This window comes from Aplidium turbinatum, chromosome 9 (genome assembly GCF_918807975.1).
Source record: "Aplidium turbinatum chromosome 9, kaAplTurb1.1, whole genome shotgun sequence".
In the NCBI taxonomy this organism is placed as follows: domain Eukaryota; kingdom Metazoa; phylum Chordata; class Ascidiacea; order Aplousobranchia; family Polyclinidae; genus Aplidium; species Aplidium turbinatum.
The window spans coordinates 9,629,148-9,686,661 of record NC_137480.1 but is presented as its reverse complement, the minus strand read 5'-3'; the positions used below and the strand labels follow the sequence as shown (position 1 = coordinate 9,686,661).

General features: G+C 35.3%; 3 protein-coding genes across 3 annotated transcripts; 2 read left to right on the top strand and 1 right to left on the bottom strand.

Annotated features, from left to right (window-relative positions):
- The first annotated feature begins 4,176 nt into the window (after positions 1-4,176).
- Positions 4,177-9,994, top strand: LOC145776661 (uncharacterized). Its single transcript, XM_082587891.1, has 11 exons — positions 4,177-4,213; positions 4,527-4,652; positions 5,117-5,207; positions 5,412-5,622; positions 6,029-6,099; positions 6,673-6,785; positions 7,323-7,516; positions 7,762-7,966; positions 8,442-8,579; positions 8,860-9,007; positions 9,532-9,994. Exons 1-11 carry the CDS (start codon positions 4,177-4,179, stop codon positions 9,734-9,736), a joined length of 1,539 nt encoding a protein of 512 aa, XP_082444017.1. The 3' UTR covers positions 9,737-9,994.
- Positions 9,995-12,427: 2,433 nt separating this feature from the next.
- On the bottom strand, positions 12,428-31,553 carry LOC145776660 (uncharacterized). Its single transcript, XM_082587890.1, has 18 exons — positions 31,540-31,553; positions 30,681-30,820; positions 30,194-30,287; positions 28,993-29,188; positions 28,515-28,585; positions 27,055-27,179; positions 26,502-26,707; positions 26,017-26,227; positions 25,652-25,795; positions 23,976-24,114; positions 23,418-23,631; positions 21,990-22,161; positions 21,426-21,610; positions 20,661-20,860; positions 18,332-18,436; positions 15,899-16,036; positions 13,721-13,871; positions 12,428-13,053 (listed from the first exon to the last, which is right to left on the bottom strand). Exons 1-18 carry the CDS (start codon positions 31,551-31,553, stop codon positions 12,913-12,915), a joined length of 2,646 nt encoding a protein of 881 aa, XP_082444016.1. The 3' UTR covers positions 12,428-12,912.
- Positions 31,554-44,625: 13,072 nt separating this feature from the next.
- On the top strand, positions 44,626-50,816 carry LOC145776659 (uncharacterized). The gene is made up of 7 exons (XM_082587889.1): positions 44,626-44,728; positions 45,744-45,860; positions 46,223-46,310; positions 46,774-46,969; positions 49,383-49,453; positions 49,919-50,031; positions 50,614-50,816. The coding sequence occupies exons 1-7, from the start codon at positions 44,626-44,628 to the stop codon at positions 50,814-50,816; spliced, it is 891 nt and encodes a 296-aa protein (XP_082444015.1).
- Positions 50,817-57,514: the final 6,698 nt, after the last annotated feature.

Here is a 57,514-nt window from a genome sequence, read left to right as displayed (position 1 = left end):
GAATCGTTCGAATTCTTCTCATTTTTAAAAGATCCTTTTTTTGATGTAGGAATGACTTCGTTTGTGAATTCACAAGAAACTTGTAGGAAGAATGTCGAAGCTGCACTTGTGGCTACTTTAGTTTCGTAATGAGAAGTTTTGACAGTGTGATATTTCAAATTTTGACATGGCATTTAAAAAATAAGGTAGGCACTTCCACGGGAATGATTAGTGTTTGTTTTTTTTACTAGAAAACATTTGTTTGCAGCACAAAGACAATTGGCATGCACATTGCACAATCCACTAACAACAATGCTGGTATTGTAATACGAAAGATACTATACAATAGATACACAGGTTTTGCATTGAAAACAAAATAGTTACGAGAATGACTGAAATCACGCTCTACTCGTAGAGCAGTAAATAAAGCTATGTTGTTGAATGTTGAGTGGTAAAATTGGATGGTCAGGTTGGTTGGTTTGTTTTGAATCTTTATCCTCGAACTGACAAAGCATTGATTGGTTATTCCAAGTAGTTTTCGCATACTTGCAGAGGCTCTTGACGCAGGGCGGTTACCGAGATTGACAGAGTGAAGTTTTCCGAATTTTGAAGTGTTGTTGCCGGGAAATTATTGCATTCACCAGGTGCCACTGAATGGAGAGCAGTCCTAAAATGCGTTTCTCAAACGCACACCCCGAGAGTCGAACCAGCACCGCGTGATTTTGAGCCTGACGTGGGTTAAAAAGTAGTTAACCTATACTGTTGGGAACAAAATCGATAAAAACATGCAAATGCCATCAAAAGCACGCACCAGTCGATGTAAAAACTTTCAATTACGTTGTTATCTGCAAAAAGTTTCTTTAACCCAAACTTTTCAAGAGAAAAGTGCCAATACACAAATTCATTTAAGCCCACTAAATCGTGCATATACGCAACATTACAGTCTAATTCGATTGGACAAAAGCCTGGCCTGATATCTCACAGAAAATGTGAAATTATCTGCTGTTAAATTTACTTAGTCAGATCATGAAAGTTTCAGTTTGTTTTTATACCTGACCACGAAATAACAACATAGAGAAAACAATGCATATCAGCATAGCAGAATTTTCGTTTTTATTTATTTTTTTTTTTTCTTCTGAAAACTGCAAAGTGACCAAGCAGTTGTAGAATCAAGCACTCACCCTCAGTCCAGCTGATGAGAAACAGTTAACGTAACTTAATGCTACCTCATTCAGTAAAAACAAAAGATTCAAGTACATTTTCATAGTAGACTACCACCAGATACAACTATTTTTTGGAACTTGCAATTAACGATAAAATACAAAACCATAAAATTATAGCCCAAACAAACTGTGTAGAATGATTTTGTTTTCGTATTCAGAAGGATTAAGTTCTATATTTCAACTTCGCTGTATTTGATGCTTTGTTGGAGTTTTTTAGAAGCATACAAAAAAATAAAATAATTGTCATTATTTATTGAACATTTAGCTAGACAATTATTCGTATTTTTTTTCTTTTAAAGAAATTAGAAAAAGTACAAGATAGGATATTTAATTTTGGTTAAGCATTTTTAGCAATTTGTGGTTTGTATACGTCCTTTATTTTAACAACCCTTTGTTGTTTAAAGTTAAGCGTGACATGTTCGTACCACTTTCTTCCTACAACCGTTTTAATAGCTTTGTTTTGCAATTTTCGTAGTCTGTCGATGTTTGTTTCGAACGTAGAGTCCCGGATGTCTATCCGCTCAGTAGATGGGAGTATATGTGAGCGAATAACATAATTGAAGTATATTCTATTTGAATAAGAACCTTCTTATAATCCCAATTAGGGTGGAACAAACTGTAAAGGTGTTTAGGTGACTATAGCAACTATATTTGATGTAATTGTAGTCTACTATAGCTTTTAAAAGAAGAAAGTGTTTCAGATTCGACAAAAAGTCAATAGATCTAGCAAGTTTGCATGCAAAATATTAAAGTTAGATTCAGACAAGAAGTGATTGTGAAATACTGTTCTGTTCCAAGATTTTTAGCACAGTCAACTGTTTCTGATACCACTGCAAAAAATATGAAGTTTAGCTAAGTTTTTATAACCTTTCTTAAAAGAAATCTATGTTAATCTTGCCCAGCTACATATTATGATTCAGTTTGAGATGGATCCCCCAAAACACGTTTATCGAAGTTCACTTAAATTGAGTTGAAACTTCCAGACGTTGGATCAATGCAAAAAGGGATTGCTTTGCTGGCTAAGTATTACCAAAATTTTGCGACATCAATCTTCTGTGCTATGCACAAGACAAAAGCTGTGTTCCAGCTGAGTGTTGAAAATATGTCGCGTCTCGTCGTACACTGTGTAATTATCGAAATGTTTTTCTTCTTGGAAAAATATGAGATAAAGTGGTAATTAGATTGAATAGAATATTCAATGACTGTTTTTACATTTATGCGACAGCAAAAGCATTTAACGGTTTTTTTTTTTTTTTTTTTTTTAAACGGATTTCTGATGTAAAACTTGTTTACATCAGATGTACAATTGCATGCATTGAACTAAATTATCTGTAGCATTGTAGCATTGTGGTTCTCTCAGTTATATAATATTTCAGTATTGTTGTTTATGCTTCAGACTTAGAGAGATCATGTAGTTTAAATTGATGTAAACTGACCATTTGTATTGCGAAAATTCACGTTTATTCACTGCCCACCAGAGAAACTTTTGTGTTTTTAAGTTACACTGACAACAGTTTTATCATGCAATTTCACATCAGACTAATTTAAATGTAATGAAAATTTAAACGTAAATATAAGCGATAACAAAAACTTATTGTTAGTCATACTTGTATTGTCAATAAAAACATGAAAAAACGTGTTAGTAGGTGACATAAAAGTTCACTGCAAAATTGTTTTCCATTGTTTCACATTCATTAGGCATCACGAAGTTTTTCCACTTCATGTCACGAACTATAATTTTCAATCGGATGACCACTTTAATTCGTCACGATTAATCACTTATACGTTTATCATGAGGTCATTGCCTGCAGCATAGTGGAGTTTATCGAAGCGAAGGACCAAATCAATTTATTTGTTTTAGAGCCAAGTGCGTTTGATATTGTTTTAATAGATCATACTCACTTTTTTGAGTAGGTTACTTAGCATTTTCCGAAAAATAATTGTGAAGATAAACACGAAGTTAAAAAAGCAAAAACAGTCATTTTTGTCAATAAACTTTCAAGGACAGCAGCATTTCAATTAATTTCGGATTTAAATTGCTCTTTAAACAGATTATCGGCAGCTGTTGAGAGTCGCAGTTTTAGTGGCATTCTAAGTACAGTGCTTTCAAACTTTACATTTAGTTTCAATTGTTGGAGTGAACTGTGATGAAATGGAGCTGCTGTGGTCAAAACTGGAGCGCTTTTCTTAGTAAGCGACGCAGTGAGTGCAGAGTAGAAAGACATTTTTCTTTTCTTATTTGTTTGTTGTCTTGTGCCTCAAGTCAACAAAACTTATACCGACAGTTCATGTCAAAACTTAATTTTCAATCTAAAAGATATAGCTTAAAAAAGTAGTTTTAACTTAGCTCTAGTTTTAACATAGCCTACAGTATTCATTTCAAAATTTTTTTTATTTCAGTAATTTACACTGTTTTTCTTTTCAGTATATCTCAGCTATAAGACCTTTAGCCAGAATGAGAGTTTCACTTAAAGATGTGTTTTGTATTTTCTGTGTTTTTAGCACTTTAGCAGAAGCACGAAGGCTGAGACTTTGCAGGACCAGTAAGTATGTTAGGCCTACCCTTTGTAACAAGTGAATGCATGTCAATAGTGTTAGTTTTTGTAAGGTTAAACGATATACTGTACATGAAGCAGTTTTGTCAAACTTTATAAGAACTAAATTTCATGTACAGTTTATGCTTTTTTGTTTAAATTAAAGTGAGAGAGACTATGTTTTATGCAACGTAAACAAAATAATATCTGTGATGCAACAAAAAAGTGAGAGTGAATTAAAGAAAGACCCTTTTGGTATCGGGAGGTTTTGTCCCAGAGTAGTCGATCTTGCTCAAATTGGCTCAAGTTTCATCAGACCAACCGATTCATTGAGCCATTTTTTACCAATGTTAAATCTAATGTTTAGAAATAATGCAATTTGCATTGTTTATTGAGACCACTCACTTCAACTTGAATCGGAAAAAATCGGTTTAATCGCGATGAAATTCGACAAGTTGTATGAATGTAGTGCTTGTGGTATCTTGAAAACTTTTCAAAATAAATTTTTACGGCATTTTTCGTCTAATGCAGTCTTGGGCCACTGTTAAAAATTAATGTCGTGATGGTATATGAAACCTAAGAAAGGGGATTTCCTGAATTACATTCGGCACAACTGATTCAATTGACAAACGTCAAATTTAGTCTGCAATGCGACAACAATGATAATCTCGCCATTATCTTACTCTATGATTAATTAAGTCATTCATTTTTCTTAGCCTTTGTGAGAGTGACACATTACTTTTCTCGAAACAACGCTAGCTCAATGATCATGCTGAAAATAACTTTTCAGAGAAGGTGAGGTTGCAACAACCTGAGAATTTCACTTATAATTATTACACTGAGATCAATCAGAAGTCCAATGGAGATCAAAGCATTCAGCTTAAAGTGAATATATCATGGACCATGCTTGAACAAGGTTATTTATTTGTTTACATACTCAATTATAATTCTAGTTATTGTTGTTGTGCTTCCTTGGTGACAGAGAATTATTATCCATTCATCAATTAAATTTAACTATTCTTCTACAATATAAAAAATAAAGCGCTAAATATGACAAAATGTTACCTTATAGTTACTTTAATACAACAATAATAGTGTGTTAATTGCAAATTGTTAGTTATTAATTAATTATTAAGTTAATTGTTAAAAAAAAATTGTAATTTGTTGACATATCAAAAACGCCAGTTAGCGTAATTTTAATATATTAGTTTATCAAAATACAGTAGATTCTCAATAAACTTTATTAATAACAAACGAGGCAAAAATTGCCTTTGATTTAAAAAACAACAAATTTTGAAGTGCCAGAAAATATGGCATGCCCAAAAACATCGGTCATTAAATTATAAACTCTTTAAAACAATCCTCACTTTATTAACACAGATGGAGAGATCGATGGATTTCTGGTTCGATTTGCTCCTTCTCATGATCTCGAAAGTCCTTCTTTGATTCCAACAAACGTATGCGACTTAGGGTAAGTACCCAGTACCCACCCACACATCGAAGCGATTTTATGACTAAACAAGTAAACTTATAGACCTACAAAAATGCATGGTCTCTCAAGACAAAATCAGGTCAACAGCGTTTGATTACTTATTTGTATTTGGTGTGTTATCATTTGCCTTAACATTTTTTTACTTGCAACAAGCTTTCGCTAAGCAGTAAAATCTGTCTTTAGAAAAGATCACTTTTGGGTGAAAACAAACAACTTGTCGTCATGCTCCGTTGATTCTGTGACGTGTGCTCCCTCGGATGAAACGTCATCTCAAGGGTTTTGCTTATGTTCAAAAAGCAACTGCAGTCTTCTCTACGGAGGCAAAGCTCCCACGTGCAGAGGAGTAGATTACTGGATGAGTAAAGACGGAGGAGGTTATATTTCTGTTAGACCTGTAAGTAAAAAACAAACCTTTTTTTTGTTTTGTTTTTTGCGAAAACATTCCCAGAACTTGTGGCCGACTGTGTTGGAAAAAGATTTGCAGTGCAATAATTGAAAATTAGTAATCCAATTATGTTTTGCTACATCTCTTGTATTAATGAATAAACAGATTTGTGTCAAGTTTTATGATATTTTGTTGAACATTTGATATGATCAACTATTTGTAAACAACTCTTATGACAAATCTGATATTATCGCCAAAGTGTACATTTAAGGGTTCTCCGAACCGACAGGTGCTAATAACAAATTGAAATATTCTTTCTTGTTCTTTTTTAATGGTAGAGTTGTGTGTTTTTCTTCACATACCGCACTCAGAAATATTTTGTATTGAATTACAATCTACTTTAATGTTTTTTCAGAATGTAAGAAGCTTGGTTTTCAACATCGACTTTCATCAAGCGTATACCGAATATATTAGACCTTACTTCAGGTAAAATATAATTGTAATAGTATAAAAACAGTATATTATACTGTGTTGTTGTCTGTAATAAAGTTTGTGAAAATGTTTGTCACCGTGTAGCTGCCTAAGTTAGTATAGATATGTTAGTAAGATATGTTAAGAGCAGTTCACTAAAAATGTGCTTAGCTTTTTATGTTGAACCATAGGCAGACAAAATAAAGTAACTTTAACGAATTTAACATAATGAATTACACAAAAAAAAAAGTAATTAAAATAAAATAAACTCTAACGTTTTCGACACGTACTTGTATCCTCATCAGGAATTATAAATCAGCAATATACATAATGTTTTTTTGATTGTTTAACTTTTTTTTTATGTTGAAAATTAATTCTCAACTAAGACTTTACGTCTAGTTGAGGAAGCATAGCCGATCTTGGTTGGTAAAAGACCGTACGACTTCACATGCTCAAACGTAAATGACCATTCCTTAGTCTTAATTTTTCTGTCAACACTTCAATCAATAAAAGCAATAATCTATTGTGATTGCATGGATATGTCTTCACTAATGACAACTTGACATGTTCTGATTGATTGTTTTCCAGAGAATCTGTTCTTCTATCCGGTCCCGATAAAGCAGTGAAATATAACGATTGCATTGAAGCGGTTTTGAAAAGCACAAACTTTTCTGCAAAACAAGCATCGGAATTATGTTGCAGTAAGTTTAATTATTTGAAAAATTTAAGAGTTATTTTTGACAAAATAGCACACGTCTAGATAAACCTGATAGTTGTTTTGTAATTGCTGATCCAGGTTAATATCGAAATTTCCTGAAATGTTTGCAAAACTTCAAACAAGAAAATGTTTCCAGATTTATATTCATTTTAAAAAGAATAGGCTATACATTACCAGAAAGAAATTATCTCCATCCAAAGCAACTGTTTACATTTTGAAGTGTTTAACTGTTTATGCTTTGACGATTGTACAATTTAGGCCTACATGGTCTTTACTTTGAAAGAGTGGATTTCCTTACACATATTTTTATACCATAAAAACTTTACTGAAATTATATTGATTGAGAGGACACTCCAGATAGCAAAATCCATCATTTTTACATTGCTTCAAAGTCTGCAGACTCTGTATCAATGTAAAGATGATAGATTTTACTGTCTGGATCGTAAATTAGAATAAAATGAACAAATATTACCTGTGTTAGTCTACTTCCCTTTTTGTTCATTATAACTTCACTTTTTAGGCCAAGGAATCCCTCACACTACAGCACGCAACTTTTCGACGCTCACTATTGCGCCTGATTTCAAACGCGATACTGTCAACATGACAATGATCTTTTACCCTCCAATCAGTCAAAATCATTTGCGTGGGTTCCATATTTTTCCTACGCTTGCGTTTGGCAGTACAATGAAGAGATACGTCACACCTAAGTCCGTGGTATGTGAGTAGGAGTTAAGACAAGTTTTTTGTAAGGTATTGATTGACTCTCTTAGTGGTATATGTAACATTTTTACAATTGGATACGTTCTACGTTTTAAATTGTTCAGCTGATAAACAAATAATACTTTTGTGAAGTGGCATGTAACATCACATAACTTAGAATGTTTTGCTTTCGATAATACTTACTCAATTGTAGCTTACACAAGTAGCTTCGCGTGTAAAATGACAAACATTTTGTTTAGAAACCAAAAAAGATTCGTCTTGCCTCAGCGGTCGATGATGAAAGTTGTGATAAAAGAACCTTTGCCTACCAAACCACGTTGTATGATTTGATACCGGGAGAGAAGTACAATGTTCAACTCTCTTCGATTTACGAAGATGGGGCAAACACAAAACACAAATGTCAAGAAGGGAATTGTTTGGTCAATTTTGAAATATTTGCGCCAGGTATTCATCATCATAGTTCTGTTCCTTCTTTAAAAGATGAGCCTGGCATTTGTCCCCGCTAGCAGGGGTCCACCAGTTTTTGCAGCCCTTTTTTCCACGCTTCCTTGTAGTTAGGATTGATTTTATTCAGATTCCTTACACTGATGGTTTCTCTCACCAACTTTAACCATCTTTTGTTGGTCTCCTAATTTTCTTACAGGTATAATGAAATTGATGAGGAGTGTATGGTGGCTACTTCTAGGCTTTACGGATTCAAACAAAGTTAGGCAAATTTTAAATTCCAAAACCCGAGCCAAAAGTAGTGTTTTCAAATAACTGTTAAATTTTATGTTTATCATATGGCTTGCGGCCTTTCAGCCTATGGCTTTTGGTCTAGAATTGCAAAAGACAAATAAGGTTATTCTCGGGTGAGAATACAAACGTACGGTAATGGAATTCAGATAAGATAGTAATGTTTTTAACACTGTCTTTTCAGATATAAACCCTTGTGATTGGAACTACTGTCATACCGAAGCCTACTGTAAACCAGAAGACAATAACGGACACACAACATTAAAATCTACGTGCAATTGTAAGCCTGGGTATGAAGGATCTGGAATAAGCCCTTTGTGGAGTAAGTTGTCATTAGATGCATCAGCAGCTTGAATTTACATCTGAGGACCTAAATTTTTAAATCCAATAACAAGCTTGATTAAATCTTAAGCTTTCATTAATTTCAGTTGCCATTTTGAGCTATTTCTAAAGATAAATCAACAAGTTAACTTGCAAAGAAGAAAGAGGAAACTTTCTATATAATTATTCAAACTGTAAAGCATTGTGTTCTACTTCAGTAATGTAAGTTTAAAAGACCCAACGCTTTACTTACAATGATGAAGTCAACACTTTATTCACAGATTCATTATCAAACGGTTGCAAGCCTATTGACAACTGCAGCAAAGCCAAAAATTCATTGTTGTGCGCCCCCAACGCTTTTTGTTTCAACAAGCTTCCACCACAAGAAGGCGTAATATGCTCATGTTTGCAGGGATTTTACGGCGACGGGTAAATACCCAACTTGCATGATGTTGTTACAGAATGTTGAAAGCGTTGTGTTTAAATAGACACTCATTGACAAAGCCATTATTTAGTAGTCTACTAAACCCTCTAATAAACGATGCCCTGAATTTATACTAAACTATTTTACTTTACTGCTTAGGGAAATATTTTTCAATTAAAACAGGAAACCATTTTGTGAAGTTAGCCCTAATTCCTGGCAGTTTTTTTCTTTTGTATGGAATATTTTATTTGTTTTCGCAAAATAATTGGTTTGCTATGTATTTAACATTGACAAGCGAACATTTGCAAGCAAATAACGATCTTATTGTAATCTAGCGTAACAAATCTACACAATCGTCATTGTATCTAGTTTCTTTATTCTTGATTTTACTTTGAATTGCAACTGCGATTTAGTTACTAAATAATCACTTAATTAATTGCATCAACCATAAGATAACGTAAGCCTGTTATTTGCATACTTGTGCAAAGCAAAGAGTTGTAATTCAAACTCCGACATGATTTATCAACAGATACGCAATCGGAAGTGGCTGCTCTTCTAAAGCAATCCTTGGTTTAAAGATTGGAGTTCCGGTTACTGTTATGTTTGCACTGCTTTTCATAGCATTGGCTTGGAAAGCACGAGTGCACAAAATTTACAAAAAGAAGTTTCGCTTTGGAAGATTTCAATCCACTGAAATCCCAACGGTCACAAACCAAATCCCTGTTACAGCTTGATGATTCTTATCGAAGAACAAGACGAGGGCGAACCCAGCATAGCGCTTGACAATGGGATGGTTGGCCTAGTTGCGTTTAACTATGTCCTCCACAACTTGACTAAAGTAATACATAGGGTATTTAACAAGAACAATGGCCCTCGAAAATTCTTGTGGAATTGAACGCGTAGACCGCGATGCTTAATTAGAATTTTAATGAACAGCAGCTGGGGAAGACGTTAATTTATAAACATTTTTTAGAAACTCTGTTGCAATGATATCGGAGGTGTTCTTTGAATTATTCTTTGTTTATCACTATTTTTTTGTATTTAATAAATATTTAATAAAAAAGCGATAAAATAACTTATAGGCCTAAACAATTTGAATAAGTCTCGCGCATTCTTCTGACGGCTTTAGGCAAGGCTATGTTACCACAAAGTGTTGAGGTATGATGATCAGCTTTAGTGCTATATTTTTGACGTTTCTTCAGTCAGCACGGCTGATATTGTCAAAGGGATAAAAGAGGTAAACAAGCTAAAAGTTTGTACCTCTTTAGCAGTATAATATTGGACCACAGCAGTCACATAGGCTTTCGACAAAGTAACAAATGAACAGGGCAGGCTACATCATCATTCATTTTGCTTCAAAGAAGCCTGGTCTTTATCCCAAAACATCGAACAAGGTAGGCTACGACGTTTAAAAACCCAAAACCAAACGTAGTATTTTATTTGCAATTTTACAGTAGATAAATCAGCTCTGTATGTAGGCCTAGTGTATGCAGTAACTTAACTAAACTGTAGCACATATCAATAAATTGATAGCCTAGTGAAAATAAGTTTATGCATTACCGTAGGCTATATCACTTTACTGATGTAGACAGTAGGCTACTGATCTATCAGACATTAATAAAAAATAGAAAGCTCTTTGTTACCATTATTGCGAGTAAGCTAATGGTTTGATGCTACAGACCACATTCTAGATTACCAACAATGATCCACTAATGGTAAGCCTACAAGACAATATACTGCTCTCGTTGCAATGGCGTATACAGAGCGGGTTGAACTAAACCAAACCCACCACCTTAGAGCAGTTGTTCTGTACTTTTGAGTACTCAGCCCTGTGCTGACTGCCAGGTAGATCGCCCCTTTTACATAACCCCTGCCCAGCCCCTGCTTTACACTTGAAGACTTAAAACAATTGATATCTGGTTGTAGCGTACATCAGTATCAACAATTTTAAGCTGATGACGTCATTAATCTTCAAGCAACAAAGGATACTTTGCATCAGTTAATATACAGTAGTTTTCCCAAATTAAACATCAGAAGCCGGTAACATGCATTACAGCATATGTGACCGCGGATCTTTTTCGTCGGACCTTGCTAAACAATCCAACGTTATAGCGTACAGGTCAAATTATTTTTTGTTAGGCTATATTCAGAATTATGTCTAGTTGTGTAAGACTTAGATTACTAAAAAAGGAAGACAGGAAACAGAATGTCATGTTCTTCTTCGTGCAAGTCGTTGTGACCTAACAAGACACGGCTGCATGTTCTTAGTAATTATGGAAGATACGAATGAATGGAATGAGAGCAATTGAAACAGATTGATTGTGAAAAAGCTTTAACCTCGGACTGAAAAACCTGTTTGGATAAAGCTTTATTTTTTACCACTTGTTACTAATTTTCTTTCACCATTGAAAACTAGCCTACTTATTTGTGTGAAAGGACGAATTTTTGTATTGTCCTACATAAAACCAAAATAACAGACCAAAGCTACAACTAGAAGAAAATCCTCGATGCGTCTTTCAAGTTAAATGTCCAATTTGATTGGTTTTGTTCTTAACTTTAGTTCAGTGATGCATGGTACGTTGTGCGGTCTGAGAGTCTGATACACACATACAGAGGATGATGATTATTGATTTGGTAAAACCTATTGAAACATATTGCTTTCAAGAGGTCGCACTGCTGTACGAAAGCGGTATAGCGTTACCCAATCGTTCCGAGGTAGATTTTCTCAATGGAAGAATTGTATTTGGATGTAGCCTACTGTTAACTGCTTAAGATTTTCGCTTTATCCTAACTGCTACTCCAGGTTCGTTTGTGGTTAAAATTGGAGTTATAGAGGTCTACAACATAGCGATAAAAGAGTGAGCAAGATTGGAAGCCCTAAAAATTGTGACCCAAAAATCAACTAATTCAAGGGAAACCTTCATATGCTACAACTCTCTGGGTTAGCTGCAACCAATTTGTCTCTCCGCGTGTTGGCTACGACAATCCATGACAGTAGCCTAAATCAGTAAGAGTTGGAAAGAAACAACCGGTGGTAATCTTCATGGTCTCATTGAGGATAACTTCAACCTTGGTAACGGAGCAGCATATCAGGCTGCGCTATAGGCTACACTAGAACGTGAAATTTTAGTCCTTGATAAAACATCTTTAACTATATTTTTTTTTCTTAAGGCCTAACCTAAAACTAACTGCCTATGTTAGCTTTCACGATAACTTAGAGAAAAATACAAATCTAAAATGAATACAGAACTCATTTTCTCCATAGAAAGCTCAGACATGGAATAGGTCAGAAAATAACCAAACGGAAACTATTTTTATTATTTTATGAAAACAATGAAAAACAATGAAAACTATTAATACTACAAAATGTGCTCAATGCCAAGCAAAAAGCAAAGCAGAGCAAATTAAATCAAATATAGTTAAATCAAATATAATTAAATCAAATATAGTTAAATCAAATATAATTAAATCAAATATAGTTATATCAAATATAGTTAAATCAAATATAGTTGTTACTATAAACAAGCATTGTTTTTTGTTAGAAGAAATATTATCTTCATTTTCGATATGCTGCTATAACATTAACTATACGAAGACATGTCTAGGTTAGCATTGGTCTTTTCAACATAGACTGGAGTTGAAAAAACAACTTGAAGGTCCACTAGTAGAGGCTTTTGACGCAGGGCCGATTGCTGAGATTAACAGAGTGAAGTTTCCGATTGTTTTCGAAGTCTTATAGCCGGGGAATTATTCCATATTTTAATTGCCACGGAATGTCGAGCAGTCCTTAGAATGAGTTGGTCAAGCACACACCCAGAGAGTCGAACCAGCCCCGCCTGATCTTGAAGCTTCTTTGTTCACGAAGTAACGCGCTAACCAACTGAGAAGCTGAACTATACAGAATATAGCATTAACGTTGAGTTGGAGTTTCAAATGCTTCATTGGTGTGTATTTCAATACGAGCACTTCCGTTCTTGTTAGAAGCAGAATAATTGATTTCATCTTCGTTGATTTGCGATTTTTCGGTCTCATCAATTTCATGCTTATAGTCCTAAAAATAAATACAAATTAAAAAAAAAGAAACATTTTGAAAAAAATATTTTTTAAATTCTCCTTCAAAGATCGCGGATGTCTTTGGGGAAGCGTTGATGTCCACGATGAAAATAATTGCCTAGCTTAAAGCATTATTCTGGAAGTGGATGGAAGCGATCAAAGAATTTTGCAAAGATGCTTTAGTTAACACTCTTCATTGATAATTTGGAGCAAGGGGTATTGCATCCAGATGGTTTCCACGACCACGCCAAAAGATAAAGCAAGTAAGCTGCTGGTCAAGCCAACCAAGCGGACATACAGCAAGTAAACTATGCACTAAAAAGGAAGGCTACTTGAATAAAGGTAATACAATTGCATTTGAAGATAGTCTTGCTTTATTCCGTTCATGCACAGTTTGCATGTCAGGTTAAAAAGTTATTTAAAAATTAAACAAAATAATAACAAGACGCGTTTCTTAAACTAAATACCTCTAAATGCGTTTCAAAATTAGCTTGGAAAATACGAAGTTGAATTTTGAAACCAATCAAAAATTTTGAAGCCATGCAAATGCAATATCTCAAGTTTTCGTTACAATATTCTAATCAAATTTACAAGAGTTTTTAAAAATATTTTTTTGCGTAGCCTACACTATATTAGGATGAAAGCTAAACAAACTTTTTTCTCACATTTTTATCTAGTTCTTGTACCACGTCGATTAAATTAACATAATCTTTCTCCGAAATCTCATTAAGAACATTATCAATCAGTTCAACCAGCTTGGTGAAGGTGGGTCTGGACGATGGCCTCCATTTCCAACATTTAGACATGATGGAAAACCTTGAAGAAAAATCGAGTTGAAAACCTTGATCTGAAACTCATAAAGTCGACTGTCTTGGCAGCCTGCAGCTAAACTTCATTTTGATATTGTAGCCTACTGAACTGATTTCGACCACCTTTTATATACTACATTTGCACTATAAAGTGACTACACCCAGGAGCAAAAAAGCAAAAAGTATAACACATTATAGGTACATATAAACAATAAAAGAAGAAACTATCTCCTAGAGTGCGGAATTACAATATAAACAAATGAATAATTGCAAATTTAAAAACAAGAGCTATAATAAACAGACATAGGTCTAAACATAATTGTACCGAACTATCTAAGGCAGTTTAGGACCTTAAAGACAAGGATGTTGATCCCAAAATATCATGGTCCATCCACAGTTATGCTCGCCGATATAGCGGAGGTGGCTACAATAATTGTGGCCTTCGTCTTGCTGAAAACTGGCCATTCTAAAAGCCGATTACAGCCACTTTCTGAACAAACTGTCCGAGCTGGTGAGTAAATGTCGTCATCGAAATAAATTTAAACTCAAATACTTTAAAATAAAATAAATTTAATTTGTTCTTAACAGGATCTCTGTGGTGTGCATTATGCTTCTCCATAACGTTATTTATTTTATTTTATTGTTTGCTCTGGTTGGCTTTTTTGCTTGGCACTAAGCACTTTTTGTAATAAGTATTTATTGTTATTTATTTTAGGTTGTTGTTTTTTTGGAAGACGTATTAGTTAAGGCTTATGCAGCATACGCTGGTGGTAACCTTTACTATTTTTAAAGTTTTTTTTATGCAGACGGCATGGTTATAGCCTAATATTCTATACCTTTTCAAGTATTACCTATTTGATATTTTTGCCTTGTTTTCAGTTGTTTGTGATGATCTTATTGAGGTGAAACAGGCTGTTGAAGTTTTTAGTAAACCAGTCACTAATTTTGATGACATATAATTCTATGTTTATTTTTACAGTGCTATAACGAACACTTACAATAAAACAGCAGCATATCGGTGACAGTGGTAATAAAAACAACTTACAGTATATTAAAGTAAACACAAGTAGATAAAATTATTACAGAAAGCAAACTTGTATATTCTGGAACAGTGACATTTGACCAAAATTATCTGCTTTAAAAAATAATTGGGTGGATTTAAACTTTCCGCAGGTAATTAGACTGGCATTTGTAAAAAATTATCGGATTTGGATTTTATCGATACCTCATACTCTTTGTTTATCTTTTCAGTTTTAGATAAGTATTGACACCGGAGAAATAACATTCCAAAGAGAGCCTAGGTGGATTTTGTTGCGTTTCGGGATTTTTTTTTTGTTTTTCGTGGCTCGCTCCTATTTCGCTCCTATTTGAAAACTGATATGAAAAACTTCGCAACCCAAACGTTAATTTTAGTGCATCGAACAGATAAGAAATGTAATTTGAACAGTTTTCTTTTATTTCCTTCTTTGATGGTTAACATTACAAGCACACAAGTAGCATTTGTGCTTTCATGTATTGTAGAAGAAGCTAGGTTTTATCTCGTAAACTGATTTAATCAACTAACCGCCATAGTACTTTTCGAAAATAAAATTGAAACAATTTTCTATCATGCTAAGCAAACAGCAATAGTCATTGTAGCTAAATGGCAGTGCGGCATTTATTCGTCGTTTTACACTCATGTACTAGCCTAGAATGTAGCAATAAACTTAATGTTAATTATCAATTTAGTCTATTGTTTATTCATAAATCTACAACTTTACAGTATGGCTGATAGGCTACAGTGTATCATTAAGCTATATAATTTTCACCTCTTTTGCCATATGCTAACTAATTGATCATCCGCGTAGGTTGCTTTTCACAAAATACATCCAGAAATTATTTTCAATTGTACAGATCATCATTTCAATTGTACTGCCATCATCCCAAGAGCTCTATACTCATCAAACTTAACAATATGTTGCTCATACAAATAAGTTTAAAATGGTTCTGAGTGTGACAGGACATAGGTACACTTTAACTTATACTGAAGCTTACATTTCATTGCTGCATGTACTTGGTTGCTTCATTCTGTAGCCTGACTTCAACAAATCAAAGAGATCATCTGACTTTACTTCAGGATGGGGCATGCATCCCAGTGTCACCATCTCATACATGAGGTTTCCAAACGACCATCTACGTGAAAAATAAGCCCATGGTGATTGAAATAAATCGTGAATTACTCATGGCATACTATCTCTAATCGATTTAGCGATCGTGTATGCCTACTGCAGTAAAAGCAAACCCAAACAGCACGTATTCCTGTCACGACCTACCGATTGGATAACCCTACCTTTGAACATTTGATTTTCAGCAGAGATAAGTTTTTGTCTATTTTGATATTTGGAACACTACGCTTTTGTGCATGGAGCAAGCATATCTTTACGTGAGCAAGCTTACCACGCATGGACAACTATTATATTTTTACAGCAGCTTGTCAAAACACGAATTATGGCCTCAGCCTTAGGCAAAATAGTAAAAATGAAAACACATTATCTATCCTTAACCAGTGTTCGTTTCATGATTGTCCAGTATTCACTTTACAAATGGTTTTGCTTGGTTTCATGACAATTCACCGAGATTTATTGTATGCTCGTTTATCTTTTTAGCTTTATTTTCGCCAAGAAAATGTGTATCCACACAAAACCCATCAAAGATAACGTGAACAAATGCAGCTCGCTTTATGTCACGTTTCGACAGACGAAAAATAAAATTTGACAGAATCCTGGCTGTGCTTTTACTATCAAGTCATATTCAACTCATTAGCAATTTAAATAAGTTTAGCAGAAGACAAAGGTCTTGTAACAGTCTTGTGAAAACAAGGCGAGCTACACAAACTCAGTTATGGCTTAATTTTTATGCTTAGTATAGCCTAAAAATAAAGTTTGTACAATGTACATCCAGCAATAGGATCCTGTTGTGGTTATCCAATTACAATCGGTTTATGTTTAAAGTGTTTAGATCAGTGGTTCTTAACCTTTTTTCCCTTATTACCCATTTCTGTCCAGATCAAAGTCTCATTACCCAAAATCTAATTTTATCTATCTTGGTATTTTGCCATATTAAAAATATAGAAGAGCGTTATTCAACAAAAACAGCATTTAATGCAAAGAATGACATCAATGGTGTCAGTGAGACATTTGCTCTTGTTTTTTGTGTACAATCGATGCAATATTGGGTGTGATTTTGGATACTGCACAACGCAAATCTGACTCCAGATCTAAAAGCTTGTTTCCGGATTTTTATTTCAAAGCAACAACACTTGAAAATGCTGATTCACAGAGATAAGTGGAAGGGAACATAGTCAACAATGTTAGTGGTTTTTTGCGCAACTTTTAGATATACTTTCCCCATCATTCCCCAGGATTTTCCCAAGCTTTTATCTTCAGAAGAAGCCTTGACAGATGACTCATAAATCATGTCTAAAAACCCTTCTTGGATATCTTCATCTTCTTCACTGGGAAAATTTTCATATTAAAATAAAATATCACTGGTTGTTTTGAACGGACTCAAAACATCAAAAAAAGTGTAAGTAATAAAACAACTTTACCACTTACAGCTGTGACATTGTTTGTTACATCTATAATTCTAAATATTTTGGTTCAGCTGATTACCCACCTGCTATCCTGAAATTACCCACATGTGGGTAATTACCCATAGGTTAAGAACCACTGGTTTAGATCATAATCATGATTATGACTCAGCTACAAAAATGGTTGATGGTCAGTGTGAGTGCGTCATTAATTCTGTGTTGTAAACACGATTTCTTGCAATAACTTTCTATTTAACATATTTTAGCTTAGCTTTATAGGCTAATCATGTCCTTAAAGGTGAGTTTTTTCTGAATAAAAATTTAATTGGTATCATTGCGTCAATTTTGGTACTGTGTGTAAATTTGACGGCAACACAGACATTTAGAGACATATACAGTAGCCATAATAATTGGACAACTATGAAAAACAACACAAATTGAGTATAATTGCCGGAACCGCAAGCCAGTGAATATAGCTGAGTTGTGATAATTGCCTCATTGGAATGGGATCGTCGTTATGGTGTTGTGACAAGGACGATCTAATCGGTTTAACATGAACATTTGTGCTGCAATTACGGGGAAGATTGCTCTATTTTGATGTAACAAATGAAGGAAAGAATCGCATGGAAACAAACTGATTGAAGATAACTTGTTCAAGTAAATTAGTTGACTACAAATTGTATAGAAATTGTATTTTTGAAAAATAAGGGCAGTGAAAAGGAATGATTTAAAAAACGGAAATGTTTGTTTTGCAAAAAAAAAAAAATACAAAACGTGTCCGGCTGTCCGCACACTCAAAACAAAGCTGTAATGTAGGAAAGTTATCAAAAATTAGGAAGTCTTGGTCTAGGTAGCTACATAAACAGGGTAGCCTGTGCTCATACTTTCTATATACTTACACATCGCTTTTACTGGTAATAGGAGATTTTCCAGCCATCATCCGTTCTGGACTGATCCATTTAAAGGGGACGCATCTTTCAGATTGGCCTCTTATCACCCCATACCTAAATAAAAGTTAACAATATTACCCTTTTTATCGTAATACATCTTTTTTGCGAAACTGATGAAGTGTTTAGACTAAAAAACTAACTTAGCGAGAGTCGCTGACAACTGAGTAAAGTGTATGAGATATGCATTACATATTTGTTAAATCAAATATAGTTATTAATCTTTAAACCCTTGACAGCCTGTTTCACCCAAAAGGGGGATCATCAGAAGGTCCTTATGCAAATATAATCTATATGCAATTTAAACGTTTATTGATTTACCTCTTAACGTTACCACTTGTTGACATTCGCAAACTATTGAAAATTGTAATTATTCTTATCAGGCATTCTACTGTTTGCAACTTTAAGATTTTGTGCCGTATTTAGGCTTATGCTGGTTCGCCTAGGTTTTACATAATATCGGAAAAGAAGACAAAAAAATTTCTCGTTTCGGAATTGTTCGTGTCCACTTTCAAGTAAGTCATTAAAAATGCTTTAAAAGTTTTAAAGTCACTTCTGCATTGAATACACAAAACTGACTTATTTTCACAGTAATTGCGCATTATTAATATGTGATAATATCTTATTACTTTCACCAAATTTTAAATTAAAGTTACACTTTCCTAAACACTGGATGCACAAAAATATTTAAAGTAAATTATAATTGCTAAACATACATAAACAAAAAAAGTTTAGTTCTTTTTCAAAAAAACATTGATTAAATGATATATTTGAAACTTATTGAAAAGATCGTAAACCACTAAAAGTAATTGTAGTGTAAGTTAGTTTACATTTGATGATGTAACAAAACGCTAAAAGACTGACTGTCTTCACTTTGTGGTCTCTAGAAAATAAATGGAAAAGAAAAAATATTTTGCCCCAATTTTTATGGCTTTAATTTTTTTGTAGCAATCTTAACATTTGATCCGTATCCAAAACCATAAATCTTAAACGACGTTAGTGCGACAGACGGGTTTGTACGACTTCAGACTACTTTTAACAATGCCAAAAATGTCAAACACAAGAATTTTGCTAAAGATTTAAAGATACAAATCTGGATTGGTTCAACTATTTCTGTGGGCTCAGATATCACCGAAAAGCATTCATTTTCGAAGCATGTTTTGTTTGCAAGATGGTTTATTTTGATACAGCCGGTATTGAAGTATGTCTTTGTTTATCTGGTGAGCTGTTCTGCTTTTTGAATGAAGACGTTTGTAAAAGCGCACAGATTGTGCCAAAAGTAGTGTTAATTAACTTTATCATGATACTAGGCAATGCAATGATGGTAAAATCGTGTCTGATTCGCCTAATTCGTCGATATCGAGAGCTACGCTAGCTCAATTCTGAGCACGCGCATCAGCAATTTTTCAGTTTGTTCTATCATGGAATATATATTGTGAAAAAGTGTTAGGCTTTCTTTGAAAATAACTCATAAGGAAAAAGCGTGGATACATTTAAATAATATTGAATTAGATAGACTGAATATTTGTTTACAAAACGGGATATTGTTGAAATTGATTTGACTCGTAATGCAAAACAATGATACAATAACGAACACAGCCTGCTATATCAACAGAAACAAATCAAACTGTAACAAAACCAGCAAGTTCTAGCAGAAAGTTTTGAAAAGTTAACGATTTTATAACTTTTTATTTAATTTAAAATACTTGTCAAACACTTTTCAAACGTTATTCTGCTGCGATCTTTTTCTTCAATTTTCAATGTTGAACAAAATCTTTTGGGCTGTTTTGGTTAGTTTGTGTTGTACAAGTACGTAGGTTTATGTAAGTTACCGAGAGCTTATTGTAATATCATCAAAGTCAAAGTATTTATTGTATAGGTTATATCTGCATATGCCTGAGCAGTCTATCACGAAATTGATGAATTGTTTATATTTAGCAGTGTTGCCTAATATGAATAAAACAAATTATATAAAATAATTACTCACTATGTTTTTAAATCATTGTAAAAAATGATTATGAGCTTTATTGATAAAAGAAGCTTTAGGATCTCAAATCCTATAAAACACGTACTACATTGCTTAAAATTTCCACGCAGGCCTGCAAAGTAGGCAATTACAATACAAGGGGCATTTATAGGAGAAAAAAATCTGTATCTTATACCTGTTTTTGCACGTTTTTTACAATTCAAGTAAAATTAGCATAAACGTGCAACAGTAGGCTATGAACTTAACCTAAAACACTTCAACAATTAATGTTTGACAATCTGTTTAGACTATTACCTGTATACATCGTTGGCTAAACCGAAGTCAGATATTTTGCAAACCAATTCTTCTCCGACTAAAATATTTCTTGCTGCCAAGTCGCCATGAATTATACGAGACTGGGTTAAATAATTCATTCCCTCAGCGACTTGCCTTGCAATTTGATACAGTGATTTCTCAGTCACGTGATAGATGGGGTCAATCAAGCATATCGTAGGCTGCAGAAAAACAAAACATAGTAGGCTATGTTGTTGTTCTTGTGTTGGCTGTGCCTCAACAAAAACCTACACAGTTTATTCCAATCAGTCGGAAATTTAAGTAATTTACACAATATCATTCGTCAAATAATATGAAATACACATGACACGTTTGATAGACCTGTTTCTGTACAATTTTGCAGTTTACAAAAATAACAGTATTTTTGCACTTTAATCTTTCTTTACACCTTACATAATTTGGAAGCATACAGAAAACGCTTAAATGTCAAATTGTACAGCATTTATACGATGTTAAGCTGATATTTCTTATTAAAATAAAGTACGCCTACGCTATTTATTATCGAATTCCCCATTTATGAAACAGTAAGTGATCAAAACTCTTGATTAAAAATATACACGTTTTGTCTACAATGCCTTCCGGCGTGGGTTTTTATGACACAGCAAATTGCAGCTGTGTTGCCTTGTAAATGATGCACTAAAAAATGCTAAAATATTTATCTACAGTACTGTTTATCGATTTTTCACAGTTTTTTTTACAAGAAACTTTTTGCAACAACTGCCATACCTCACGAGCGTCCCATAAGAAGTGCAAAAGATCTCCATATTTCAATAAGTCGGTGACAAGAAGCACAGGCTTTTGAGTTGTGCAGCAGCCTATCACTTTCAGAACGTTCGGATGGTTACCAACGTTTAACATAAATCCAATTTCAGCAAGGAAGTCGGCAACGTGCACGTCTTCATCTGTACCTTCTGCAAGAAACATTTAAAAATGTTTATTAGAATTTTATTCGGCACAATACTGTAAATGTCTCTGTTTTGTTTTAACTTTTGCGAATCTCACATTCGCTGCTATTATGATTTCTACATTGGATTATATCGGCTTAGGCATGAAAAGGAAGTTTTATCTTGGATTTAGAAAACATAGTTTTTCTTTAAGGTTTGAGTTAGTAAATAGCTTGTTAGGCTGCTGGCAGCAATTTTCAAGTCGACTCTTATTTTTCATCAACTAAATGTGGTGAAAGATAGTACTTAATAACTTTACCTTGCGCTTCTTGAATACATCTACTGTTTGTAATTTCAGTAAAGGAATGGCCATATACCAATAATTAACTTGCTGTCTTTAACGAACCTTTAACCATCTTGACCGCCACAGGCACTTCGATGAGCTGTCCATTATCATCTACATCTTCGTATAATCCTTGATAAACAACACCGTAATTTCCCCGGCCTAATATTTTGCCAAGAGCGACTTTGTTTCTGTCCACTTCCCATTTCTCACCAAACGTTGGCATACAAAGCTCCTGATAAAAAACTTGTAATCAGTTATTACAAATTACCGTACATCAATTTTTCAACAAAGAACAAAAATACATGCAGCCGAAGAAACTAATGGAACAGAACAAATTGTTTTCATGGATGGCAAATGCAAAACTTTGAAAAACAAAATGTAAAAACTTGCAAAAGAAAATGCGAAATATATAACATATAAGCTTATAGTAGTTTACCGAACGATGTTGCAAACAACCTTGTTGACTAATTTTACCAAAATCGCATTTTTAGGTCTTATTATAGCATACAGTACGTGGTACCCTAAACTCAGAAAGAAAATGTGGTACAACTGACTTTGATGATAAACAAATATCATCATTTTGAAAATTCTTAATCTTGATGAAGATAACCCGCCAAACAAGCAAAATTTATCAATTTAGCTTATTTTTAAGGTATAGAGAGTTATGTTTTCATCTTTCGCTTCTCTTTTGCTAAGTTCATCTTTTTGACATAAACAAATCCAAGGACATACTTGAGAGATTTCAAAGCACAAGAGTCGGTTACAAGGTCAAAGCATATTTACACTGACGCCAATTTTAAGTCGATTACTTGCCCCAGAAGCGATAAGAAACAGAATGCTGACCAAAGCAAAGCATGCTCAAGCACGAAATCATTGGCTGCATTACTCAAACAAAATGTCATAATTGCACAGCAGAAACCATTTGAGTACCTTGTGGCAGAGTTAGAAAGAAGTTTTTATTTCATAATAGTTAATTGCGTCACTTACAAGATACTTATGTAACCTATCAGCAGAACATAGATCTATTTTACATACAAATTTTGCTTCCAGAAACAGTACAAAAGTAAAAAAAAATGATCTTGCAAAAAGCCCATTGCATCAAATTATTCGCTACGTTGGTTTAAAAGGAACAAAGTCCATTAACATCCAGAACAATTTCCTTGTAAGATAAAGGCTTTGTAAATTGCTGCGAATAGATTTTGCAAATTCATATCTATCTCAAAAGCAGATCTATGCGATATGGCACACAGTTATATCTGTTGAATATTCTGAAAATTTTCCAAATAAAGTTTTGCAAAAAATAATTTGCTTTTTTGTCACCAGGTACGAGAAAACGGCAAAACTGTTTAAAGCTACAGTATGAGGCCCAACTGTGCTGCAGCACTTTTTTAAAAGCAGTAATATAATCAAAACTAGTTCCTTGATAGTATGCCAAAATTTTATTTATAGAATTAATTTATTTTTGCTATAATAAACTACATCTCTTACATCTCCATCTCCATTGAGGCCATTCGCGATGGTATATGTTCTTAAAGCGTCGTTTGCCACGAATTGTGACCATTTGATGTCGTTCAACCGAGCACGACGCTTCGTGATCCTCCAGGCTAAGTACGCTAAACAGAATGCGATGATGAGGATGCCAGGGATGACAATGCTTAAAGCCACTGTGGAAATGCTGGTACAACCAGTTCCATTATTGTACCTGAAAAACATGAAAAATGAGAATTTTAATAAAAAAATTATTATTGGTTTAATGTTTCATGCTTTTCCAGGCAACTACTGTCAAAACTATTTATGGAACTGCAAACTTATCAGCATGTATGCAGTTATTTAATAAATAATGCATAAAGTTGAAAAGTTTTGAACTACAGTATTTGAAAAAGCTGGAGATGCTATTACTATAGCAAAATCGATTCTGACTAAATTACACTAAGAGGTTAGATTGTTGTACAAATGCCAGAATTTGATGAATGCAAAATAGCACTACTATTTACAGCATGACATGTTGTTTTGTTGGTGTTAAACGTTATAAAGACATTTCCGTACCCGTTGCCGAAGTAGCCATTTATACATGAACAGTTTGCTCCAACTCGATCAAGAAAGTCGGTGCAAAGCGCGAAACTTGAACATGGTCTTAATCTTGGACTACAGTAGTCGATATTTGAACACCCGGAAGCCAGAAACGCTAAAAAGACACAAAAAATAATAGTAAGATGGGAAATCATGGTAGAAATCTGTGAAAAACGAGTATGCACTACATAAGCCTACACAGGGCCGGATTTAGCCTAAGTGCTGCCCTAGGCAGATGAGAAAAGTGCCGCCCCCAAAAAAATTTTGGATGGTAATTTTCGATTTTTTGATACAACACAGGCACTGGTTCTCATTTGTCCTCAATGCCACCATTTTTATAAAACTTCATGAAACTAAAGTTCTTTCGTATACTAGTCTTACTTTTTGGCTTGTTTACATACTTTAAGCATCAAGGCAAGTACACAAAATAGCCTGCAACTTTTCCATCAACTTAACATTGACTAAAAACATTTTTTCTAGGCTCCTTCAAATTTACTAACCGTGAAACAAACCGAACAAAGATTAATAAAAATTGCACAGACAAAGCCTAGTCCTTCATACTAAGCGAGACAGATAACTAAAAGAAGCGCTAAGCAGCACATATTGTTGAAAACCAATCAAGCGTGAAGTACTCTAGGGGCGATGACTTGCCATACATGACTTGCCGCACTGTTTATAAATGTGTGTGATGTGATAACATATTTATTAATTGCTATATATCTGAATATATCTGTTGTGAATTATTATATTCACGTACAGTATTATCAATGTAGGCTACTATATTGGTATATTTTGCCGCCCCCAATAATTTGCCGCCCTAGGCAACTGCCTACTCTGCCTACTGGTAAATCCGGCCCTGGGCCTACAGCAAACTATTTGAAGCAATTTATTATCTCGATAAAATAATTTTGTCACCAACATGTCACTGCTTTGCGTAGCCAACGTTTGTATGAACTTATTTCTTTTACACTGTAACAACTCTGTCGGATATTCTAGGAAGTACATTGTAAGCAAGTGGGGCAACCTCTTTGGCAAAAGTGTTCACAATTTTTATTTAGAACATTATATAACCTGTAACAAACGTAGGTTTTGTAAGAATTTTCAAACACATTTCTTAAATATTGCATATGCACTGTTTCTACATTAGTACTTTGGCACAATTGTGTAGGCTAGCCAGTGTATAATATAGGCTACCTATAGGCTATACACGATTCTAGAATTGTTGAAACTTCAAAGCTTGTGACAAAAAAACAATGAGTCGATGATATTACAGACATTTTGATCATCAAACGTGCTGCATATGCAAACCTTGATCTTGTTTGTTCAGGGCTCTTTTGAACAAATTTTATACTACAAAAATATACGTAGTAGCCTACTGCAAATAGCAAACTACATTCAGCAAAATAAGTGCGAAAGCGTGCGCTGGCGGTACATGTGCGTTTGTGTACGTCTGGCATGTGTGTCTGGCGTTTGTGTGCGTCATATACTCAAAATGCAACTTTGTTTTCTTTCAGGCATAAACGTTGACTTTGAAAGATAAATGGCGAGGCAGGTTCATTGATGAAAGCATTCATATGACCACAACGCATGTTGTGGCCATTTATTGTACAATACTTATCCATCATTTACCAATGTTGTTTAAGTCAGCTTACTTTTCGAGCTGTTTACTCCGTTTCCTCTGTAGCCATCGACGCAAGTACAAGTTGCATTGAGAGTGGATTTGCCTGTAGGATCTTGGGGAGTGCATTCGGCAAGTTCAACACAGTAGTGAAACCTTGAATCGCAAGAATCAATCGCTGCAAGTACAAACGAATGAATTATTTTCCATTCACAAGGTCTCAGACAGTAACAAAGAAGTTTATTTACATTTTAAAGCTAACACTAAAAGTTTTTTTCGTGTCGCACAGCAAAAAGGCCTAGCATTTTCAAATATCAAATTATAATATTCATTTTTTGCAACGTTAAATAAGCACTGGCTATCTTAAACAATAAAATCAACAAAACAACGTTAGCTTACGTGGAACTATAAGTTTTCCGTAATTAACGCAGTGTCCTTCGTTGCATCTGTATTCCTTGTGCTGATTGTGTTCATATTGCGTACTAATCTGAATTTGATACGTGACATCTGGCAGAAGACCTGACAATGTTGCCTCATAATACACTGCGGTATCGTCGCAACTTGCAAGCGTCTTCCTCTCCGCTTCGCTCAATTGGTATACAGAATAATTCTGTAATTAGAAAGTTAAAAGTTTATTTTGCAACTGGATTGTACAAAGGTTTTTTTTTTTAAGCAAAGATAGCCTACTCCATTAGAACTAAACACAATTGGTGTTATTTAAACTGTTTTCTGTTCAAAGCAACTATTGTTTTTTTTTTAAAGCCAATGAAAAAGTATGCTTCAAGTAAAAATTGTGTTATGGTAGTTTTGGTGTTTTCTCAAAAACCCACAATTTTCATGGAAACATTTTCCCATAGATGCTTGTAACCTACGTCATCCGTTACCTTGACTCCGTGAGGGTGCGAACGCAATGAAGCGAAATCGGGGGTAAAAAAATAATCCACACTAGGGAAAACGAAATATGTGGATATGTTTTCCTGTGTTATTGGCGGAAGCCATCGAACAGTGTAGTTGACAGTATCGGAAAAGAAATCAACAGCAAAGTTATGAAAGGAAATATTCCGGGGATTGTTGTGAGTTATTCCAAGCTCTGCAAAGTAACATAAACGTGACTATAGAAAAACACAGTATGCCAAATTGGTTTGTTTTTGTTTTTTCATGCGTGGAGCTTCAATGCTTGTTAAGCGGTTGAAAAAACTCTTAAAGCAGTAAAAAAAAAACAATGTCTACTTTAATATAATTACATTTTCAAAACGAAATACATTGTTGGACAGCATCTAATCTAAATTTTGTCAAATTTGTTTCCATAGATTGTCAACCATGTCCTATATGCAAAGCTCCCCAAACAATGTAAAACAATCATACACAAATGAAAAAAATTAATTTTAGACCCTAGGCTGCTGTAAAGCCTATTCAGCAAACCGTTAGGCCACTTACCACAGCATAGCTCAGTCGCTTCCAACAAACTTTTTCCGAGTGAATTGCTGACAGTCTTCGGGCAATCAAGCAAAGGAAATAGCTGCTTGCCATTGCTAGAAGGCTGTGCCATGCTGAAATATTCTCTACAGAAAGTTTAGTAATATTAACTCAATGTTTTAAAGTGAATTGCTTCAAAACAATAATAAATTAGAAAAGTATCTTACAGTTTTCCCAACGACTACAGCTATCTGTTTTGCTAAAGTTTGGAAGGTCTGCATTTTTTCCTGCAAGCAGGCCAACTCCAATTGCCAAATTAGATCAAGCGACGCACTTTCATATCAAAAGTATTAATAATATAAAAGGAGAAAGAGCTTTTTGCTAGGAATAAAAATGAGCAAGCAAACTTTTTCAGTCTTTGTGACATATCGAAAAGAAAACTTCAAGCAACCGTTTGTGGAATTTGAAGTCCTTGCGTTTAAGCAAACCAAATCCTTGTTTCCTTAAGAAAAATCAATGCATTTTTCTGAGGATTCATAAATGACAACAACAAATCGCTTTCTGTTTGTGAGCCTTCCAAAGTTTTGATTCTTTTACAAAGAAAGTCTGTTAAAAATGTATACCAATTTGGTTTTCCTCCAGTCTTCTGCATACCTTTGTGTAATAATCGAATCATATAGCGTCCTAGCTTTCCATAGCAATGTACGGTTATTTTTTAGCAAAAACTTGTTTTATGTTTTTAAATTACTTTATCTGGCGGTTTTAGATGACTAAGCATTTTACCATCCTAAGTTGACGAGGTTTTTTGCAATGCACTGAAGGCCATATAAAGTAATCGACTTTTGGTCACATCATCCAAGATACTTCCCTTGCACTTAGTGGGTGATAGGTGGTGCAGGATTGCTCGAAAAAGTCTGCCGTCGTGCGACGACGGTTCAGAAGCACCTACGCCAAAGACGTAGCCACGTGAAGTCCTGAGGAGAAGCAATTGCCCCTCTCCAAATTTAGCTTTCCTCTCCAAAAAATGTGTTTTAATATTGTAACAACGTTTTAATACCATTGTAATTCATGCTGAATGATGTTTGGCTCTTCAACAGAGGCTTTTGCCCCCTTTAAAATTGTCTTTCCAGTTATGCTACTGACCCACGTATGCCTAAATAGGAACAGACCGATAAGCCGTGTGCCAGTCAAGGGATAAAAAAATGGAAGTATGTTCTTTAGAATCTCATTCCGATTTAAATTTATGGTCTGCTCAATTAGCTACGATTAGATAGCACACATGGTGTGTGTAGAACCCGACTCTCAAAAGATTGTTTAAGCTCAGTCATGGATAAAAAAAACATGCTGAAAAACCTAGATAACTGCTAGAATTTTCAGCCGTCTATCAGCCTACATTGTATCCGCTGCAATTGCGATTGCGCTTTATTTTTTAACAACTCAGTGAAACTATTTATTTTTCTTTTGTAGAAACACATAATTACCTGTAGTAAGGGTGCAGTTGAAAGTAGTAGGGTGTCCGAAACTCTGCGTCAAATACCAACTCTCGAACCGTCTGCAATCAATGATATTATTCTTACTTTTGCAGAAAGTGTAGGCTAAAATCTGTTGTGTAACACTAAAGTAGGTTTAACAGCCATACAGGTTCGCCTGAATATTTTTTTTTTACTTTTAAAAGGAGCTTATTAGCCTATAGCCTACTTAAACTTAGTATAGAGATTTTGGGATTTGTAGAAGTCATTGAAGACCACAATGGAACGAAAATCGAAAACGCCATGCTCGAGTTAGACGTTGGATTACCGCTCAAGACAATATGTTTGTGTCCAATGATGATTCCAAACAAGGATGAAGCTCAAGTATTGCGTCTTCCATTATCGTTCGATCGTGGTCCTCAATTAAATTTAATGTTTAGTGCTACAATACCAAAGTAATAAGGGAATGTTCATAGAAAGTTAGACCAACCGCCGGGATTGTGAGATACTGCAGCGTGTTGACAAAGCGGTCTCCAGTACCCCAGCACGCTCTCTCCTCCACATATAGCGTATTGAAGTTGTATGGGCAGAGCTTGTATCCTTCCGAGATGTTGAAACGTTCATTACATACAAGAGAAGCATTTGAGCATGTCGCATTTTCTGTTTTTATCCAGTATAGTTCATTCCTAAGAACAATCAATTATACATGAAGACGAAGTACTAGTGTAGCCAGGCTCATAGACGAAGTCTAAAAACTTAAGATGAAAAAGGTCGCAAAAAATAACCTCGACATAACCATACAAAAGTTTCTCTACATGTTTCAGGAGAGATTAAGTGTGCTATTTTGTACCACAGACAGGCAAGGCAAAATAACAAAGTCGAACATTACAAAAATACATTTTACATATTATTACATAATACGTGAAGCCTCTAAAAACAAACAAAACCCAAAAAAACAATGAGGACACGCTGTCAATTCTTGCTACAAATCGGCTGCCGAGAAACATATGAGGACATCTGTTAACAGGTCGAATTGTAAAGAAAACGTACGAAAAGCTTTGGGAAGTGCATGACTTTGGGGGGCAAGAACGAAAATGTGTGAAAAAAAGAAAACAAAAAGTATTTTCAATTAACCCTTTGTAGCCCAATGTCGTAATTACTAAACAAGTTGTACTGATCAATAATAATAATCTGTGGTAGTTGAACTACACTTTAAAAAGAAAAAGTCTCAAAATTTTATTTGCACTGTTAAACGCTGGTGGGTTAAGGAAAACTGTAGCCTACATTAGAAAAACACTTCTCACAATTACCAGTCGTATCAAAACATAAAAAGTGACTATAGTTGCCTTTTCTAAAGAATAAGTTAATGTAACCTACGTGCTACAAGAATTCAACTGATACGGTATCAAAATATCAAGTGTGCATCAATATCATGAGTTTAACATAAACGTTACATGTAACAAAACCAGTAAAGAGAAACATATGAAACCGTCCAAGTTCTGAAACCTCAGTGGCGCCGCATAGAGTGTAATTTTATTTTACTTTTTAGGTAATGAAATTACGGCTAATGCAATTCAGGAAAATGCCGCAAAATCACTTGGTACTGCTTGAATCATTATATACACTATACAGTACTATAAATCAGCTCACATATTCGGTGATAGTTGTTCAGAAAACATTCAGAAACATACCCTGGATCACATATATTTTTAGGTAACATGGACCGTTTTCCTGATGTGACGCTGGATAGCTGCATGTGGAAAACAAAGCCATCAATTTCCACACCTACAAAGTACAGCGAAGTTATGAAGTATTAGTGAAACTATTCGACATAGAAACTACATCAAAAGCAGTTACTTGCCTCTTAAAATCTTTACAGGCTGTTTCACTTTCATTGGGAGCATCAGAGGTTCTTATTCAAATAGACTATGGAAGTTATACAGTTATAACCCTTACACGACGATGGTACAACGTCATAAAACATTGACAAAGTTAATGCCGATGCAGAGTAAGTCGCGTAACAACATGCGCCGGAAATGGTAAGAAATGAAGCGCTGGCTGTTATATTGATGTTTTGAAATGTTAAATGTTGAATCAACTGAAGATAAAATAATTGAATTGCAAATTATTACAAAATAGCTACTGGAAATTCGTAAAAATTGATAAAGAATCTTTTACCCTCAGGTTGGAACACATCGAAATTGATTCGTACTGACAAGGTGATCCCTGAAGAATTACTCGACGGGTTGAAGTCAACAACATATTCGTGTGTGATGTTTTCTATCCGTACATCAAGGAGCGGCCCTGCATATAAGTCTCTTGAAATGAAAGTTTGTTATCCAAATAACTTAAAATGTAACCTACGTTAGACTTTCTAAGCAGGCTACTCGTGAACGTCCAAGTGCCTTGATTTGTAACCAATTTGCAACGCTCTCATTCAGGATGTCAACCATGTGCAAATTTGTTGCAATGAAACATTTATTTGGAAAGATTTATGTCAATTTTTCTGTAGAGATTTTCTCATGTGGCAGAAAGATTTTCCACTCAGACCAATCTCTCAATCGATGCATTCCATAATACTCTGTAAATGTGAAAATGAGATTTTCTAACCATGGTACGGTGATTCAATGACTGGTTGTGCTCCAGCCAGAAAATACCTAGAGCAGAAAATAATTTCAAGAATTCATACTTCCATCAAACTTCCAACGTTCCCCTGGTAACTGGGCATACTTTATAGACCCAAAGCCTCCCAAATACAGGAAATAAGATTTAAAAGTGACATACTCAGTCTAAATACAATTTATGTAACTAGCCTATGTGCTTCATCTTTTAAAAGATTGTCCAGATTTGGTAGTGTAAAATATATTGCCATAGCTTTTAACTGAAGCTAAACGATAGGCAACTCGAAGTTAAACGCATGTGAAACATGTTTCATGCAGATCACCAATTTTCCAGTGTTGAAGCATAATCTATGGTAGAAGCATTATCGAAGAAAAAACTATTCTGAAATCTCTTTATCACTTTATGTTTGCCTTACCTTCTCTGCACCATCTTTTACGTTGAGAAGAAATACCAACAATGAAATAAATAAAACAAATAAGAAACAACAATTTGTTCATTATTCCCTCACGCAATCACTAATGAAAGGTCTGTTGAATAGATATAAATGCATATAGCTTTAGGCCACGTTTACCCTACAGCCTAGCTCAGTGATTTTCCAACCTTTTTTAGTGCTACGCACTTGGAAAAATTAGCTGAAATCTGACCCACGGATGATGATTGAAGACATAGCCTATAGATGTTCATTGGCAAAGTTATGTTGTAAGCTGTTTGTCATAGATAGAACCAAAAATCAATACTCTACTGTAGGCTATGTGCTAGAATTAGGGTTAATGTTTTTTGTTTTGTTTTTCTGTTGAAAGTCAATAACATTTTTGCTACAATTACAAAGAATCACTCACATTCGTTATCTGTAATTAATATCTCGTTGCAATCACAGTTAGGCTATAACAAAACTGTGAGCGCTACTAGGCTGCTGAGTAAAGTTTGCATAAATTTAGCTTTGATCAACTGTCAGCTCCTTAAAAACTGGCTAAACACATAGCTCATGTGGAATCATCTCTTTTCTATGAGTTTCCTTATTAAGAAAGCTGAATCTTCGTGCGACGCCCTTTTGTAATTCTAAACAACACACCAACGCGTCGCGACACACACTCTGAGAACCCCTGACTTAATTTAAACAATCTTCAACATTTGACTCCTGCAAGGTAGTGTTGAGCATTATAAAGAGCGGTTATTTTATCAGTCATATGCTTCGCCTAGGGCCCATACCATTGGTATGATTGAATTGTTGTTCTTTCTATAATTGCATCTACTTTCTAGAAAACGTGTGAAAGATTTTTATCGACATAGCCTGCCTTATCATAGTTGAGATTTTCTGCCTCAATTTTGGCAAGTTAGTGTTCACGGTTAGTAGGCCTATTTCGTGATATTGCAAAAGTTAAGCAAGTTTAATTTCTATTGTATTTAACTATCATGTAACTCATACATGTTCTGCTCCCATTGACCATTTACTAACCTTGTACTGCTCCATATCACCTGCTACAAACTTTTCCATATCAAAACTCTTCTGTGACATCTATTTGCAAACGATATCTAACTGAAATCTACAATTGTTTTTAATAGTTTGTAAGATTCGTTTTGGAAAACTAAAACTGCATATCAACAAACTGCTGTTTTTTGTGAAAGAACACATAGACCTAATGGAGGTACATCTAAATGGTCATACAGATAGTTTTAGGCCTACCAGTAAGATTGCAGAATAGGCTATGCGTTTGTTATTGCGCATGGTTAACCACACTTTATCTCACTACTCTGTATTATGGTTTGATAACATTGGTTTCAGTGGAATACAGCTTGCGATGTAAAATTAAGGCATTCTTGTCAATGCATGATTTTTACTTACACTGCTCTCATTCATCCGACTGCCTTTCTCAGAAATGTCTTTACGCCGCCATACGTCATTTCATACTGATGTAAAAACGTGACATATTTGTTGCTTTAAAACTTTCTCATCACTTTTCTACAGTTAAACTTAAAACGCCTATATTGTTAGCTTTCATCGCAATAAACCATATTTCTCTTTGGTATGTCAACCAAAGGTAGCCCGATGCTAAACCATCCAATAAACAGCATTTTCGTCAAAGTAATAAGCTTATTTCACTAACTAAAACACTAGCCTACTTATGACGCAAATAAAAATCTATTCTTAGAAATCTAGAAATTGATATGCGCTTAGGAGCAAAATAGTTGGAACGCTTGGTCAATGTAATCAAAAAATAAAGAGCCCAAAATGTCAGTACCAACTCATGTTCAGCGCACGTTTCAAAAAGTAGATTGTTTCATATTCAGCGCGATATGGAACATTATGATTGGAACATTATGTAGCAAGTATGATAATTAGCTTCAATACTAAATCTCTCTCAATATTGCCGTTGAATAGGCCTCTACCGACTGCTGTCTTATATTCGTCACCAGCCGGTATTCTGTGGTGCAGTCCAACGTTCTCATAATTCTATACTGTTTAGCCTACTTTCAAGTTTTAATATTTTTAGCATTGCGTCTGGCAGCACTCGCCAAGGGTGACTGATTTCGCCTATAAAACAGACTGGTGTGGTAATCTTTTTCCTTTTTCAACCAACACACTTCTGATGGAATGACGTGACGTTTCTGAATCCGCCTTGATCGCTTCAACACGTGGCGTTATACAAGATGTACTTCCTGATCTCAACAATCTAGTGTCGTTGTCACTTGTCAGCCACCCCAGGAATGTTACAGGCCTACCATATTTTCATCACCCAAAAAGAGGACATGTTTAGTAAACAAGTAAAATGTCAGTGGATTTTTACGTTTAAACATTTTTTTACATCTTCTTAGAGGATTATAGGCCTATGTAGCAAAAGTGACAAATAAAAAACAGAACATATTTATTTGTCAGATTCAGTCAATGAACATTTTGCTGTTCATTTGATTTTCTGCACGGAAAACATTCGTTTTACATTTTGAGCGATAATTTATTGTAGATGAAGAATTGCTCGATTTTTAACAATTCATTTAAAAAAATCTATAACAGTAGTGGTGCAATATTTGAACTATTCTGTCCATTTTCTAATGTGCCATCATTTAAACGAAGCTAATGCAATCTAACTATCAGGTTTAAGACGCCTTTGCACTATAGTTTTGGTATAGATCGAACAATCTAACATCATCAATGCCAACATTTTTCTCTGACAGATACTTCCACACACCGCTGAAAAGCGTTATCCTATTCTTTGGTGTAAGACAGCATATAAGCAATAAGCATCCAATCAAAGGATGTGAACTCGAAAAATGAAATTAGTGGTCTATTCATCCAAATAGGCAACACAAGAGTCGAACAATAGAAATACATCTGACAAGGTCATCGTGTAACACTTCCTTCGTTTGCCACATAAATAAATGTAGCCTATCTACCATAGGCCTATCCACAGCAAGCAATGTATTGTCAACCTCAAAGTCAATAAACCCTTTTCAACCCTTTGAGGACCATTAATTTTCCCCAAAAAAATATTTATCTAGAATTTGTTTGTTTACACTTCAAATGTCATATAAACAACATCTACGCAAAAAAAAAATGAAAAAAGAATGTCTATCCTAAAATTAAGCATAGATATCCAATACTACGTTAGGGTATCAGCAAGGGCAAATTTTTATAGTTAACTGGGGGGTAATCGGCCTACTGTAATTTCATGGGACACATAATTGTCCCAGCGGTCCTCAAAGGACAAGAATAGCCTACTTCTGCCACAGCTCACAGAAAACATACTTTTCCTTTTTGGTATCGTTGCTTAGCCTTATTTAGCTTTCGCCAAGGTCACATAAAAATAAAACCTTGTTGAAAATGATAGCAATGCAAAAAAGAGGACATTTGAGCATTTTTAAGTGTCCTCGGAGGACAATTCATTTTTTATGAAAAAAGAGGACAAATCCTCCTAAAAGAGGACATATGGTAGCCCTACCGTTGAAGCAAGATTCAAGTTTAGAACTTGCACTTGCTGGGTCATATTTCAAATAGCCTGCTTTCGCTTTCTGTACTGCTATTTATGCAGTTGTGTAATCATAACGCTGGCAATGGTAGCTGCAACAGATTAAACAATAATTGCACCATCCACTGTACGTGTACTAATAGTCAGTATTATAAGAAATGATATCTTGAGAGATCAAGACGTTACAGTAGCTTATCTGTTGTTAATCTCATATTTGTATTTAAGATGAGACAATAAAGTATAAAAGTGTTATTGCAATACGCTCAGAACAAATATCGTTTGTTGTCGTATCTCGGCTTGTGCTTGTTGGTTAAACTTTTGGAGTGTTTTTTCCAGACCTAGCAAGCTGCTCTCTTTAGGATTAAAGCGATGTTTTTTCAAATATTATGCAGCCGTTTGCACCACTCGGATGGAAAAATATATAGACAATTTTGTGACGTTGTCTAGCAACAAAAATATTGGAGGTGACAAATAATAGTCTACTGTAGAAATATTGTTTTTTCAGGTTTGTTTGATGATTGAAAAGCAATTTCCACGATTAAAGCTCCTGCAATTTGATGGACCGAAAAAACTGCAGCAAACAATATTTCTTGCTTTGTAAATTTTTATGGTTAGGTTGCTATTGCATTATATTGTAGAATATTCCGCCTCGATATGAGAATCTATGGTATGTCAACTCAAAGGGATGCATTTAATTTTGTCTTAAATTTTTTGGTTTTACAGTATTTATCATCTTTTCAAACAAAAAATAGACATTTTTCGATATGCAGTTTTGTTTCCGACAATTTCTGTTGAGAATTTTCAAATGTTTTTGTGCAGCTCACTGATGTCGAAAATTTCGAACGATAAGGCAAAAGTTCTATTGCTTTTGGATTCATCTCATCGAAACATAAGCCAGCCAACTAATCAATGGTATTTTACATCAATTTAATGTTTGTGGACGTTGAATTGATATAAAAAGAACTGGTGTGTTGGCTTAAAAATGACAAACAAATAAACATTTTAAAATATTTTTATGATGTTTGAAGTGCGGTAATGACAGGAACGTGCTGGAGTACACCAGCACTGGCTAATTTTGTCGGACAAAGCAACGTTAATAATTTTGTCAAGTCATTGTCCAGCCCTGATAAACAAAGTAACCTAAACTTAACCAGTTGTATGTCAACTGCTTAAATTGCTTAAAATTGACCTTTTGATAACAAATGTTCTTCTCCGGTCGTTTAAAATCATGCTTCCGTTTCTGTTTGTTTTGACAAAAAATGCTTAGAAATATGATTATAAGTGCGCCTTTATTAGTTTATTAGATCAGCTCAAATATCAAGCAGGTGTACATGAATATGGATTGACTCGATCACTTCAATATAAAAACTACATCAATAATAGTCACAATTGCAACCAACACTCTGGCTGTAAAACTTATCAAGTCGATAAATGCAGTTTTTACCGCTAGTTGTTTCATAAAAATTGAGGATGACTTTTAATCTCACTTTCTTGATGTACATTTGCTACATATAAAGCAACTTATTTAAAATCTACTCAGCACCATACAATCCTCAAAGATTTTCCAAAAAGATCTGCAAACAAGCCTTTAAACTTGCTGTTGTGTTGGTGTATTTTAATGCATAGACAAACTAGGCTACTGATGCTACCTGCACTTCAAACAAGCTGCAAATTGAAATCAAATTTGACTACAAAACATAACTCGAGTGAAGGCTATTTACTAACCAGATTTGATGCGTTCTGTCAAATTACATGATTCCACTTAAAACACTTTACATTGAGCTACCATTTTCATTTGATCAACATCTTTTTCGCCTAAGGCCATGTTTAGTACTATTATTATAAAATAATATCGGGTTAGTCTTCCGTACAAGCCTCGTGTGCCCTGTTCTTTTGTCCATTAGCATTTACTTGTGGACTATAAATGAACGGAAATGATTTAGCCTTTCTTGGCCAACAGAAGTCGACCTGCTCCAAATGTTTATTTACTAAATGCAAATGTAGGACATCATTAATCGTATTGCATGGTACAACTGCGTTGGGTAAAACATGGAGTATCAATAGCTCGACAATAATTAATAGATAATTTGTGTATGATTTGAAAACACAAGTGGATTAAAAAAGTGATTATATCAGTATGAGAGTGCAGAATAATCTTAGAATCGATAATCACAAATCAATGCACACTTTTCAATGTGAAATAGCTTTTGCCATAACAAATATTCAGTAGACTAGAACAATTCTAAATTTATGAGTTAGAGAAGACGCAAACCTGAGAAAGAATTGCCCAATGGTAGAATGAGATGAAACTTTTTGTATCCTATGTTAGTAGCTTGCTTCCAAAGATTTCTTATAAATACACAACAATGTGTTTATTTGCAATAACTTTGTTCAAAAATAAACTTAAAAGAAGCAATTTACGTAACAGCAGAAATATTTTGTAAGAGTTGCAATCGAGAAGTGAACTACAGTATTACAAAAACAAGTTACTAATTCCTTTGATGTGACCAAAAAGCCCCAAACGTAATTTATACATTAGCTTGATACTTAAACCGGACGTTAAATTAAACAAAGCGCAATGTTATTTTATTCAACTCACGATAGTCTGTAGATTTCGTCTTATTTGGGAGATACGTTGGCTTTCCAGCCTAACTATTTGAGAGTTGCATCATCCTTTTGCTGATAATATGACGCTGAAAAATAAACAATAGCATCAACCATGGCTACTTAAAGATACGGCCTGATTTGTTACTTTTTGCAGAAACTTTCAGATTTTGCTAACTTTGGGCAAATGTTTAAATAATTTTTTCTAAAAATTAACGTTTTTCTAAAAATTATATTTGTACGCTTTCTTTACTGTTTTCCTCAGATGACACAATAAGTTTTAACATCCTAACATGTTGAAAAACAAAGAAAATTTGATTTCGAAGATTTTAGTCAGACTGGTAATTTTTCAATAACAGTCTGATTAGTGTTTTTCAATTTACTTCTTCTCATTTGCTATTGCTTCCACAAGGCAACAAAAGCGCTTGCCTTATATCATAAGGAAACAACAAAAAGTAAAAAATCTCAGAAAATGTCAGTCAAACACTAGCAGTAGCTGTAATCAAAATCTGCAAAATGTGACAAATCAGGGCGCATCTCCAGGTGGCCGTGCATCAACGAATGTAGATCTACTATTTTTTGTCCACATAATAGAGCATAAAATTAGAGTGTGTTTTAACTGCTCTGTGCAGTGTTACATCTTGACAAACATCGAGAACTTAAAGTGTTAGTCTATTAACAGCTTCTTTCTTGCATGCTAAAATGTCCAGTTGCGACCCTCTACTGCAGTGGTTCTCAACCTGGGGTCTGCGGACCCCTTGGAGGTCTGTGAGAAAGCAATTGGGGGTCCCTGATTACCTTGATGAAATTTGGGGGGAAAAACGAAAAGCGATCTTTTTACTTTCATTTCTCTCATTAAATTTCCTTACGTTGAAAAAGTTTCGGCATGGCACTTTGGGTCACCTTGATATTCAAATACTGCTGTCATTTCTTGAACTATTTATTCATTTTCTTATTTGAGCAACTGTCCTGATATTTGCCGCAGGAGTCATAGCGGTACGGTAATGCAATATGACACAGTACGGTAGTTGAGTAGCATAATTATTACAATAGTCAATAGCAGGGGTGGGCGAACTACGGCCCGCGGGCCGCATGCGGCCCGCGAGACCATTTTATGCGGCCCGCCGGCACTTGCAGAAACTACTACTAATCACTTATTGTTTTAATTAAACAGGTTACATGACAAAATATTATTCCCTTTACGAGTGTGTTTTTCTCTTCACTTTCAGTGCGTAAACGCATTCACGCCAGTCGCGCATGTATTGCAAAATGCTCTCACGCATTGTTTGATTCAATTGTTTGATCATAAAATACAAATACGGTAGCGGCTACCGTAGGCCTACCAGTATAGCACTTTCCTCCAAATAGCTTTTCATTGTTATTTGAGACGCACAGTTTAATGTTTTCTACTTCGACAGGATTTTTGTTAAAAAATAAAAGATTTATATTTTTACTCTGTTAAAATAATGAGTGCTGAGAAGCGAAAGATTGAAAACGAAAGTCGTGTTTTCAATAAGGAATGGACTGTTAAATTCTATTTTATCGAAATTGGTTTGCTTGTTGTGCCGTGAGTCCGTGGCTGTTTTCAAGGAGTACAATTAAAAAAGACACAACCAAACCAGAAGATTGTGAAAAACTGTGAACAGTTGCACAAGTCTCATTAACTTTTGTGATGATGATTGCAAAGCTTTAAACGTAACTGAGTTGTGAAATAAAAAAATTGTGTTTAATATGAATATGTGTTTATTTACACACCGGGTAAATTTTCCTACTTTGTAATGAGAGTGTGCGGCCCCCCGGCTGCAACATTTTTTCAAATGTGGCCCTAAGTACAAAAAGTTTGCCCACCCCTGGTCAATAGTATGTTAATTGAGTTTCAGGCAAAATTTTGGTAGGGGTCTGCAGAATTAATAATTTGTCTAAAGGAGTCTGTGACTGCAAAAAGTTTGGGAACCACTACTCTACTGGTTTACATTTGATTCCAATCCAAAATGATACGAAATGCTTTACCGGGTTAAATCGTGACATAACGTACACGTATTTACGTAACATGGTTTAGTGTGAGACACAGCAGCGTCATTAAAAGCTACCAGTTACAATTTGCACAGATCTTTATTAGGTCTATGCTTGGTATAAGCCTACCGTGAAGAAAGAAGCTTTGTTAGTATTGGGAGTTTCATGACTAAGAATTTTCTGTGTAAAAACATTTTAATGCACTACCCGGTGGTTTCAATACAGTTTACCAATGCGGAAATATATTTAAAAGTTAAAAAAGGGTTGATTTGCTGTCTAGGCAGTGCAATGAGAACCTTATCTTCTCATCCCCGACACTTGGAATCAAGTACGGAACCACCTTTACCTACGTAGTTTACTCGCTCCATCTAGCGAACATAAACATATTCTTTGCTGAACAGTTTATTACTTGTGCAAACTGTTTTTAAGATTACAGGACATTAAATGTGATTATGGCAAAAATAATTTAGTTGCATTGATTTCAAATGTACAAAATATTTGCAAATAAGGAGTTACTCTCGTCTTCTCGTCTACTTCAAAGTGCTGAGTTGTTAAACGTTGCCAAGTGGATTTTTGCTTAAACGTTGGAAATGCATAAATTTCCATTCTAAAGTATGGAAAGCAAGTACATGACTGAATATCAAAACTTCTTTTTGATGGTGCGTTGAAAATAATCCAGCAAAATAAAAAACTTTTACGAGTCCATTTGAAATGACTTGATGCAAAACAAAAATGATATATTGTTCTCCAGAAATACACTCAAACAAATTAAAAACACATGCAAAAAATATATTCGCCTGACCCCTTGTTGTCATCAACAACATCCTTCAAAGAGGCTAAAAGAATATTACAACAGACAAACAGTTTAAATTTCATTACCATTAATAGCAAGTTTAACTAAGTTTTCAGTACGATCGTTCGACATTTACAAGATTGACACTTATAGCATGCACACGGTTGTGTCTTTTGCACAGTATTACTTTTTTGAATACATGCTTGTGAGTGTGATGAAAGCTGGATTCTTGATTTGCTCCGTTCATGTAATCTAAATTTTCACCAACCGAGCAATAGCCTAGATAGGCTATACGAGAAAATTGATTTTGTACAAAAGATTACGGAAAAACGTGATGGTGCAAGTAAGGCAAAAATATACTTTTATTCCCCGACCTCGGCATTTTGTTTTATGCATTTAGTAAAATATTTCAGGATTACTTCAAAGTTTTCCGCATAAAAGAGCTTCCAATACAATTCAACGACTCGTGTGAACATGGTTGAGCAAATATAGGCATGAGCAAATCAATTTGAAATTTAACGACGTTATTCAAAATAAAATTTATTCATTTTTTTTCAATTAATCAATCTTTCGCACAAGCAGATACTGTAAAACTTTTGGCGACGATTTAAAATGAGTATTTGATGGTTTGAGCAACTAACTTTTTTGGTTGAAGCCCAAAATTCACTTGTGTCAGCAAAAATTCACAAAGGCAACATTTCTTGCACAAAATTCTAATGTTGTGAGAATTTAGCCAACTTGCCAAAAGTAATTTAACGTTTTTCTTATATTTAGCCTTGTTTGAATCAAGTGAGGTATAACGTAACTTAGAGTAATTTAGTAGTTTTTTTGACTAAAATGTGCCAAAAATAGCGCAGTAGGCACGATATGTTTGACGTATTCGGCTCTAAGTCTGGCTATAACAAAATAAAAACAAAATTTCCTTTAAACTCTATTTCAAAATTATTACGTTTTAAAACATTAAAGATTTTAGCTTAGAACTTTTCAAGTAAAATCAGGAGTGAAATTTTGGTTTGGCCTACAAGTTAGTTCCAGAGTACTAATAGACTACAACACAAGTGCAGGAGTGCAATCACAAGTTATAAATTAATTTATTTTTATTAGTTCTAAACTACGGGTTTCACTTTCAAATCTTAGAATAGGTTAAGTTAAGTCAGTGGCGTAGCTAGGGAATGCTAGGGAATGTGCCGCCCGGGGCGGATTCAGATTTTTCCGCCCCTTCAAGAAAAGGCATGTGAAAATGAAATGCGTTTTTTTATCAGATTATATTCAAAATCAAAAATCGTAGTCTGAAAGTGCCGCCCCCAGACGTGCCGCCCGGGGCGGTTCGCCCCCCCCCCCCCTCTTCCTAGCTACGCTACTGAGTTAAGTTGAATCTTTGCAGAAGCAGTGTGTTTCTTTATAAATTACCATGTCAGAGCAGTATGGCAGCTAGGTCACAGTACCAGCCTATCAGTTTGGTATTGCATTTTCACACTTAAAGCTTGTTGTCTTTTGGTGAGTTTTTTAAATAGATTTCCGCATTGGTAAACTGTATTGAAATCACCGGGTAGTGCATTAAAATGTTTTTACGCAGAAATTTCTTAGTCATGAAACTCCAAATAACTTACTAACAAAGTTTGTTTCTTCACGGTAGGCTTATACTAAGTATAGACCTAAAGATCTGTGCAAGTTGTAACTGGTAGCTTTTAATGACGCTGCTGTGTCTTACACTAAGCCATGTTACGTAAATACGTGTACGTTATGTCACGATTTAACCCGGTAAAGCATTTCTTATCATTTTGGATTGAAATCAAATGCAAGCCAGTAGAAGAGGTTCGCAACTGGACATTTTAGCATGCAAGAAAGAAGCTGTTAATAGACTAACATTAAAAGTTTGAGCTAGACGAAAGAAAAATTGACACTTTTTCATTTGCATTCAGAAGTCAGTTCTGAATTCGCGAAAAACGTCTCGCGAATGATACGTCATCAATCAAAACTTTAAAATCGCTTTTGCGACAGCAAAAAAACTTATAACTCAGTAGTTGGATGGCTTTTGACCAAAGGCGACCGGCGCTGTGTTCTCTTAATTGCGTGATGGTGAGCTCATGCTGTCTGCCGACAAGCAAACCGCTTTTCAAGCACTTTAAAACAGAAACAGTGGAAATACTCATGACAGAAATGTAGCCTACCATTATGTCTAATTTTGCAAAATTGAGTAGCAGCGAAATTGTTTCTAGACGAGAAGACGAACTGTTTTATGAATTGTTTACGTATTCACAGTTTGCAAAATAAGTCACGAAGTTTGCCATCTCGGGATCCATGATAAGACTGTAGAGATTATGAAAAAGAAAACTATCAAAATTTAAAACTACTGCAGTATTTAAAAAAAAAAACGTTTGAAGCATTCTATGGTCCGATTTGTGGCTTAATAAAGGATTAGTTTGCTTGCAATGCACAGATAAATGTGTCATCGCAATTTGATCTTTTCACTTCTTCAGTGAGATCTACAAATCAAGAAATTGATGCTATTAAAAGATAATCGTTCATCTCTTCCGTAGAGTACTTTAAAAAGCAGGTAACCTACTACAAATATACCTCTATTTCCTCCAATCAGCAAGTTTCAGTTGAAACAACGTAACTTTGGCACGCAACATTACTTCAAATGCGAAAGTTAGCGCTGTCAAACTCATTGACCGAGTAGGCGCTTGCGCAGAATATGCGTGCGATGCTGTTGTGATTAAAGCTTTACTAAATACTGTTTTCTGTTTTAGCCTAAGGACAGGTAACAGTTAAAGCAAGTATTTTTCATGACAGGAATATCTCTTCAAAAATGAATCATGAAAATATTGCCAAGAAAGTTATGATTGAGCAAAAAGCACGTTGGACAGGAAACAAGAACAGCGGAAACAAATGTTTATTTACAAGTTATGTGAGAGGTCTCGTTTTCACATTTGCTAATAAAGCAGATCTTGTGGTGGCTACTTGGTGCAAAAATGGATGTGTTTCTTAAAAGCCGATGAGAATCTAAATACTGATACTTAATGAATTGATCTCAAATTCAGTAAACGAATTTTATTGGAATGACGGCAAATAATGTTCAAATGTAGCCAATACACAAAAGTTGGTGCAAGTGTCGTGACTCGTAAATAGTTGAAAGTTCTTGCTGGGCAATTAGTGATATCAACAATGCAAGTTTGAAACAATGCGTTTGAGCAGATATGACATTGAACTCATTGTTTAGGCAAATTGACCCAACTTTTAAATAAAGAAAATAGACTCACGCGATGTTTCATATACATGACCTTTCTGTTCTGCCGAACCGTAAAGTGTCGTAGTATCGTCTCGAATGACTAAATTTCACCGTTCACATAATATTCGTCCTATGGCTGCATAAGGTATGTTTCTCGTCAAAAGTGTAAATTCTGAATGGCCATATCTTTACTTGAGCAACTTATAGGATTGTGATTTGTTTAGGAACTTACAAAGAAGCTGTTTTGTCAGTTAATGTTGATTAAATGAAAACTAACGTTTGTTTACCAGGATAGATGAAAAATCTGCTTGAAAGCATGCATGATATCAGCATCTCACAGGCCCTGATTAGCATTTTTGGCGACAGCAACAGCACGAAATGACCAGTTTTCTCAATTATTACGGCTTAGACAAAGCTTAGTTGCTTAGCCTTTTCATAGACTGCAGTCATTAGCCTCTATTTTCTGCACCCAACAGAAGCAGCAGATAACAATTGGGTTTAAGACAGGGTAACTATTTGTGGACCAATGATAGCTATTATTGTCTTATTTAAAAACATCAAAAAAGTTGATAGTGTAGAGAAAACTCAGCTTGAGGACTTGGAGCATTAGAGTTGCAGTTTACTGAAGACTGCAAAGCAGCAATCGCCTTTAATAAATGTAGAGTCTGCTTTTTGTCAACATTCAACAGTCTATAGTTGGAGCTACTCTGATCAGTTGTTTATCAATAAAGCACAAAGTGAGCATGCTTGAGCTGGAACTGAGCGTGGCGTGTTGTTTAGTTAGTTGTAATAATTTCAACCACAATGTATGAAGAAAAATTATGCTAACAACATTGTATTTTAACAAAAAAATACATTTCAGACATTATCAAATCAGGCAACAAAAAAAATTGCAGAATGTCACATGCAATGAAGTTATTATTTTCTGTCCTATTTTTATGGTCTGCATCAAATCTAAGTTTGATTGCAGCGCAAAGAAGGCCAAGGCCATGTGGTTCAGGTAAGCTGATCTAAAGATACAGACTTTTAGAACGGGAAGGATTTTATTAAAAAGCAAGCGACTGGAGTTATCGGTTGAGCGCAAATAATTGCGGCAAGTTTGCAGCTTCTCAACACAAAAGATTCTGTTCTACTGTATTTGACTTAGATATCATCACTTTTTTTAAAGTACGTTCTCTTTTGTGATGTATTAGGCTAGATCAAGCGCTAAAATACAACAACTTATTGTAGTTGGTAATATTTTAAGCCTTGTGTAAATGTTCTCCTCACCAAAATATAACTTGGGTCATATTTGTTTGGCGGTGATGAATTTGGTTTTGAATTTTCGCTTAGACTTCTGCGGGTTCTTTTATCAGATTGTTGATAGTTTTGACGTCTGGTGACATTGAGCAGTTAAAATGCTATTGGTGATTTTAGATTCTGCGAGTGATAGGTAGCGAAGTGTGGCATGAGCTGCCTGTGTGGGGTATTTGAGTTTTGATAACCTTTCATATTTTGGCAAAACTTAAGTGCATGACATAGCGTGAGAATAGGTTGTCACAGTTCTTGACACCGCTTTGGTGCATTGTCTTGTTGTAGTCATTCAATATAACATAACGTTCTTGTAACGGTTTATAGATTGACCTAAGTCAACTAATTAGGCAAAGTAGGTTTGCAGCAAAGTGAGTTAATCCCGTGAACGGGAATTAAAACTGAAATACAGTTTTAAAAATTGCTTTTGCGATTCTATAGCGATGTGCAGTAATATCAATATCGATCAATGTCCTATCATTCCAACTCTACCTCATTTTAATTAACCAACAAAAACAACATTTCTTTTCGGTTATATTCATCATTTCTTTATCAGCTAAATAAATTCAGTGCAATCATTTACGACACAAGAAATTTAATCGGATAAAATGCTAAAGAGGTTTTATTGCTTAAACGCAGCGGAAGATCATTGGGGATGAGGTGAAAAAATGTCACCTCCAAAATTGTTTTATTTCTCTTCAGAAAAGAATTCTTTTTATATTTAGGGAACCTTTCGGCGCTCCAAATCGAAAACACCACTTTCGATTTTGAAACCAATATTCTTGAAACGAACTCAGCACAACTCTCGTTGATTGCCTCCTGGAGTGTGAATAACCCTCAAGGTATACCTGTACTGACATGATACATTTGTACCAACTTTTAATGCAGTGAGCAGAAAGTTGTTCTCATATTGCTCCTTATTGCTGCTTCAATTTCTTCGACATTTCATTTGGTGCGATAAGAAATCTATGACAAACACTTTTTACTGAAATCAAAAGCTTTTAATTTTTTCATTATGGTTTTCTTAGATTTAAAACAAAAATGCAATTGTGATTTACAGTTTTATTGTGTTGCTATTGTTTTCAAGATCGTGTGTAATAACCTTTTTAGTCCATCACAGATCAAATAGCGTACTGTTCGATTTGATGCCTTCTATCAAGAAATACTATTTAATTATTCACGCATCTATTGTAAATTATTGCAGGAATATTGTTTGATGGATTTCTTGTTAATTTATTCAAAACGAACGGTCCCGATACTCCCATTCCTCCTATAAATGTTTGCGCTGCCAGGTGAGAGGAGTCAGGAAATTTCGTGTGATCATTGTCATTTTACGTAGCCTACGGTTGTAAATTATATGATCAACTGTTCCGCTCAGAAGTAACTTCAAACTCTAAGGCTACTGAATAAACCCTTTTATAACATTTTTTTCTGTAAAATGTTTGGATTTGTTTCTTGTATGAACCTACTTTAAAATCTATTGTAACAGTAAACGTGATTACATTTTATTTACTGCACACTAGCTATGTTTGCAAGATTTTTTGAGGTAGACTACAGTAAATTTTCCTGTAAAAAAGTGTTTAGCATGTTCATGATACATATCCTTCACATTTTTTACAAGAACAATTCTTTAGGCTTACCAACGTTAATACGCTATAACATGGAATTGAAACATGGATAAGCACCGGAATTATACAGTGCATTACTAACACTATTTCCAGATTTGTTTGGTGCTTATACTGCTTTTTATTTCAGTGCAGGATCACTGTGGTTTAATCAAACGTCTTGCCCCAACGACGCCCCTGCGCCTTCTTGTCCAGTGGGAATAGAACCAGTTGAATCCAGTTGCTTGTGTCCTGCTGCAGCTTGCGATATTCTTGGTACTGTCACTTGTCTGGGAACTCCATTCTACGTAACTGAAAATGGAGGAAATTGGGTTGCAGTAGATAACGTAAGTGGGTTACAAATAGAGTATTTTTTATGAAAAAAAATAGACCATCTTTGACAAAATGAAGCCACTTCAGGAACCAATAGGCTAAACGAATGTCACTATATGAAGCATTTATCGAGTATTTTTTATAATGACCATGACAGACACCTCTTCTGCACTGCTCTACTTCTTTTTTGTTTTAAAAATCATTTAAGTGGTTTAAAACCAAATCATGTGATGTTGTTTATTTGCAAAAAGAGTGTTCTCTGGGGTTTGCAAGAAAGGTTCATTATGAAGGACAAGTGGTAACTTTTGTAGCTGGAAACAGAGTGACAAACATTAGAAGGGATGCATTTTATGATTAAGCTAGGTTCTACAGTAGGCTACATCGTTTCAAGGATTAATGTTAAACTGAGAAGAAAAAAATACGAGAGTGTAAGTGTAACAATGTTCCTGTATTAAAGGTATTTCTGTCCCTTTTTTTTCAACTACTATGAGCCTAAAGCCATTCTTGAATTAGTAACAAATTTCGATTTGTTGTTTTTCACAATAGTGCTTAACTCGGCTGATAGTTCCTGTAAAAGCAATGTAAAAACATTTTCTTCATACATAGCCTAAACTGTAGACTCTTTCGAATCATGCATATAGCCTACTTGCAAAAGTAAGAACAAGAAATCCAAGTTCATTGCGGTGCAATAACAGCTTTAAACTCGTGGCAGTCGCATTGCAATTTAAAAGCAGAAGGAACCGAAATGGCCACCGGTTTAGCCTACTACACTTTCTTTTTTAAACTTCGTCTTCAGGAAGTCGAAAATACCTGACAATACTTATTTTCATTGAAATGTTCTTACGGTTACACTTGTCAAATTGGGGAAGAAATTGCTTGTTGTGCGTAAGCTACAGGTATTTTTAAGAAAAAAATTAGCCAAATCTTCTGAAAGATTGGGTTAAACTAAGATGTCATCAGGCCTGTATAAAATGTCATCGTATACAGGCTTATGTCGGGTGGCTGAAGATTTGAATTCAGTAAACGGGAAGACAAGGAATCCAATCTTTGTATCAACCTTCAGACCACCGAGGTGGCGACCACTCTACACAAGTTGTGCTGTTATGAGCTTAGCGTTGATTTCAACTACCACTGCAAGATAAACCTGCCAGATATGATTTGGTTCGGCCGTAGCGGCTGTGTAATGATCATAAAAGCGTCCGACTATATTTTCAATCGGCTATCTGACATTCGCCAGGCGATAAGTTTCGGGTCTATCTAGAATTTAGATAATTTAATTTTCAAAATGAATAGGCAGATCTCACCTTTGCGGTATTTTGTTTTTCAAGAAAGTGGATAATAATTGCCATGTGTCATGTACGTAAACGGCAGTTTTATGACAATAGTGATCGGCAATGTTCTTTTTTATATCAAAAGCTGATTTAGTCTCAAATTTGCTCTTTTTATTTACTATTCAAGGCTTTATCAGCGCATCAATCGGGCACAACCGACTTTATTATTTCTTTAATCCAAGAGTTCCATGAGACTCGAGAAAACATCAAACTTACGTTTATTGACTCAAAGAAGATCTCTCTATAACGCTGGCGTAGCTCTACTATACCATCATGCAGATTTTCTGGCATCCAGTTTTCCACCCACGAATTATAGCCATGTTATGTAGTTATAGCCTTGAGAAATGCGTTGTGTCGGCAAATATTCTACTGAACAAGCAAGCTGCAACTAAGATAAATCAGTTATTTGGAATTGCATTGTAAACTGCAACAATTCAAGCGTCACAAAATATTTTAGCACACCTCAAACATGTATGTTGTGCTGTTATATTAACCAGACATTTCGCTTGTATTAGTTTTAATCAACTGACAAGTAAGATATTTAAATACAGAACATAAATACATACGTAAACATAAAAGAATATCAAAGGTAGGCTACTCTGTACTCAACATTGGAACCTAAGACCTAACACCTGCTAACAAATTCAAGATTACAACAAGTCGAAAACTCAAAACACCGCGTGTACCAATAAAGTAAAACTGTCTGAGACAAAATAATCATGACGTCACAAACGCAATTTCATTACGTATGTATTGACAAAACGTTTGGACAGAAACTGTTCTTATTTCAGTGCAGTATATACTTTAACTGAAATTCTTAAAAGATCGCTCGGCTACATTAAGTTGTTGCACAGTGGCACGTTGCGATCACAGTCATGTCTACCGGTGTGGATAACAAACTAAAAAATTATTCGTCATAGCACATGACTAGGGAACCGTGTTTCAAAAGCTAGTGCAATTCGATATTGCCACAACGAACTCGCAGCATCAGGCTAAAACAGATCGTTAGAATCTACTGTGAAGTAACCAACGATCATGCTGCTAAATGCGAAACTCAATCAATTAAAAATTATTATTTAGTAATTTTGTTTTACAGACTGTGAGAAGTTATACAATAGAGGCAGAATTCCATACGTCATATCAAATTTCCATTCACCCATACTTCAAGTAAGTGAGACCCTAGAGATGTTGCAGCATTTAGAGAAGAGTTAACAATCGCGACTCTTGATCTTCGTAGTATGTGCCACAGCAAACAGCGCAATATGCTACACATCAAGCATGTTTGGATTAATTAATTGCGTGTGTCACACACACACAAGGGCCATGTGAGCACCATTTCGCCCTCTCCTTTCTGAAATCCACTAGTGTGTCCCTTTGTTTAGTGATTGCTCTTAAAAGTAGAACCAGAACGCGTTTAGCGCGACAAACTCTTTCAATGTGGGGACAAATTTACATTTATCATTTCAGCATAGAGTAAACAACTTTTGAAATTAACTATGCGCAGACAAGAACTTTCTTTGCTCTAAAATCTGAACTCATTGAAAGACAGCACAGGTAGCTCCAAAAATGTATATCTAAAATTATGAAATATATTTAATTTTAGTCGACTGAAAGACTTATATTTGTCTTTAGACAATATATCGATTTGAGTGACGACCCGAAATCAGGCACAGCAGCTGACTGCCATTCTCTGGTGGCTGAAAGTGAAGGAATCACATTGGCAGAGTCAATCCAGCTTTGTTGCGGTGAGTTGTGCGCATTACGCAATGTGGATTGCCTATAACTTGTGACCTGTAGCCTATGTAGATAGGAGCATTCTCTTTGACAATCAGCACAATGCTGAGTACTCTGACGCGGTGTAGCCTCCATTTCAATAAGACTACCTAATGAACTATATAATTTTGGCAGCGGCTTGTGGCAAGAATTGAGAGCGATAGACACATGTTTCGCCCGTGAGGCTTGGCTTATCAGTATCGCACCATTAAGCACTCAGCCTTGGGCTGACTACCAAGAAGAGTGCTCCTTTCTACATATACCTTTGGCACTTGCTGGTTTGATTGTTTTCTTTCCACAACAGTAACTATTTAATTGACTGATCGAGACTTTGTGGCTTGAATTAGTGATGCAATACTAATGAACCTAGCCTGTGGGCATTGATAGGTATCGACTTTGAGCTCTAAGCTTTGCGTAAAAAAGAGAAGCCAACCTCATGTGTACACATATCGAAACACATATCGCTGTCAATTGTTGTTGCAATCGACAGCCGAAAAACATCCTGTGACCTGCAGGATACACTACTATTTTTTAATTGCAATGTTACGTTCTAGAAAACAACGTCCCACATTTCATTCCGCTTGCATTAAAAATTTCAAGTGCAAAGTACAACTTTACCAGCGGCAAAACACAACTCACATTGACTTGGAGACCTCCAGTATTTCAAGACGAAAGCCTATTTTTTAGTCTGCAAGTTATTTCTACCACTGCTTTTTCATCAGAGCAAATGCCAGTAAAACAGGCAAGAAAATATTGATTTACTAATAATTTTCTCAGATATTTTCAGTTAATCTATGAATGGTGTATTAGTTTGCAAAATAGCACCAAGGTTTGAAAGTAATTGTTTTATTTTACACGAAATGATTTAAAAGCCTTCTGCAAATTGTGCTTCACAAAAACCTGTTTTTTACTTGCAATTTTTGTAAAGGCAAAAATCATGTTTGCAAACGTAGAGTTGCAATCATGTACAATGCACGTTTAGCTAGATTATTCTATTTTATTCACTTTCTTATATTTGGCTTGCCTTGTAGACAGTTAAAGGAGTCGAGAAAATATTTAAAAACCTAAGGTCATTTTCTCGCATTAACGTTTTCGTAAAAATGAATGACATAAAAGACATTGTACAAAAATGTCATTTTTAGGAAGTGGAAAAGGTCGTTTCGACAGACGGCAAACTAACCTTGGATGCGGATTGCTACAATTCTACTTACGCATTTCAAGCTGGTCTAACCAATTTATTTGCGCCAAACATATACGATGTATACGTGCAAGCCAGATACTCTGCCACCATCAATGGTCGTTATTGTTCTCGCTTTGATCAATGCACTAATCGTATGGTGGTAGATTTTTCAAGTATGTTATCACTGTTATTTTATTTCTATCAAACACCCAAAAAAAGTTTAGAAGGATTAAAAACAATTTCGATTTCGTGTTAAGTAATATACTTTTGATCGAAAAAACGTAATTCTAATGGAGCGTAAAGTACGACAGCTGGCTCCACTGATACCAAGTGCTCGTAGCATTTCTAGCAAATTTAATTTATTGAACACTGATCCAATTTAATGCAATTCGTTCAAACGTATCGCGAAAACCTTCAATATGGTGTAAGATTCATGAAATGACTTTGTCAATTCCATCGTTTTGACAACATTATTCTTTAGCCTAATCACGTTCTTCTGTACAAAGTAGCCGTATGTATCAATTTCACCTGTTTATTTTGTAGGTATGAACTTATGTGACGAACAATTCAACATTTGTGAAGACGGTTCTATATGTAAAAGAAATGCAACCAATGAAGGTGTATTCACATATTCTTGTCAACATAGTTCTGGACACAGGATTTATGTCTCTGCCAAGATGCTGCTTTTGACACTTCACTTTTGCATAATTTTACTGGTTTCGTTCTGGATTTAAGCCCTTTTTTTTAGTTTTCCCACTGCCTAGTATCGAAAATAGGCTACGATGAGTTTCGTGGACATTATAACGTGATACTTGAGCAATTTAACTAATAATAGTTTTTAAGTTTACTTGTTTTTAAAAATAGACAATCTCAAGTGTGCTTGTAGTCGAACGTTTCAACTTTGTATCGATCAAGGATTTTCAAGCGTGTTGAAACATAAACAAGTGTCGGTGGATGTTTTTTAACCTTGATATTGTATAATTTATGCGGAAACAAGTTTGTTGTCTATAGAGCTAGAAGAGGCGGTTCCCTACCTGGAAAATGTCAATTAACGCGCTATCGATTTGGTGCATTACCGTATGTCAGATGTTGTTAGAAATGTTTAATTTTTAAAAAGAGGTACAGTGGATATAAGGATAGAACTGAATCGAATACCTAATCATACCGTATTCGAAAATTGATTTAAAAGTATGTGATCCCATCGGTCGGGTGGCAGCATGTTTATTATGTCATCATCATGCTTGCTGAATCTCGCAGATCAGATGCATAGTTATGAACATCGCAGAGTCGGCTGTATAGGCTAACCAAGCTGTGAGACCTCTGGCTCGACCCTCGAAAGGGCACCGGTTCGACACCCCTCAAGAGCATTCGGTAGCAGCTTTAACAGGACCCTAAAAACAGGCATGCTTGAAAATGGATATGAAGATGGGTTTCTTTGCATTATCATCCACTCAATTCATATCTTCAACCACCGATGCAAGGCTGGATACGACAAAAAACATAGCAAGGTCAAATCAAACCAAACGTTTCTTGGAACAAGCGCGTGAATCCATGTAGCCACCATGAACTCAAAACTTCGCTTCTTTCGACAAACTGGCACTCACTCTCAACATGAGGAATAATTCATAGCTTGTAGGCATGATCAGAAGTATCGTTTCATGTTATGTGGTTTCACAAAAAGCATTATATTTGGGGTCAAATAGAGGTCTGGAGGTGAAAACAATAAAGTTGCATTATGCTTGGGTAACCTGCTTCACATTTGTGTCGTAAAACAACGCAAAGGTGTGACGAAGAAAAACTTAATATTTTTATCAGAAACTTTTTCATAACCTGCTATATTTTTGTTATTATTGAATTTGTCATTGTGCTCATTAAAACAAGCGAAATACATGTTAACAATAAATAAAAACACATTTTTCAATTTTCTCTATTCTTAGACATTCTAGTTGCACTTTTGGTAGAAGTTTAGTCTACTTCCCAAATCTGACTGGTTTGGATCCAATTTAATTTGGTATTGTCCAACTTTGGAAGAAAAAAAAACACTTCTGAAACTCTTTCAATAGATTTTACAAATGGGGGAACGTTAGAACTTCTCCATTACACGTCTGTCAGGAAGAGAGCTGTGTTCGACTCTCGGGGTGTGCGCTTGAGCAACGCATTCTAAGGACTGCTCTCCGTGCAGCGGCACCTCAAGGATGGAATAATTCCATGGCAACAACACTTCAACAATCGGAAACTTCACTCTGTCAATCTCGGTAATCGGCCCTGCGTCAAAAGCCTTTACAAGTATGCGAAACTACCAGGCATAACCTATCAAGGCTTTGTCAGTCAGAGGATGAAGATTCAAAACCATCCAACTAATTCAACTTAAACTTCACTACTTTGATTGAGTGAGTATGTCTTGGTTGATTAACCTGAAAACTTTCACGTTTTACATCTAATCAAAACAGTGTCGCCTGAACAGAAAAGGATCAATTTCTAGTGTTCATTATGAGCCACCCCTTTGATTGTGATGGGTGAAGAGTGCCTCCATCAAATGAGCTGTAGCTTTCTCATTTCTAATTGGATTTTAACATTTTTACTATTGTTGAAAAGCACGATACTGTCCCTACTCGAATTCATTGATTGCAAGTCCAAAATATGCATTGCATTTATCTAGCGCTAACTTAAATTTTATTATTTTGTGCCAATTCTTGACAATCCAATTTTTACAATACAAATACAAAACCAAAACAATTTAAAAGAGTATGTCTTTATTATTTTATTCACCTAAAATCTTTCACGTTTGTATCTAATCTATAAATTGAGCAAACGTTGTAGGCTACAAACATAACCGCTCAATAAAGCTTTTTCCAAAACAATGCAAATACAATGCGATCAAATTCGATGATAATTATGAGCCGCCCTCAGTTTGCAGTGATATGTGAGTAATGCTCCCACCAAATGTGCTGTAGCTTTCTCATTTCTAATCGGATTTCAACAATTGTACAGTAGACTACTGGATAATCGACGGAGCTTGATCAATTTTGACTTCCTTGTTGGTCTGAATAGGCTACAACTACATCAAGAGGTTGGCATAAGTGTGTGGTGTTAGAAGGGAGAGTCATAAGTTTGATGTTTGTATTTGATAAGTCAAATAATTTTTGGAGAAAAGCAAGATGGCAAATTCGAGACTTTACTACGGGACGAGGAACTCAGTTTTTCCGCCCGGCATAAGCAGGGTTAGCCTACTGATGTTTTTTGTTTACTTGGCAATGGCAATCGATTTAACAGAAATGTAGCGAGGATCTGACCTTAATGACGAATGATTACATTAAGTTGAAATTTTACGATCGTGCGACGTTTGTGATTGTGACGTTCCAAAGTGAAGTGTCGTAATCAGCGTAGCCTGTCAAGAGCCGCAGCTGTCATCCATGAAACAGTTTATTGCATAAAAATAACGTCTGAAAATCAGTCTCCAAGGAACACAGATACGTTTCAAACAATAGCAAGTAGGCCTATATACAGAGGTGGGCAGTAGCGCGCTACTTTTTAGTTGGAGTAGCGGATACAGTAGCGGCGCTATTTTTTTCCAAAGTAGCGGTAGCGGGAAAGACGCTACTTTTTTTTAGTCGCACTCCCGCTACCCGCTAATTTTTAATTTAAAATAAAAAAATACTCGTTTTTTTTTGGCAAAACCGGCGTGGTCAAGCAGCTATAATGCTATATAATCGGTTTAGTTGCAAAGTTTCGGTCTTTCGGATGTAATTCGACTGTTGTACTTCGACTAGAAGACAGATGTAGCCTACAGTAATTCGACTGTTGCGGGAGACATCAAGCCAGGTTGATACCGAGAAGAGCGACACGAACACCAGTCATGACTCCGAGGATGAATTTTTTGGTGTGTTGGCGCCATCCCGTGAAACGTCGGTGCAGAAGAAAACAGCAATTGTGGACTCCTTTGGACAGGAGCAAGTGCTTGAGCTTTTCAAATACCGAGTTAAAACATCTGTTCATTAAATACAACACCCCCATTTCTTCCAGTGCTGCGGTGGAGAGACTTTTCTCTGTTGGAAAAGATGTGCTTAAGTCAAAGCGGCAGGACTTATTAGTGACTCTCATTTTGAAATGCTCGTGCTTTTGAAAGATGCGTAACAATAAATTTCCCTTAGAATGTGTTTTCTATAACGACGTTAAAATGACAGTGTAAACAAATGATAAAATTCATTGAAGAGTGTTTCCTAGTGTCATTTTAGACAAAAGTAGCGGAAGAAGTAGCGGTAGCGCGCGCTACTTTGGTCCGAGTAGCGGTAGCGGGTAGCGCACTACTTTTGTAAATTGGTAGCGGGTAGACGTAGCGCGTGCTATTTTGGTCCAAGTAGCAGTAGCGGGTAGCGCGCTACTTTAAAAGTAGCGGGTGCCCACCTCTGCTTTTATAAGTGATGACATTGCAGATCAGCAACATTACTATAGGCCTAAGCCAAAAACCAATAGCAAAATCTCATGTCTTGCAGGACGCTTTCCACCTGGAATGTTTAGTGGTCCAAAAATATTTTTAGTGGTTTACAACATGGACATCAATAGCAAAGAAACTATCAGATTAAGACTAATCAAGTTGGTCACAAATTGGCTTTGAGTTTTTGTGTCAGAAGCATCAAATTAAGCCATCACTAGATTTGTAGTCTAAGTTGTTGCATTGATTCTACAAGCCTCCTACAGAAAATTTTGAAAAATTACTTTGAATTTGATGCATTCTGGAGCACTTTCAACCAAAAAGTGGGTATAAATATTCCTGTAAAATGGTGCTGTCCGGTGGGCGGTGACATAGCAAAAGGATAAGATCATGTTTTCTTGGTCATTTTTCAGTAATAAAGCTAAATTCTCTAGCCTATGTTGTTTTGTTGCTAATTCCTGGCTGAGATATTTGAATGTTTTGTAGGCTATTGGCAAAACTCGCTCTTTTAATGCAGTTCAAAATTAGGCAAACTTTGTTTTAGAGACATAGAGACTGAAAGCATCATTCTCAATATCGTGACGTTACACACGTGCCAAAGGGGGGGTTGTAACCCCCAAAACTCCCCCCTTGGCTACGCCACTGCGCGTGATGTTTTGTTACAAAATATGTAGCCTAAACTATACTATATGTCCCCACTTAAAGCGGCATATATAGAGAGACACGTAGTCACGTGCCTCTTCTCCCAAGATCTATACGAGATAGGATATGTAGCCTAAATTTTCTGAGTTTTTGCAGAAACTTTCCAATCACTCAACCCGACAGGTGGCATTGAGAACGCATAGTTTTGTAACAGAAGTGGATAAGCTAACATTCTGTATAGGCTACATAGATAGAGCACTACTGTTGTTTCTCAAAAGGGTTTCTTTATTGATTACCCAGCATACAAGTCGATGTCATCAGATAACCGAGACAAAGACGTGTTATCCCAAGTTGTGTCAATTTGAAAAGGAACGAATATTGCCATGCTAGTGTCTTTTATCACGAAAGTATTCATACGCCGGTGCTGCCAGGCGCATAGGAAATGAATTAATAAAACATGAACGTTGGCTAAACAGTAGAATTATGGAATCATGAGAACGTTGGACTGCACTGCAGAATAATGGCTGGTGACGAATATAAGACAGCAGTCGGTACAGTTTTGGCAGTGGAAACCCGTCAACAAATAATTTTCTGAAATCCTTTCGTAAAAGAAAAAAACATTCAAGACGTCACTTAGCCTTAAAAGAAATCCAATGTTCATTTAATGAATTCGGTCAACTACAAAGTGTGGGTCTTGACAAAAAACACATTATTATTGGGCTTAAAAATACACAAAAAGCGATCAAAACAAACTTTATTTTGTCAAAATTATCTAGGGTCAAAGCCCCAGACCTCTTGCTATAGCCTACAATTGTTTCTTTTCCACACCTAAACTTTTCATTGCTTATTTTATCTTGCGAGTTTTGATTCTTCCCCATTTTTTTTCTAAATCCGCCACTGGTCCGATTCAGCTTGTAGTTGTTCAAATTGGTAAACTAGTTTAGTTGGTTGGTTTTGAATCTTTATTCTCGGACTGACAAAGCCTTGATTGGTTATTTCTGGTAGTTTCGCATACTTGTACAGTAGGGTGGGCCGTTTTTGACTTTTTTTTGAAATTCAAAAACGGCTAGTCATAAAAAGTGGCACATGCATGAAAAAATTACGTGTGCAAAATTTCATCAGTTTGGGGGTGCATCTTCTGCCCCCGCAGGGAGGTCAAACTTTCAATTTTTTGAAAAAAAAGGGGAAATTACACTTTCCG

Excerpts from the sequence above, each read along its gene's own strand:
- LOC145776661 (XM_082587891.1), top strand. The coding sequence starts at position 4,177 with ATGAAATTCGACAAGTTGTATGAATGTAGTGCTTGTG. Across the intron at positions 5,623-6,028 it reads GTTATATTTCTGTTAGACCT|AATGTAAGAAGCTTGGTTTT; the intron begins GTAAGTAAAAAA and ends ATGTTTTTTCAG. Across the intron at positions 7,967-8,441 it reads TTTTGAAATATTTGCGCCAG|ATATAAACCCTTGTGATTGG; the intron begins GTATTCATCATC and ends CTGTCTTTTCAG.
- LOC145776659 (XM_082587889.1), top strand. The coding sequence starts at position 44,626 with ATGTCACATGCAATGAAGTTATTATTTTCTGTCCTATTTTTATGGTCT. Across the intron at positions 45,861-46,222 it reads GAGTGTGAATAACCCTCAAG|GAATATTGTTTGATGGATTT; the intron begins GTATACCTGTAC and ends AAATTATTGCAG. Across the intron at positions 50,032-50,613 it reads GTCAATCCAGCTTTGTTGCG|AAAACAACGTCCCACATTTC; the intron begins GTGAGTTGTGCG and ends GTTACGTTCTAG.
- LOC145776660 (XM_082587890.1), bottom strand. Across the intron at positions 25,796-26,016 it reads CGGAAAACTTATAGTTCCAC|CGATTGATTCTTGCGATTCA; the intron begins GTAAGCTAACGT and ends TTGTACTTGCAG. Across the intron at positions 13,054-13,720 it reads TACAAGAACTAGATAAAAAT|GACTATAAGCATGAAATTGA; the intron begins GTGAGAAAAAAG and ends ATTTATTTTTAG.